Genomic DNA, 72089 nt, shown 5'->3' on the forward strand with positions numbered 1-72089 from the left:
TGCAGCGCAGCACTTCATTAATCATCTCCCGACACCCTCCTTACCATCCTCCCTTCGAAGCAGGGAGGTAGTGTAGACACAACCTAAGTGTTTATTATTAAAGAATCCAAACCTGTGTGTATGACAGCTTGTTGAGTTGGGGATTTTCTGTAGGTGGAATGATCAGTACAGGGAACCTCGCTGGGATGGGGGATTAGAGAGGGAAAAAACAGTTGTTTGTCTGTGGCCTATGCTCCAAGATGTAGGAGTGGAAGAGACTTATTTCTACTACTAAGGGTAATAAGGGTAGTAAGGAATGGCCTGAGGAAGGTCAGTATCTGCATAGCTGAGAGGTCCTTGTCATGATGAACAAAATACTGACCATATTCTATATTCCCAAGGAGAACAACTGCCTCCGTGAATACAAGAAGTTGGTGTCTGGTTTGATCTGTAACAGCAACGAAGGGTCCTGTGGCACCTTATAGACTAACAGAAAAGTTTTGAGCATCAGCTTTCGTGAGCACAGACTCACTTCATCAGATGCTGGTCTTGGAAATCTGCAGGGCCAGGTATAAATAAGCCAGAGCAAGGGTGGGGATAACAAGGTTAGCTCAGTCAGCAAGGGTGAGGCTTACTACCAGCAGTTGATCTGGAGGTGTGAACACCAAGGGAGGAGAAGCTACTTCTGTATTTAGCCAGCCATTCGCAGTCTTTGTTTAAGCCTGAGCTGAGGGAGTTGAATTTGCAGATGAATTGTAGCTCAGAAATTTGTCTTTGGAGTCTGGTCCTGAAATTTCTTTGCTGTAGAATAGCTACTTTTAAGTCTGCTACTGTGTGGCCTGGGAGATTGAAGTGCTCTCCTACGGGTTTTTGTATATTGCCATTTCTGATATCTGATTTGTGTGCGTTTATTCTTTTATGTAGAGACTGTCCAGTTTGTCCGATGTATATAGCAGAGGAGCATTGATGGCACATGATGGCATAAATTATATTGGTAGATGCGCAGCTGAATGAACCCACAATGGTGTGGCTGATCTGGTTAGGTCCTGTAATGGTGTTGCTGGTGTAGATATGTGGGCAGAGCTGGCAATGAGGTTTGTTGCATGGATGGGTCCCTGAGTTAGAGAGACTGTGGTGCAGTGTATAGTTGCTGGTTAGGATTTGCTTCAGGTTGACAGGTTGTCTGTGGGCAGGGACTGGTCTGCCTCCCAAGGCCTGTGAAAGTGGGGGATCATTGTCCAGGATGGGTTGTAAATCCCTGATGATGCGCTGTAGAGGTTTTAGCTGAGGACTGTAGGTGATGGCTAGTGGTGTTCTGTTGGTTTCTCTCTTGGGCTTGTCCTGTAGTAAGAGGCTTCGTGGCACACGTCTGGCTCTGTTGATCTGTTTTTTCACATGTGCCACGAAGCCTCTTACTACAGGACAAACACTACTGGATCATTTTTATCTTCATTGCTTCACAGAGCAATGCATACATTCTCTTTTTTATTTTCATGCTGCTTTTCTGAATTTTTACCAAGATCTCTACATATTTCAGTTTTGTGAATCATTAATTTTCCTCACGTATTGTATCTTTGCAAACTCCCAGCCACTGTTCCAAGTGCTTAATATTCTGGGTAATCTTTTGTACAAAACTTCGATGATTTCTTGATTTATTACAGCAGAATCTGCTGACTGGGCAGGTATCCAGTGCTGCTAGAAATGAATCAATGAAGAAAATGGGGCAATTTTGCAACTATAAAGTGATGGCTCCTGTTTTTGCCAGACAGCTGCCTTTACCTGGAGACGTTTTTAGTCTCTTAGAATAAAGTCCAGGTTCAGAATGAGCTTCATTTTGGTTTGAACCTACATAGGTCCCATTTCTGCCACTCCACCCTCCACTCTCAGTGAAGAAAGAAAAAACTGTACATAAAGTGAAAGCATTACCGGTGAGAAAGGGGACCTTCAACATTCCCTTTACATGCTGCACAGTATATTGGCAGCCCAACACAGAAGCCAATTAGAGATGGATACCTAAAATCCACCTGCAGGTTTTGGCCGTTGCCTTTTCTGTCTTTCTACATGGTTACACTCATCTGTATTCTTTTCCCATCTGGTGCCTGTTGCTGAACAATGCTATGGTGCTTGGCCAGGCACTGAAGCACATGTATTTTTCATAGCTCAGACTGGGGGTAATCTTTGTGCTAGTGTGTCCACAGAGCAAAATGGGAGAAGGATGGGCATGGGGTGGGGGTGAGGGGCTGAAGGGAAAGACCTTGGAAAGGGATTTAAAAGACTATGGGGGAAAAGATGATCAAAAGCATAGAGAAAAGCAGTCAAGTAGCACTTTAAAGACTAGCAAAATAGTTTATTAGGTGAGCTTTCGTGGGACAGACCCACTTCTTCAGACCATAGCCAGACCAGAACAGACTCAATATTTAAGGCACAGAGAACCAAAAACAGTAAGCAAAGAGGACAAATCAGAAAAAGATAATCAAGGTGAGCAAATCAGAGAGTGGAGGGGTGGGGGGGAAGGTCAAGAATTAGATTGAGCCAAGTATGCAGACGAGCCCCTATAGTGACTCAGAAAGTTCCCATTACGGTTTAAGCTATGTGTTAATGTGCTGAATTTGGGCTCATCTGCATACTTGGCTCAGTCTAATTCCCCCCCCCAGTCTTCTCCCCCACCCCTCCACTCTCTGATTTGCTCGCCTTGATTATCTTTTTCTGATTTGTCCTCCTTGATTACTGTTTTTGGTTCTCTGTGCCTTAAATATTGAGTCTGTTCTGGTCTGGCTATGGTCTGAAGAAGTGGGTCTGTCCCGCGAAAGCTCACCTAATAAACTATTTTGCTAGTCTTTAAAGTGCTACTTGACTGCTTTTTGTTTTGATAGTGTATAGACTAGCACAGCTTCCTCTCTGTTACTAAAAGCATAGAGACAACTGTCAGGGAAAGGAAGAGTTGCATTTGAGCATGACCATGGTAGGAGTGATGGGATTGTTTATTGTTGATAAGGTTTGTAAAAATAGTGCTGTGATTATGTGGAATGTCCTGGTAGCTACCAAGTACAGTCATCCCTTAGATGAAGAGCACACAGAATGGGTGTATCAAATAATAATCTGAATTAGAGTTGACTTCTAAATTCCAGGGGACTGTCCCTTTCTAGTAAGTAGTGTGAAGTGCATTTCAGATAACGATAATGCTGTGCAACCAGGGGCTGTATAAACATAACCTATTTGGAGTCAGATTGATATGTAGTGATGCAATAGCTAACTCCAATACATATCTTTCAACAACACTTCAGAGATAGATTATAGTTTCCACAAGCTGGATATGTTACTTCACTAATCTACTATATATTTTAGAGTTTGTCTGTCTGATCAAGAACTCATAAATGGTAAGAGCTGGGAGCATCAAACTTAGTATACAGCTTTCTTTTATCAAAACTTAAAGTATCATAACTTAAAGTTTGGTTGTGCCAGGAAAAGAGGATGTGCCTGGAATGGGATTGCTTTGCATAAAACCAAACAGAAAAGAGACAATCACCAGCTGAAGTACAGTCCTCAAAACTGACATAACTGAGCAAATGTTGAAAGACACTTAACCAGGATGAGCCGGAAAAATACATAGGACTGAAAGTGGGGGCCAAGGGTAGGGAGTGAAATACTAAGTGTCCTGCCTGAGATCACTACAGATATCAAAGAGTGGGAAGCTGTCTTTGTAATGTGTGAGGTAATTGCTATAGCTATTAAAGCCAAGCCTCTTGCATTACAAAGACAGCTTTCCTATCTTTGATATTGATAGTGATCTCAGGCAGGACACTTAGTATTTCACTCCCCTCCTCCCCACTCTTTGCCCTCCCATGAGTCCTATGTATCTGATTTGTCAGTTTTTATTTCAATTTTTTTTGAATCTCTGTGTTATAAAACTGTCAGTGCTGTACTGAAAATGTTATATCCCCAGTTATGAAGAAGTGGGTCTGGCCCATGAGAGCTCATCACCTAATAAGTAATTGCGTTAGTCTTTAACGTGCTACATGACTGCTTTTTAATTTTATTAGAATGCAGACTAACACAGCTATCTCTCTGTTACTATTCATTAAATAGGCACTATAACTATAACCTCTAGAGACACAACAAGGGGAATAACAGGCATAAAGAAAAAGCCCCGGGGAAAAAGCAAATGACCCGAGAAAAGATCAATGTAGGCAGACAGAGAATGGGGACCGTGAATAGAAAAAGAGCAAAAACGAGGGAAAAAAAAAGGCAAGATGGAAAAAACAAAAAGAAAATAAAAGACCATGCTGGACAGAAATGAGAAATTATGGAAATATAACGTTAGACTTCATCACATAAGGAAGGAGTGATAAATATAGGAGAACTAAAACCAAGATGTGCTAGAGTAAAGATTTTTTAAAAAGTTCATAAGTGATCTTATTGTTCAATACTTTACTTCCTGGGCAAATGTCCTGCACAGTCAAAGCCTATTTGCTCCCCAGTTACCGATAACTCTCAATTATCTGAATGTCAAATGTTCTCAAACGTAGCTGGCATATAAAAATGCTTCCCCAGTTAACAAAATCCCTGGTTCTCTGAAGGTTGCTGACATTCAGATGTCTGTGGGTTGCTTCAATCTTATTCTAAAAATCCTTAGAGTGTGCCAGATACTTCACAGCTGTTTCTCTGAATCCAGAAGCAGTGAACACTTAAATGTGTCACCTTCTTCCCAGCAGCCCTCCTTGTCTAAATGGAGTTTGAAGGTTGCCATTCACTGTGGTACCAGAGAATATGCCATCCAAAAACTAAACTCTGTGAACAAACTCTTCTCATTCTGCCCATCAAACTGATATGTCCCATCAATATTAAAATCAAATCCTTTAACAAATGACAATGATACCCCAATCACACAGCTGCCTTTAAGCACTGCAGCATAGTATTTAAAGGCTAAAAACGCAATACAAATGATGCACACGATAAGAATCACTGTGATTACTTTTAACTTCCTTACTTCGACACTACAGATCCTATTAATTTCATGGCTCTTTTTCTAGGCCTTCTCACTGTCTTTGGCTACATCTACACTAGCCAAAAACTTCGAAATGGCCATGCAAATAGCCATTTCAAAGTTTACTCATGAAGCGCTGAAATACATATTCAGCACCTCATTAGCATGTGGGCGGCTGCGGCACTTTGAAATTGATGCGGCTCACCGCCGTGCGGCTCGTCCCGACGGGGCTCCTTTTCGAAAGGACCCCGCCTACTTCGAAGTCCCCTTATTCCTATCTGCTCATAGGAATAAGGGGACTTTGAAGTAGCCGGGGTCCTTTTGAAAAGAAGCCCCACCTGGATGAGCCATGTGACGGCGACGCGCGTCAATTTCAAAGTGCCACGGCTGCCCGCATTCTAATGAGGCGCTGAATATGTATTTCAGCGCTTCATGAGTAAACTCTGAAATGGCCATTTGCATGGCCATTTCGAAGTTTTTGGCTAGTGTAGACACAGCCTTTAGCTACTAGAAGCTGAACTACAGGTTGAACTTCTCTATTCCGAAACTCTCTCGTCCAGCAACATCCATAATCCAGCCTGATTTTATTTAGGTAGACAACCACTTATCACAGTTTCCCAAGTTTCCCATGGTCCTATAAAGTTTGTTTTCAACCACCAGTCCTGTCTCTCAGTATAATTTGCCCCTAAATGTCTTTTAAGAGCCCAGTAAGCAGTGAACATGTTGGTAATGCTGCTATCCCCTATCTCGGGCTCATCAAAGAGAGCTCAGTTTTACTTTTTTGTTTAGTTAGTAGCTGAACAGTAACTATAGAGTTGCAGTGAGTGTGGATTCTGGCTGGAGATGTGGGCTCTGGTGTGGGGTCAGAGATGAGAATTGGGGTATGGAAGTGGGCTCAGGGCTGAGGCAGAGGGGCATGTGAGGGGTCCTGGCAAGACTTACTGTGGCTCCCAGGAAGGGCCTGTCAGGTTCCTGTGGCCCTAGGTCAGTGGTGGGCAACTTGCAGCCCTCGGGCCACATGCATCCTATTGGGGTTCTATGTGTGGCCCGCGAGACTTTGTTTATCATTGCGCATGTGCAGGATTGCCAGATTCCATTTGTTTCCATCTGCATAATTGTTTTCTTACTGGTATTGTTAAAGGGACATGCCCATAAACCAAAGGTATGCGAAGCGAGGTGTGTGCTGAATCCACACAGCATTCACTGTAAGAGCTGTGTGCTTCCCCTGCATCCAATCAAAGTATTAGGTATGTAAGTGCACTGAGCAAGACTCCCCTATCTCAGGAGACCATCCTGGTTATGACAATCTTGCATCCCACTGAGATGAAGTAGGGCCACTCATGCAGCCCACTCACTAGCCCAGTGGTTCCCGACCTTTTCAGTAGCGTGGCACACTTCAAAGAGATAAACAATTCCACAGCTCACCCACTTTTTTCAGCTGAATCGATTGCCCATTAACATCACACTTATTTACATTTACTATGAGAGCTTTGCAACTTCGCAGTGCATACTACAAGGGCCAAATGCATCAATGTTTCAAATGCACAACAGAAAACACCACCTTTGGCAGGTGGAAAAAAAGGCAGGCTAGTGAACGCAGGCCAGGCGAGAGATGTTGAGTAACTGAGTAATTGCTGAAAATTTCAGCGGTTATTTGATTAGTCGCTGGGGAGTTGAGGGGGAGATGGTGGTTCCAGAGAACAAGCTCCCCTCCACTCTCTCCACTCTCTGCCAGCCCACTGGAGTCTGCATGCAGCATTTAAACTGCATCCCAACTACATCAGATTCCCTGCCTCCTTGCCACAGTGGAGGAGGGTGAGCTTCCTACTACCTTTCAGGCCAGGAAGCAGCATTTCAGCTGCCTCCTGGTGTGAATGGTCTCCTGTGGGATTGGGATTTCCCCTCGTAGCAGCTCTGCAAACAGCTACCACAGGGGAACATTGATCAACTCAGTGCCAGCTTGGACTCAGGCAGCCTTGACGCAGGGGCATCAATCCCCCTGCCCCAACCAGCGGTGGCTCTGCAAAGAGTCGTGTTGAGGGGAAATTAATGAAATTTCAAGGCAGATTCAGACAGTTCTCACATCACACTGGTTTGCCATGGCACGCTGGCTGAAAACCACTGAACTAGCCTAGGTTGCTCACTGCACCCTCGGTGCAAGGAGCTTCCATGTGCTATCCCTCCATCTGCAGGTGCCACCCATGCAACTCCCATTGGTCACTATTCCTGGCCAGTGGGAACTGTAGATCTAGCGCTCAGGCTGCCCATGATTCTAGGGTCTACATGATCTAGCAGCTGCTTTCAGAAGCCATGCAGAACCATGGCAGGTAGGGTGCCTGCCATAACCCTGGTAGCGGGAGGAGTTGCTCAGCAAAGCTTGCAACCCCTCTGGATTCCTTCACACAACACAGTTTGAGAAATGCTGCTCTAGCGATTGCATCGAGAGGAAGAGCTGATTTTGGAAGAGGCTTACTCTCTTGCACCTACAGTCAGTCAGGACTCCTATGAGCTCTTTCATCTGTGATGAGGATAAGATGCCCTCAGTTATTTTGAAATAGAGCACCTATGCACACCAGTGCCTATTTCGAAATAGAGCCATTGGACGTACTATGGCTACATCTACACTAGGGGAAAAATTCAAAATGGCCATGCTACTCAGAGAATACTAATTAGGTACTGAAATGAATATTCAGCACCTCATTAGCATGCTGCCGGCCGCAGCACATTGAAAGTGTCGCATTTTGCTTGAGTGTGGCTTGCCTACATGGGGGTCCTTTTTGAAAGGACCCTGCAAACATTGAAATCACCTTATTCTTATCAGCTTTCAAAGTGCCGCAGCCAGCACCGTGCTAATGAGGCGCTGAATATTCATTTCAACGCCTCATTAGTATTTTCTGATTTAGCCCTTAGTATGGCCATTTCGAAGTTTTTCTCTAGTGTAGCTGTAGCCTCTGGCTTATTTTGAAACAAGCGCTATTCTCTATCTACACAGCCCCTATTTTGAAATAGCTGTTTCAAAATAGGTGCTATTCCCCATGGAATGAGGTTTACCTAGTTTGAAATAAATTAATGGCTATTTCAAAATTATTTCGAAATAGTGGTTGCGTTGTGGAGACGCCAGCAAAGTTACTTCAAAATAACAGCTGTTATTTCAAAATAACTTTGCTGTGTAGACATGCCCTTAAAGATTACGCAGTATAGGCCTAAAATACCACAGAAATGGTGTGACACATGTAGTAACTTTGTCAGGCCTGTTAGCAGTTATTACAAGTGAAACCTTTCATGCTTGGCATTAAGGTGTTCTTAAGATCGGACGTGAGGCGAACACTGGCTACTAATTCAGTACTTGGCACATGTCTTGAGGGGTATGTCCAGGGCACACCTTGACCCTCGCCTGGCTCTATCATAGATAATGGGGCTGAGAAAAGTGCTGGCTTTTTCATCTTCTCAGTTGCCTGGGCACAGGGGTTGTACTCTGAGGCATGAGGTCTAGTGTCCTCTGTTTGTGACACCCTTCACTCCTATAGCTTTATTTAAGCTTGGTCCAGCTATACCAGCTGGTATTCCTCTTTATGAATGGACATACATCTTGGCTTTATTGTCTGGTTTGCCAACTTCAAGGCAACTGATAGCGACTGGTCCTGGGGCTGTTAGTGCCAAGGGCTTCACCAAGATTGAGGAACCAATAGTGCCAATTCTACCAGTGTACTTTTCACCTTCTTTCCACTGCCTGATCCCAGGGTGCGTTGTGTCTGAGGGAGTGCTGGCTGAAGCTGGTTTATCCGGCTTTAGTCTTTCCAAAACTTCTGACCCTGAAGTAGCCTGCATGGGCTACATCACCAGAGTTAGCGTGAGCCAAGACTTGTGGACTTGTGTGTTCTGGGCGAAGGGTACTTGAAAACAAAGCAGAGCTCTGCTAGAGACATCAATTGTGTCCACAGGCAGTTGCAATCAGCCCATTGCAAGATGACGTGGTTTGAACCTTGAGGGTTTGGATTCCCCCATGAGGCCTTTGGTTTATTTCAGACTATGTAAACCTCATTCCATAGCATTTGGTAGAGTGGCTTGCTTTATGTGTAGGGCAGTTGATTTGTGTCCGTTTCCTCTCCTTTTCCTTTTTTTAGATGTGAAGTATATCATTATATAAGAGTGGGAAGATATTTCTTTACCCAGAGGTTAGAAAAGAGCCAATTTAGGGTCTCTGAAGAAACTAGCGTATTAGTCTCTCACCGGGCTCTGTCTCATTTACATAATCAGTATAAAGCAACTGAGGGAGTATTGCTACTCTTCCATCCTTTATGCCCGCACGTGGGAGCAGGAAGAGGCATGAGGCACAGGGCACCGTTGTGGCCCTGCCAAACATGGATATTTAGAAAAAAACAAAACAACAACAACAGTGTCATACACACAAGGCCCATAAGGTCCTACACTGGGATTCACATTGATGCCACTGGAGGACAACCACACCACAAACACATTATGGAAGGCATCAGATAAGTGATCAAACAATTCCTTGTTCAGGTCTTATTCACAGCTATCATGCAAAGAGATATAACTCTGTATGCTAAAAATATAGCAGCCAGTCCATAAATCTTAAATAAATGTTGCCTGTGGTGTGGGAGACAAAAGACCTGACCTTTCATAAGGGGGCCTTCCATGATAGGTTGCCATGGTGACTGCTGTACAAGACAACATAAATTGTCTTCCAATATAAACTTCTGAAAAGCAAAGGCTTAAAAATTGTGATTAGAAGAAATTTAAGATACTGTACATGAATCAAGGCTCTTAAAATCTATGCTATTAATAGGGGGAGAAAGGAAAACCTATATGGACTTTCACAAAGGGCGTTTTCTTCTATTTAAGGATTTTGTGCTCAGAGTTAAAAGCACAGACATTAAAATTTCATCTTGTGCTTCAAGAAAAATGTTCTCTGCTTAGTAAAATAATTAAAAGCCTGCATGGCCAATGTAGTAAGGGGCTGTGGAGTGATGAATCAGAGTGCAGCAGGAGAAAACAGCCTTGCTTTAATCAGCCTTACATCAAGCAGGAGGGATCCTTGCAAGAGAATTGCTAAATTCTATTATTCTCTAGTGCTGCAGTTTCCAGATCCATGGGGAAGGCTCAGCCCTGCTTTGCATTTCATACACATTGTGACTGGGTCAGAGCAGAGTAAATCTAAAACATATCCCTCCCCAGAGTGCCGAGATCATTCTAAATAAATAAATACACCCTGAAATACAGTGTAATATATCAAAAACCCTGTATCAAGGTGTTTCTTCCACCTACAAGTCTATTTTAAGCTCCAGTTCGTATGTGAGGCTCAGCTTTTTTCTGAATCCCAATGATATGAATGCAACTTACCCCAAAATTCACTTGAAACTTCCAGAAAAAGGGAGGCTGTGGGGAATTGGTCCTAGTAGCCTTATAAGAAGGGGTTGGCCATCCCACTGGCCATACTATGCTGAAAACACGCACACCTGCACACACAATTTCTGAGGAAGAAGACCTGTAAACTCACTCAAAAGTGGTTGTGATGAAAGGAATTGTAGGAGTATCCAAATCTGAAACACCATAGATATTACCTTGGAAACTGTTGTTTTAGAAAACGGATCCAAATTCCTATGGCTATTTGAAGCATTAACTTGCTGTTAACAAACATCTGCACCTTTTTGTGCAAATTGTGTTTAGTTGGTTGTCCAACCATACACACTTGAGTTACTTACTTGACTTAAACCCTTGTACTCCCGGTGGAGCATATGTCATCTACAGTCTCCTCCCCTTCACTCTGTCACAGAATAAAATTTTGAGCTGACTCCAGGAGGACCCCAGGTGTTGTCTTTCAGTCTCAGTAGATCTTCTCCACATTGTCTGAGGTCCTCCTCCCTAAATAGGCTGCCTCTCAATAGGACTCTACCCTGCAAGGTGCTAAGATCTCTGGCCCCAGTGCAGCAATTCTCTTCAGTTTGTGCTTCACAATAAGTCTATAAGCAGTTCCATTAAAGTCAATGGCAATACTCATGAGCACAATGTTAAACTCATGTTTAGGGTCAAAATGCTCAACACCCTTTAGGACTGAGGCTGTGGTAGGGAGGTGCATGCTTGATTGTCGGACTACAAGGGGCCTGCGAAAGCTTTTGTTGTGTATTTCCACATGTGGTGTCATCCGATCACTGATTCGTTCATGTGCTGAGTGATGCCAAGTGCTGCATCTTCTTTAGTCTGGGTTACACTTTTTAGCTTTCCTGAGGGGATGTTGCTAGCCACACTCACTTGTCACTGCAAATAGTCGTTGTTCGGGTTTCATTACCGGGTGAAAGTAACGTCTACTTCTCACAGGTCCTTTTATAACCCAACTCTCGCCTAGGGGCATGGTAAGGGCAGGGAGTTGGGGGGAGATCATAGAACAGCACCTGTAAAAAATGTAAGTGTGGGATGGAGTGTGTGTGGGGTGATCAGACCAGGGGACTATGAGCGTGGGACAGCACAAGTCAGGTCAAGAGGTTGGGAGTTCTGGGGGGCTCGGGGTGGGGGATGTGGGAGTCAAGGCAGGGGAGGCATATGGGAGACACAGGGTGGGGTGGGGAGAGTGTGGGGGTGCAGGACTCAGGGCATTAGGGGGTGCTGTGAGGGGCTTTAAGCGGGGCAGCACAGAGCCAAGGCTGTAGCCTGCAGTCAGGTAGAACTTCAGTGCCTCCCCTGGCGTATGCGTATGCGAGGAATGCATGCCTTTAGTTCTAATGAGGGGAGTACTATCACCCCAGGGGTCAGGGGGAAATGAGCACACTCAAATACACTGCATACCAGCCCAGAGTCATAACAGGGGAGGAGTGGTCTGCCATTGTTTCAGCAGGGATCCGCTGACAACACACTGAGCATGTATCAGGCCAGCTCTGAACCAAACTATTGTCTATCTTCCCAGGACAACTTCTTGCTCTCCCACACCTTGGTTGTACCTGCATCCCGGGCTCATCCACAGTCTCTCCAGGGCATGGTGACAAGAGTAGCAGTTCCTCAGCATTGGGAATGGCAGGGCTCTCTGGAAGTGTGGGCAGGCCTTCAGCGCAGCCAGGTTCTCAGGGCATCGTGGCTCCCTCAGCAGCTCCCTCCTAAGTGAGCTGCTGGGACAGCCTTTTATACGTCCTCTCCCTTTCTCTCCCCTCTTCATCTGGCACACAGGATGCGTCCCTCTTCGCAACATTCTCTGTGCATCAGACTCTGAAGGAGGCCTTGCCTCCTCGCTCCAAGAAGAAAAATGTTTCAATGCTGTTTGTCAGTTTTCAGTATTTGCAGCATGCAATAAGTGAATAGTTGGCATGAACAGTTTGCAAACACTCCAAAAATTGATTTCCTATGAATAAATCATGTAATTAATATTTGTGAATTATTAATTAACTAGCTCCAAATCAGCACTGATTTGCCATAGAGTCATGACTGAAAATGGGCTAAGTTTCATGGGCAATTTATTCACAAGCAATTTATCAGCAAAATTTCCTTTCTTATATTCTTACTTATAACAGCTTTACAGGGAAAAAACTGCTGATATGTTAAATAAATGGACAGGATTTAGATCCATCCCATGTATGCTACTTTTTTCAGATTTATAATCCTCTCCATACCAGTTGCCCAATAAAATTATTTGTTACTTTATTAATGCTTTTTATCTGCAAAATGCTTTATAATCAAGAATGAATCTAAAATACTGGAGCCATCCACAGAATAACAATGAATTCCATCAAACTTTCTGGGCTTCTATGTTTGCTTTCATTCATTGGAATGAATAAAAAACCTTTAAAAAGTGTTTGTAAAATGGAATATCAAAACCTCCATTTTCAGATTGACAAGTTCATGTTGGACCCCAGAAATCATCTTGTTGGACATTTGAGAACGGACACATTTCTGCAAAATGTTTCAATTTCAATGAAAAAAAAAGTCACCGAAATTTTTAATTTAATTGAAAATGTTCTGACTAGCTCTAATTAACACGTCTATCTGAGAAAGGACAATATTTTCACTTTACAAATGGGGAAGGTGAGGCAGAAAAATTCACTTACCCGAGGCTATCAAGTGAATCAATGTTAGAGACAGGATTAAAATTGATCATTTGTGGCTCTACTTGTATATTTTAATTTAGTAAACACATGAATGGCATTTTGGTTAATATCAGCGCTTGCTTTTTTGTCCTGGTACTTGCCAGTACGGAGTACCAACATCTCAGCAGTCCCAGCATTCCCAGCTGGGGCTGGGCGGGGGCTCTGCCAGCACCTGCAGCTGGGAGCTATCTGGGACACAGAATCCTGCCCACAGCCCCAGCCATGGAAACTCCAGCAGGAGAGCGGTGGTTGGGGAGCTGGCTGCATACCAGCTCCTCTGTTCTCACAAAAAAAAACCACTGGTTAATACAATAAAGTTCTTCAAAGAAAACGTTACAGGCAACTAAGAAAGTATCTGTTTTGCCCTGATCTGTATATCCATCATCTCATTGTCTATTGTTTCTGTGTTTAATAATTTACAGAAAATCTACCTTAAAAGCCCACTAGCACTTAATGGAAGAGAACAGTTTCTGAGAGGGAAGCTGCTTGCACTACTGAAACTTACAGAATATGAAGTAATGTTTGCATGATTATTAGTTATACATAGATAGAGATTAAAAGGTAAGTTTAGCAATTCTGCCCTTCCTCCGTTCAGCATAGAAATCATGCCGAAGTGAAACTAGTGCATGGTGAGAGAAGAATCGGGATATATGCGTATAACCACCATTCTGTTTAGTTAGTGTAATTTCAGACAAATCTGTGGATTTTCAAACATAACGTAAGTTATAGTTTCAACTCATATGCACTAATAGCACTATTACTTTAGTACATGGTCATTAATCAAGTGATAAGGAATTGTCAATCTGGATAACAATTGTCCTTCATTATTCATTCTTAGAACATATCATTTCAGTGTTGTAATTAATGAAAATCTTGGCTCCAGGCAAGAAGATCATAGTTCTTGTAAGCATAAGTTTTTAACTTTTATCTGTCAATTTCATTTTAAATTTTATTTTACTTCAGACCATCTTTTTATGCAATTTCTCATGAGTGCGGTGAAGTAGGTGATTATGTGGCTACACTATAACTAACAGAGCAAAAGAGAAACATTAAAAAAGAAACACTTCCTCTTTGATTAGCGGCCCATAGAAACCTGCTGACTTCTTTCAGACATTATAGCACTTTTTAATTAACTTATTACTGGCTTGGCTATTATACAGAATTAACTACTAGAAGTATGTTAAAGTGATATTAAGCATCTCTTTTAAATTGGCAAAGGTCAGAAAAAAATCACTTGAGGCAAGATCTTTGTCCTTAGGTCACCCAGGCTGCATCTACACTAGCAAGTTCTTTCCAAAGATTTTTTCAAAAGAAGTGGGCTCTTTCGAAAGATCCCATGGAGCGTCTACACACAAAAAGTGTTCTTTCAAACATAAATTGAAAGAATGCAGTGCTGCTTTTGAAATCACTCTTCCTTTCCATTTCAGGAAGAGCGCTCCCTTTAGAAAGCTTCTTTTGAAAGAAAAAGTGTGTAGATGCTCCGCAGGCCCTTTTTTTTCAAGAGAGGGGGTGCTGTGTGGACACTGTCTTTCAAAAGAGCAGATCACTCTTTTGATCCACTTTTTTGTGTGTGGATGCACTCTTGCAAAATAAGTTTTTTCAGAAGAGCTCTTCCGGAAGGGCTTCTTTCGAAAGATCTCCGTAGCGTAGATGTAGCCCCAGTGTATGATAGCCCAGTGTTCAATATATGGCAGCCCAGTGAGGAACAAATGCTGTTCACCTTTCTCATTAATTAGTCCCATTGGTTTAGATGTGCCTACTTGTGTGAGTAAAGTGAGCATTATTAGTACTTTGATATCTAGAATTACATACTTGTCTAACACATGGTAATAGCTAAGCAGTTTTTATCGGGTAAGAACAGAGTTTACAATTATTTTGTATTTCCTGCTTTAGTAAATTCAAGGCACAATTTATGATGTAATTAATAGCTTTTGCATCTTAATTGCCTGGACTTGCATCCTGAGCTGAGTGTATCACTAGTTCTTAACCTATGAATCTTTTGAAACAGAAAAACCTGGAGCTCAACTGAATCCTCTCTGATTAACGTGGTAGTAGCTCTGTATCTGGCTTTGGGGAGGAAGATATTTGAAAAATTCTCATGTCTACACTTTTTAAGAGGAAGTTGAAAACTTGGAAAGAGTTCAGAAGAGAGCTAGCAGAATGATAGGAGGTCAGTCAAACACAGTTTACAATAAGACATAAGAACCTCTAATTTATGCAAAAGAAGAATAAGAGATGACTTGATTGTATTCTATAAGTACCTACACCTGAAAGAGGTTTCTGACAGTAGAGGGTGATTTAATCAGCAAGTCATTCTTTCAAAATTAAAAAAGCAGTGTAGATGGGGCTTTTTTGAAAATAAACCCTGTTTTTGAAAGAACCCATCTTCCTGAAACAAAATAGGAAGAGAGGTTCTTTCAAAGATGGGGTTTATTTTCAAAAGAGCCCCATCTACACTGTTTTTTTTTCTTTCAAAAGACTGTTTTCTGAAAATAGATTATGCAAATAAAGTACAAGATATGCAAACCAGGGCCTCATTTGCATTTTCAATTTCACTCTTTTGCATTCCTCTTTCAAAAGAGGAATGCAAGTGTAGACATAGCCTCTGTAAGCGAGGAAAGAGATACATTAATTAAGTACGTTACTCACTACAAATTATTTTTTGACTCTCTATATACCATTGCATAAAGAAGAACTATCTACTTTGCAACCTTTCCTTTCAGTTCTGAATGTAAATGGCCTTTAAGGAATGAAAACTGATTTTCTTTTTTGTTTCCTAGATCTGTAGGTAGCTTAGTCTCAGAGGGGTAGCTGCGGTGACAGGGTGAGACCAAGGGAGCAACTTACAAGAGAAAAAAGCAGCTTAACACAGCCCTGGCAATTAGGCAGATTGGGAGAAACTGCAGAAGAGGCTGCCCTAAATCAATGGGGGACAGTTGTTCCCACTTAAGGCTGCCTTTAAAAACTTCCCGCAGTAGGGCCAGTGAAGAGAGTGTAGGAGGAGGGTGGTGAGTCAAACAAGCAAGGAGGGAGTTAGAGAGTGGTTCAGACATTGGCTATTCACCCCAGCAACAGTAGAAGTGGGGAGTGTCTCCCACAGGTAACCTGAGGGCCCAGTCAAAGGTTGAGGGGGCTGAGGACTGAGCCTGTATGAACTCGGCGGGTGTCTTACCAGCTGCACTTTGGGACTTGGAACCGAAGCCCAGACCCCTGGCAGGGGTGACTAGGCCCCGTACTGCAGGACCATACTGGGGCCCAGGAATTACACAGACCCTGCCACACTACATAAATAGGAAGCAGTCTTGTGGAACCTTAGAAACAACAAATGTATTAGGTCATGAACATTTGGGGTAAGATTATGGTGATTTCCAATCATGTGACAAAGAGGGTCTTGTCCATGAAAGCTCATGAACTAATACATTTGTTCTCGCTAAGTTGGTACATGACTGCTTGAAATAGACAGCTTAGTTATGGAAGTTGTAGGCTTTCTGACAAGGTGCTTCAGCAATCCTAATTGATAAAGACTAAAGACCTCACCTTAAGTAGCATTACACTTTTTTGTCTATGAAACCTTACTGTCTTTCTTGACCATCAACTGTTTGTTGAAGCAGCTGTTGATCTGATAACCCAAACTTCCAGATTCCTGCCACAGTGTTCCAAAAACATGTATTTCATATTTGTTCTATTGACATTTGCTGTTGCTTTGGAAAAAGTACAATAGTGATCATTATTATAGGTTCTTGTCTGTGCAATATGTTTTCCTGTTCAAAATTTAACAGGAAAATTGCTGTTTTCAAAATAAGATGAAAGGCACCATGACTATTTCACTCCACTGGGTTTAGTCCATTGAAAAAATGATGAAACTGTAAAAACATTGTCTTGGAGACTCTCGTTTGCCTACATTTTCTGATGTACAATCTTCTCCCTTTGGCAGTGCAGCAGAGCTCAGTGCATTAAAGAACAAGGAAATGTGATGAACTGAACTTCTTTGCATGTCAATAACTATTTGTAATCACAGTAACATGAGGCTCAATATTTTTATCCACCTTTCAGGAATTTGATATCAAACTGAATTTCTCTCAGTGGCTTTAGTGCTAAATAAAGGATTAAATTCAGCGCAGGAAGTAAGTCAGGGCAGAATTTGCACAGAGAGTGTTTGACTTTGCAACAAGCACACTTGCACATCGAGGTCTTCACATTCTGTTACTGCAGGTCCTGTACGACTGTCTTATTAGGTACTGAAGGACATAAGAAGCCATGCCACATAAACCCTTCCAAAAGATGAGCCACTTTGAGTTTGACCAGAGACCATGTGGCTTTAGGAGTCATTTTACCAAATATGAAAATTGGTGGTCACTAGGAGGAATACAAATTGTGAAAACATTTACTTTAAAAAAAATAACTGAAGGGTGCCAGTTGTTATCAATCGCATCACAACAGTGCAGCACTAAGTCAATGTCAGACAATAAGTGAACACGGACCCACAGAGTTTTCTATTGTTAGATCTGGACCTTCTCTGGAACATTCATGCAGTACTAAGATAAATTATAAGACAAGGTAAAGATCAAATTGCTGATACTTTTTGGATGAAGAAGATCATAGAGCTCAATGATACAAATAATATCACATTTCTCTGTGTCATATCAGAAAACAGGGATTACTTTCACACCTATTGTCTATGGGCCAAATCTTTGGATGTCCTAAATATTCCCAACGGCCAACAGCATCTTAAAAACTGCTTGTTCAGAGGGCAATGTCATTGAATATCCCACACCAGTAGAGTTTGTTCATCTTCATGGTTGCAGAAAATACTGCTTGATAAACACATAACATTCATATGTCATAGTTGTATCAGTCAGGGTAGCACTACAGCTATGCCAACAAAACCTGCACTGTTGATAGGATGAAAACAAAAAAGCAGCCCAGTAGCACTTTAAAGATGAACAAAATAATTTATTAGGTGATGAGCTTTCGTGGGACAGACCCACTTCTTCAGACCATAGCCATACCAGAACAGACTCAATATTTAAGGCACAGAGAACCAGAAATAGCAATCAAGGTTGACAAATCAGAAAAATTATGATCAAGTGAGCAAATCAGAGAGTAGAGGGGTGGGCAGGGAGTAATTAAGAATTAGATAAAGCAAAGTATGTAAAAGAGCCCCTATAATGAGCTAGAAAATTGTCATCCTGGTTCAAACCACGTGTTAATGTGCCAAATTTGAATATGAAAGAGCGTTCAGCAGCCTCTCTTTCCAAACGACTGTGAAAATTCTTTTTCAGTAAAACACAGACTTTCAGGTCATTAACAGAATGGCCCACTCCATTGAAGTGCTGACTGACCAGTTTGTGAATCAGGAGTGTTTTGATGTCTGTTTTATGCCCATTAACTCTTTGTCTAAGAGAGTTTGAGGTCTGTCCAATACACAAAGCATCTGGGTACTGTTGGCACATGATGGCATATATGATGTTAGTTGAGGAACATGAGAATGTGCCCGTGATTCTGTGAATAACCTGGTTAGGTCCAGTGATGGCATCACTTCTGTCTGCAACTCCTAAGGTGGGGAGTAGGGTTGTCAAGTGCCAGTGGGGTGGGGGGCGTAGGGATGAGGGAGTGATACCACCTAGCGGCCACCTTACCTTGTAGTTAGAGTAGGTGGCTGAAGGTAGAGAAACAGATCCACTCTGCTCCATTGGGTCCCAACCCAGGGAATTTAAAAATAATGGTCCAGCTACATGGCCTAGGGATGGACACCTTTACACCTGTTCCCTGGTCGGTTCCTACCATAGTTCCTGTTCCTCTGTCAACTCTGCGGAGGTCCTCTCAGGTCATTCTGTGGAGTGTCTTCCCCTCATTTGCTTCAGCCCCCACAGTTGAAGGACCTGTGGCAGCTTGACATGAGGCCTGGTCTCATATGCTTGGAGCCCTAGTGCTCTCTCTGCTGGACATTGCCACACCCAGCAGCTCTCCTGCTCCGTTCATGCAGGCCAAGCTCAACCTCTGGGCAGCTTTGGTGAGCTCAGTGTTGGTCGTGCAGATGAGGCACTGCCGGGTCGGCCAGGACTCAGGAAGCTGGCTCTGCCCGGCTGTAGCAGAGCTGAGGAAGCAAATGACTCACACTTCCTGGGCAGCCAGCCCCAGCGTGCTGAGCAGATCAGTGCCCACTGCTGCTCCCCCCCCACGGTGCAGTGCCTCTGTCCCTGCCCACTTGCCCCACTGCCCCCCTTCTTCCTTCTTTCCTCCCCAGTCCCATTGCCCCTTGCTTCCCCCCTGCTCCTGTTCCCTTGTCCATCTCCCACTCACTGCATCCCCTCCCCTGACTGTCCCCTGCCCCCTCCTTTCAGAGTGCTCTGCTATATCTCTGGCACACTTCTCTGCCTCCCACTGCCCCCTGTTCCCCACTCACTGCATGGGGCAGGAGGAGTGACCACCATTGACTGTTGTGCTGGCAGCAGCGTGATCTGATCTGAGGATTTGCTGTTGCTTTTTCCTCTCTGCCCCCCTGAAGAGGTGAATTTTGGGGTTCCACACCTTTCCACCTGTCTGCTCAACTGCAGCTGAACCAGCAGGCCAGAGGCGAGCCAAATATATAAGCATCACTGGGTTACCATTAATCAGCTCTTAGCATGGGTATGTTCACAGCAACAGAACTTTATCATCAGATCAGAGCTATTTAATGTGGCGCATCTTCCAATATTGTATGTTTGTGTTGCTAAGAACATTGGGGCAACTATTCAACAGGACTGCACAGGGCATCATGAATCCTAAGGATGGCCCTGTTCCTCCCCTCCCTGAAGGCCATTCTAGCAAAAAGTCTGTCGGAGGGGGAACACATATCAGAGCATTGCTCCTGTTTAGTGATTCTGAGGGCTATGCAAACCTACGCAGATTGTCACAGCCAAATAAAAAAAAAAGTGGGGGGTGGGAAAAGGAAGGGATGCCCAACTGATTTCATGCAGCATAGAACAAAGAACTTGTTCTCTCTTCTTTTCACTTTATTATTTTAAGCTCCCTGTCCACCTGCTTCCAAGTGACTACAAAGTACATAATAAAATTAATAACAGCTCATTGCCACCAGATGCTCACAAGTAACAGACACAACTGTGGATCCACTTATTTTTTCGTCTGGGCCAGACATATCCATCCTGAGCAAGAGATAACTGAAAAATGAACAGGTATTAGACAACAGAATGGTATGCTGATAAATCAATCTGTTCTCTTGAACCTGTTTGCAGCTGTAAGCCATAGTTGCAGAAGATCACTGATAATTTAGGACAATTCAGCCTTGTTTTTATGCAAGTCGTGGCGTGTCCTGTCCATCACACTCAGCCTGAATAATTTTTCTGGGTGCATGAGGAAGAGTCTTTATCGCCTCCTGTTTATGGAGCAAAATCAGAGCTGCTCCGTAGCAGGAGAACTCGCAGAGTCTTGGATACATTATCTCAGTCATAAACAACAAGAGTCCTGTGGCACTTTATAGACTAACAGATATTTTGGAGCATAAGCTTTCATGGGCAAAGACCTGCTTCATCTAACAAAGCGGGTCTTCGCCCATGAAACCTTATGCTCCGAAATATCTATTAGTCTGTAAGGTGCCACAGGACTCTTGTTGTTTTTGAAGATACAGACTAACACGGCTACCTCTCTGATATTTGTCTGAGTCATGTCTTCCACCAGTCACCCAAGCATACAGGTATCACCACACCACAGTTCCCCTGTTATGTGCTCTTCCTAAATGCACCCGCCCCCTTCTCCTTGCAGCAGATATTTAACAATTCCATTGTACATTAAATTATTTCTCTAAACTTGGTGTTTATTCTCTGGGACTTCATGCTGTTTTTCCTTATTTGTAATTCTGTAGCTTTTAGTGGTTAGTGCTTGCTTAAGCAAAACAAACAAATGAACAAAAAAAAGTATAATCTGCATTTTCCTTCTTCATTTTAGAAGGCACAATTGCCTGATAATGAGGTTATTCCAGGTGGAAAAGAAGAGGTGGGAACCTCTCAAATTATCTGCATGTATCTTCGTTGTTTACTGTCCTCTCGGTACCTCTGCTGCACTGCCTTAGCAACAGCAATTACTCAGTATATATCCTCATTGTTTCTGCTATGTTCCAAACCCCGCTTTCCTTGCATCCCACCCACTGAAGTCAATGGATCTACCCATGTAAGCAAAAACACAGGAGTTGAACCTACAGGCATTTTGACTAACCACACGGCTGAACTTTCTCCCTTGCTTTACTCACAGTTTATTGATGTCCCCTGAAATATACTTTCTGCCCAATTGCCACTAGCCTCCTGTATTATCTAGAGAAGCCACTTTGCTTCCATTTGTCTTTTTTGCCTCATTGTCCCTCTTAGGCCTTGGTTTCACTTCTGCGAAGATTGACCCAATGAGGGTCAATTTTCTGGCATTCAATTTTGCGTGTCTGGTAAAGCAATACAAAATCAATCTCTCTGGCATTGGCAGTCAACCAGTGTACTCCTCATTATTGTGAGGAGTGAGGGAGGTTGTTGGGAGAAATGCTGCCATTGACCTTCCTTGGGGAACACAGTCAGGTAAGTCGATTCTCGATATGATGATTCTACTTACGCAATTGCTGTTGCTAGAATTGCATATCTGAAATCAGCTTATTTTCCTACTATAGCCCAAGCCTTTGACTGTAAGCTCTGCAGGACAGGGACTTACTAAGTGTTTATAAAGTGCTGGTTCCCTAGGGCCCTAATCTCATTTGGAGTCTGTCGCATTACTTTAGTAGAAAGAAAAAGAAACTAGAGCAGGTCACAAATTTTCTGACAATGATTTTCCATCAGAAAATGGCAATTTATCTAAATCAATTCATTCCAGAGAAATGTGTCAGTTTGGATTAAACCTCAATGGAAACGTTGTAGGTTTTCTGCCCACAAAACAACCTGCCTGGCTGGCAGCTTATCCTACTGGCTGTCAGGGACTAAGAGCTTCTGGGCAATCAGGCCTCTTAGCAGCCTACCTCACAGTGAGCTTGCGAACCGAGGTCCCTACCACAGACTCCTTTCATTTTGGATTCCTGCTGCAGGTTTCTAAACATAATGACACGGACACCCAACTGTAGGAAAAATTTAAAGTTTTAGGATTTTTGTTGCCCTATATAGTAAATGAAATAGTAGTGTGAAATATTATCACAGGAAGTAATTTGGCAGCCCTAATAGATTAGGAGTCTCTCTGAGTGAAGTCCTTTGCCTTAAATGACAACCGAAGGCTCCTTTCAAATAAAGGAAGACAGGCCAACTGTTAATGGGGTGTAGGGGGTTGGGGGAGATAGTGCTAGTTCCATACAGTACGATTGATATTCAGATTTAAATCCTCAGCCCTGAAATATAGCTACTCTCTGAAAGTCCAACAGCCATGCAAATTTTATGAGCTGGAATACAACAGCACTTCACAGCGATACTAGCTTTATTGTTTACTTTTAGGTGGAAAAAGGCTGGCACAATCCAGGTGCTGCATAATGAGGAAATGAAATATCTAGTTAGAAGAGAAACAGGATTTCTCTGAGCGTTGTGAAGTAGAAATAAGATCTTATCGAGCCAAACACCATGGGCAGACAATAGCATCGCTTCCATTTAGATGTACTTCTCTCAGCTGAGGACTGCTGTCCTGAGCTGCTGACCTCTTCCAGCTATTCAATCTGGGTGAGCCCCCCTTACCCCCGTGTAAAGCCAGTGGACCCTGGTCATTGGCAGGAGAGAATGAACCTGTAATCTTAGGGGCTAAAGCCATGCACTCCTGTCTACTGCATGAGCTAAAAGCCAGCTGGCTCTCAGCCAAGGCTGTAGAGCAGACATCATTCTCCCTTGTCAGTGCTTTCAGTGTCTCTGAGGTTATATGTGATTCCATAAATTGATATTTTTACTCTGTTTTGCTCAAATATCCATCTGTCTTTTGTCTTTGCATGAGACATCTCGAGAGCAGTGAAACTTCAGGACTCAAGTGGGTTACTAAGAAATACAAAGAGGGCTCCAAGACTGGCCTGAACTTTGAATAGCATTAGTGGCCAAACATAGGATATTAAATACTGTCTGAGATTAGGCTGTAAACCTAATGTAAATTCAAAATGGAAACTGGTAAGATTCTTTATTTTTGCTTGTGGGTTACAGAATCCACTTCAAAGAGTCAGGCGCCTCAGTCTAGTGGGACTTGTTTCTGCCTGCTTGTTTTTGTCTTTCTGCTCAGTTAAAATCTTAAACATTTTCTCCTGCATATTTAAATTATAACACAGCATTCTTAGCTATGCAATTGCTGTTGAAATCTGTGGGGGGAGGGTTTACAGGTGAAGCTGAATGCAGAATATTTATTTGTCAGTTGTGTCAGTACTTTTCCATTGTTCAGCCTCACTGTTCCCAAATAAGTATCTGAGGAAAATGATACACATCTCAAAATATATGAAAATAGTCATGTGAAGATAATAACTGTCATGTTATCCTCAAGGAACAGTGGGTAGAGACTACAGAAGTGAATTAATCCAATTAAAGGAAGTCATATAGTTGTTACAATATAAGAACATGAGCATAGATGTCTTGTTTTACTTTTGCCATAACATGTGAGGTGCTTAATATAGTAGGATCCAGAATAAGATTCAGAAGAGTTAACTAATCTGGCAATCTGTCATTCTGAAGAAACATGGAAGAGGACTCACTCCTAGGGACTTAGCATGGAGCTTAGTTGAACTTGTATTACCACTAACATAGCACTAACAGTAACGTGACTAGAAGGACACATAGCACATACACTTGCCCATCATATTGGGTGTGGGGTCCTGTGGAGGTTGCAGTGTTGTTTTCCCAATCCAGTGGATCCAGGAGATCTGAAGCAAAAAGCAAGCCAAGACCCCCATAGGCAGAAGGTGTCCAGAAGGAGAGTTGCCATCCATGCTGCTTTACTGCCCACATGTCTCCCTCTTGATTGGATTTGTACTACCTCATCATTTGATAATTCCCCTATAGCTGCTCAGTAACTTCTATAGCAGGGATGGCTCCATAGTCTTTACACTTTAGCCAGCATTAACTCCTGTTAGGATAATGGCCAGTCCTCTGTCCCTTCTGACACTGCAACAAAACTCTCAGGACATCTTCTGATTGGAGTATCAGGCGATGGTACTTCACAGGACTTAACAGCAGACAGAGCAGCCATAGGAACATCTCTTCGAAAAGACTGGAAAGTCTACCTTTCTTCAATATATGTACACTGAGTGGTTGCTAGATTGTTTTCATGGAAAAAAAATACAGTGGCAAAGACTTCCAAAACTGTATGTCCAATTATTCAGTAAATTTTTATAGATCATCAGAGTTGATAAATTCTTTTTTTTAAAGCAATTAATTTCTAGTTCAAGTCAAGTGTCAAGGAAGCACCAGAATTCAATCCAGACAATGTCAAAACCACATGCTCTAGCAATGACTGACAGCTCTCACAGATGTCTTGAAAGAGTTACTTAACATGACCTTGAGAGAAATTTGGCAATTAAATCGTTTTATTTTTCCCAGGTTGTATTGGACATTCAAATAGGTAAAGTACAAGCAAAGAAAATGTTGATCTGATTTTTATATTTTCAACACACTACTCAAATAATTGCACATGCATCCCTGGGGCTTCACAGAAACATACGCACACACATACATGCTTTTCACATTCTGCCTTGAAGTAAATAACTGAAGATTATTAATCTTTGTTCAATACCTTTGCTGCAACATCATGTTAAAAATAACTAGAGATCTATTATTTGTTAGGTAGACAGACATTTCAAGTTAATTTTTTGTGATCTTGTATTAATTGGAACACATTTTACAGCATTTTTCTTCTGTCAAATGTCTAATTTTACTCTTTGTGCAACCTGAAGCTTGCTCATTGTTTTAATTTTTTTGTTTCTTTTCTTTTTTTTTTTTTCAGGCATCCATCCAAAGAAGATTCCATTATACAGTATGTCTGCTGATGTTTTGCCTTCTTGAATGGCAAGAGTATTTTGTAACATAAAATGATCTCTGTCTTTTGAAGGATTTCTTTAGGTGGACCCTTCTGGAATTAGGTAGAAAGAAAAGATGAATTTCTTTCAATGATTACAAAACAATCCGTACTATTTTTTCAAGCTGCAAAAATGATCATCATAACATGCTTTGAGTTCTCAAACAAATCTTCCAGCAGGGGGATGTAGAATTCCAGTTTCAGAAATATTGCGGAGTAGGTGGGACAATTACCTTTTTGTCATGAACACTAAAATGGATCTGTTTTAAAAAAGGCAGAGAGCATGGAACAAACAAGAGCCTGAAGAGTTAGGGAACCAAGCCCCATTATCTGATCTGACACCAAAGGCCTTGCTTCAGATGCTGGCAATGTGCTTTGAGCAGAGCTGCATGTTACCCAGTGGATACTGTACAGCAGGGACACAGAGATCCCAGGGGAGTGCTGGGGATGAGCAGGCATGGAAATGTGCTAGTCAGGCCATGGGTCTGCAGGCAGGTGGGGGGACTGGGTGGCTCGCCCTATGCCTAAGTCCTGCATGCTCTGGGTCTGGCACTCGTGGCATCCCCCACAAGGGGGACTCCTATCCATGCCTGCTGGGGAAGTGGAACTGGGGGAAGAGTGTGAGCAGCAGATGCTGCTTGTCAAGGAGCCATGCTACATTGGGAGTGATGGCTGCCCAAGTGCTAGCTCAACCCTGGGCCATGAGCAGCACTGCTATGTGGGTCATTGACTCCAGACAACTCCGTAGTGGCTTGTTGTGGGAAGTTGTCTTACCATAGAGGCCAGAATAAGGCAGGCCTCTGCAGGAACCTCATGAGAGACACCGCGAGGTCCCCATGTGGGAGTGTCCAGGAGTTGACGGGCCATGTGCCAACAGGTGACTGGGCTGTTCTGTGACCCTCCCACCAGGCCATGTAGCCCATGAGAGGGGCCCCAGCCTTTACTGGGCAGCCATGGCCAGGCTGGCAACAGGGCACTGGCACGGCTGGGGAGCAAGAGGGGGTTCAGGATGCAGGGGGGGTAAGGGTTGTTGTCTCTGAGAGGGGGTTCATGGCTGGGGCAGGGGGATTGGGGTGCAGGGTGGGTTCAGGGTAGAGGTGGGGATATGAGGTGTTGGCTCTGGGAGGGGGGTTTAGGGCTGGGGTTTGCAGTGCAGGACAAAGCATGGTGTGCTGCCCAGAGGAGGGGGCTTAGGGTTGGCGAGGCGGCATCCCACTCAGGCCTGCTGATGTGGTTTCTCCTGGGCCTGGTGTTTCAAAGGGGCCCAGAGGTCCAGCCACTGCCACTGCTACTTTGGCAGTGGCTGGAGCTCTGGGCCCCTTTGAAGTGCCACAGTAGTGCTGCTCCCCATGGCTGTGAAGGAGGGGGAGGGCCAATGCCATGGTCTGAGTGTCGATTGCTCTAAGTCTGTCACCTCCACCCTTGGCCCTGCTTCCCTCCCACCTGACGGCCCATCTGCTCTCACTTGGTGGTACTTACCACAGGCATCTCCTGGTTGGTCCAGTGTAATGAGGCAAAAGGTAGGATCCTTGTCTGCCCCAGCCTCACACCACTCCCATAAAGGGACAATACACCCCTCTGGCCCTAGGGTGGGAGGCAGGAGATACAGGGCTCTATGTGCTGCCTCTGTCTGCTGGCACCGGCTCATCAACTCCCATTGGCCACAGTTCCCCTTTCCTGGCCAATGGGAGCATGGGCGGTGATGCTTGAAAGCAGGAGTAATATGCTGAGACTTCTCCCCCACACCTTCCTTCCATACACACAGAAGGCTGTAGGGCTGCACTGGCCATGTCTAGAACTGGTCTGGCAGCTTGGGGCCGGGGCAGGCAGGGAGTCTGCCTTAGTGGCAGCTCTGTTCCATCACTGGAGACTTAAATCAAGTGGGAGACTCCCCAGGTTTGACTAGGCAATCTCAATTGACCAGCTGGCGAGCACTGGTCTAGGTGGAAGGTCCCAAACATATGTATGATAACTTTGCTTCAGGTCGACATACAGGGTGTGGCCTGTAGGACCCTTGCATTACCGACAAAATATACTCTAATATAAACCAATAGACCTAATATAATAAAACAAATAAGCAAAACCATATGAAAATGAGAAACTTATAAAAAAGGATACATTTAATGGGGGGAAGAAGCCTAATCTTGTGTGTATCTCTTGTACCTTTTATGTACATCAGAACACTTCTGTCCACAACTACATAATTCAATCGTAAAACTTCACCTTAGATTCTATATGCAGCTCCCAAAACAGTTTGTGCTGGGCCATGTATCTGTGCAAAGTTTATCTGTTTGACGTTCATAAGCCCCAAACCTTATGTTAAATTGCTGACGCTAATGTCTTGCCATATACAGACCAGTAGGCTTTTTTTAAAAATTACTGCTGAATATAATGCAAAGCAGAATATACTGCCTTTATTATATTGACTGTTATGTTCACAATTGCTATACCTCAGTGGTCTAAATTACAAGACAGAGGCAAACTAGCCCACTGGGCTAGAATGGGTATTCATGTGCATATGTTGTGTGTGGTGTCTGAAATGAAAAGGGATGGGGAGAAGGAGGAGAATATGCTCCCTGATAACCTTTAACCCAGTGGACACATTTTACTCATCCAAGATGTGAGAAAACCCCTTCCCCTATACCTGAAGAGGGATCCACCACCTCTCGGGCGAGTGTCCTAAGCACAGGCCAAAAGCACCATTCTAACTCTTTCACTGGTCCATTTAATGCTTGTGAAAATATATTCATTCATCTGAACCCCCATTATTCAACCCTCCACATTATCTGAACCCCTTCCTTGCCCCCCATGCAGTGGGGCTGACAGCCACCTCAGGCTCCAGTACAAGGTGTGGAGGGACCCAGCTCCACAACCCCAGAAGGGATGAGGACTTGCTGGGAAGGGACAAAGCCAAGGGAAATCAGCCCTTTGCACTGCCCAGACCGTGACACCCTCAACCCCCAGCCCTCAGAGCTATGGTCTGTGGCATTCTGGTGCATCGCTGGCAATTCAAAGGGGCCTGGGGCTTTGGCCATTACTACTTCTGCGGTAGCAGTGGCTGCAGGTGGGACCTCTGGACCCCTTTGAATTGCTGGGCCCTGGTGCAATTGTCCCTTTTCCCCTGCCATCAGCAGGCCTGCCCCCATGTATTTCATGTTGAGAGACAAGGAAGGCATTTGGATAATATGGAGGTTCAGATAGTGGAGACCTCCCTATCCAGAAGTGCACAAATTGGACATGTTTCTCACCACAGCTGTTGCTGAATAGCTCCTGCCCTCTCAATTATCTGCACTCCCTGTTATTGGAGTATAATCCCTGCCATCTGGTAATGGTGAATAGGTGGTGTTCAATTAAAGCAGAGCAACTTCAAGGAAAAGACTGAGGGGCACTCATGTCAGAATATTTGAAAGCCCAGTGGGTTTCTCACCCCCCCCTTCGCAGCCATGAACTCTCCTGGAGGACCTGATCTAGCTGGCCATTTTGGAGTGGGCCTATTGGCTCAAGTGCTGCACACGACACAGGCAGAGGAACAGCTCCCTCTCTTGGTCTGTGAATTGCTATGGGACGTAGGAGGGAGACAAGCATATATGTACCTTGCACAGGCTCAGAGGCACTTAGGAAACTGTTACTCCAAAAGTTGAGCCACAGAGTAAGTTTAGGCACCTACAGGATTAGGAGGAAGCCAATCAGGAGTTTTGTGGATCAGAATGGTGCTTAAAAACAGGTGTTATGTGCCTAAAATGGGACCTAAGCACCTCAATACCTTTGTGAATTACTCACTCACACTGTGGTGGTCTAAGGCTGATCACATACTGGAGTCAGTCAGGAGTAACTCCACTGAAGTTAATTGTGATGCAATGGTGTAACATCAGGCTAAGAGAAATCAGAACTGGGTTTTTGGATTCTCTTCCACAGCTTTGCCACAGACTTCCTTTGTGAACTAGGGCAAGATATGCCTGACGTTCAGTGCCTCAGTTTCCCCATGTGCCTCACAGTAGTATCGTCAAGATAATTAATTCACAATTTACAAAGGTAAACATCTGAGAGGGAAAACCTCTAGCCAAGCACATCTATGTGGGACAGCCAAACTTTGTTTAGAAAATTAACATTTTGAAAATTCTGTTGAACCTGGAGTATCACAGTGCTGATCTGCACTGTGTGCCTCACAGTGTCCCATGTTCTCAGTGCTATATTCATAATTCCATATACACACAGAGACCAGACCTCGAATCCCGTAAATAGGTCTCTGGCCCATATATATCTGAAGGAACAAAGGGCACTTTGAGTAAGGGAGCAGGGCCCCCTTTATCGGCTTGCCTAGTTTCAAAGGCAAAAATGCATTGGGTTCAGTCTTCTTGAGCTGCCTTTCCCCTCTCTGAGCTTACTTGTGCCAAAAAAAGATTCCTCACACCATTAACTCCATCATCCCTTCCCTGAGATTTCTTACTTCCAAATAGTTATTCCTTTGGAGCACGTAAGTCGGAATCTGAGTATAGGAGTGATTCAAAAGCTGCCTGAGTAGCCTTAACATGGGCCAGCTGAAGAAGGAAATGTTTCTAAACTAATTGTAGAAAATTGCATTTCAGGGAAATATAACAAAATAATCACTGAAACAAAATGCCAGCAAAGCCAATTAAGCCCTTCTAAATTAAAGAAGAAACCAAGCAGTCATTTGTGTACTAATGCCAGTTCTCACCAGCGTTGTCTCTTATCCAATAACTAGGCTAATTCATGGGACTCACTCCTACCCCACTGGAATAGTGGCAAAACTCCTAATGATTGCTATGGGAGCAGAATCTAGCGAACCATCTGCCAACTGCCAGTCCAAGAGGACTTTTAATTGTGAAGTTGGCCATGTAAAAATGTTCAGCTGAAAGGCATGTTTTGTATAAACAAATCTATAGCAGAAATTCCTTTGTAATAGACAGTTATTGGTGGCCTACATTTTAGAGTCTTCTCTATGTATAAGTCAATTGATATTATCAAAGAGTAATGAGAGAGAATGTAATACAAATTAGTACAGATGGCCATGAAGAACAAGTTGGTACATGAATGCACATACAATATTACACTAAGATGGAATCTTATGGGGTAACTTTCAAAAGAAATTTTATACAGATGAGTGAGATGCCACTGATTTTAATAAGAGTGTACAGTGTGTAAATCAGTGCACAGTTGACCCATTTGCCATTGGAATGTATTGGGTACCAAAGCTAGAACCACTCTCCTTGACACATGAAGATGAATGAAAAAGCTCACTGAAAAGGGTGATCAATGTCCCACACCTGAGAAAGATTCATAGAATTTTAAGACTGAAGGAACCATTAGACATTTGGCCTGATCTCCAGAATAGCATATTATACCAAATTACCCCTTTATTTGGCTTAGCAGCTTGTGTTTGATTTAAGTGTAACTTCCAGAAAAACAACCTGCTTTCATTTAAAGACACTGGGAAACTGAGTATCCACTACTTCATTTAGTAGTTTGCTCCAACAGCAAACTCACCTTTACTGTTAACTAACTGCACATAATTCCTAATTTCAATTTTTATGGCTTCAACTTCCCAAATTTTGATCTTGTTCTTGTTTCTCTAGATCTAAGAGCTCTTCTACTGTTGTCTCCAAATGGAGGTGTTTATGTACCATCATCCAGTCACCTATTTAAAAAAAAAACTGAACAGATTGAGCTCTTTAAATCTCTCGCTGAGAGGAAGAGGCATTTGCCCCAGTCCTGAAATAATTTTTGTGGCTCTTTTCCACATCTTCTCCAGATGTAGGAAAAAATACCTCCATGAGAAGGCAAGTGGTATTTCTACCATCCTATCTCAGGAAATTCAAAGTAGCCCTTTTTTCACCAGTCTTTGGAGACCCACCAGTGACCATTGTGCTGACTAGATGGAGGATGCTGTGGTGGTGAATGAGCTGAACGAGTGTATCACAATTCATTGCCACTCATGTTCTTTCTCCAGGTACTTTTCTGGTAGAATTAGCTGGTTGACGCTCCCAAGCAGAAGTGAGCTTACATTAAGGCATTGTCTCACCACACAGCTCTGGGCTTCCGCTCTCTCTTCACCAAAAGCATAATTTCTGCTGTCAGCATTCTTTTCATGAGTTTATGGCAGCAAAAATCAACTCTACCCCATATTTGGGCTTTTCCTTAGACATACTTTAGTATATTTTTAGAGTCATGACAGAATAGCTATCCCATGTATGTATATCAGATGGAGCAGGTGATGAAGCAACCTTCACAAGGGAAAATAGGCTCAGCCACTGTGAATATCAAAAGAAAAAGTGTCAAGATGTTCCTGACAATTGGGGTTCAAAGGGCCATGGAAGTTATTTCTGCTCCTGTAGGGCAGACACAATTGTGATTACTGGTTGGTGCAGGATGCCAAGGAGGTCCAGGTCATGAAGAACACTTGATCTCAGATAACCAAGACTCTGGTGGCTGCTAGAGCTAAACTAGAGACTGATGAAACACAGATCAGAGTAAAAGAGAGAGAAGTCTTAGGGAAAAATGTGCTTCAAGGGTGGGGAGCATGAACACGTAAAACCATGTTGCCTAGTAAGAATTTGAAGCCTCAGAAACAGATGGAACATTGCTATGGGGATGAAGAGGCTGTATAACTCGGCAAGCCTAGGGTACATAGGTCAGGGCAAGGTCATGGCCTAAAGTATAACTTCCAGAAAAGCAACTTATTTACATTTCCCCCTGCTAACCAGGGTTCTTTGACAGCCCCATTAGCATGAGGGCATGAGAACTTGAGAAGTTTGTGGGACATACTACAAGCAGCCAAATACATTCAGTTGAAAAAGGGGACCATCACTTGTCTGGAAGGAAGGTGGGTTCCCCAGATAGAGGAAGCTCAGGGGAAGACCATGGATGGTCCAGATGTTCTCAGGTTTCCAGGAACCATATGTGACAAGAGCACTAGTTATATTGTCAATCAGTTTACTTTTATTTGCAGGCATATACGTGGGCTTTCCTGCCAAAACTGTCCAAACAAAGGAGGCAAGCCTGAGGCTACCTGACAAGCAGTTAGCACAAGTAGCAGAAATAGAGGGAAGTCACATTGTTCTGCTTGAAAAGGAATGATTCCTTCTTCAGGAGGAAATCTGTATTAGTGAATAGTTCCCAAGAAGCCCAGTAATAAGGGTTAAGCTGAAGTACCTGTGTGAGCATATGATATCTGAGATGCTTCAAGTGCCAGTGCCAGAGGCGCTTACACTTAAACAAGGTGCCAAATGCTAGACAAAGGGTGGCTGGGAGGAACCAGCAATGGGAGTGATCAGTATATCAAGGTCTTAGAAGAAGAAGAGTACGTAGAAACTCAAAGATATGAACTCAGGAAGGAGCAGAGCAGCAGCACAAAGTCTAATTAAAAGCCCGTTAGGGGAAACTAAGACAAAGATGCAACCCCTGTTCCATACCTGGCTTCCCTTGAGCTTTGGCTTTGCTCCTCCACCCAGGACAGTGAACTCAGCCTTTGGCTTTGGTCCCCCAACCGGGGTCAATAGAACTTGGGTGAGCTCATGCTTTGGTCCCAAATGTGGGGGTGATTTAATCATTTCTGTTGTCGGAAGTGCATCATGGTGCAATGGAGTTTGAGACCCCCTGCTGTAGAGCCATATTATGGAACATAGATGGGCAGAAAGAGAGAAAAGGGGGATGTCTTTACTTTAATGGGAAAAGAATCATATCTTTGCTTTCTCAATCTGGCCTGTCCACTTCCATGAGGGTTGTTTTTCTCATATTTCTAACACTGCCACAGAGACCTCAGCTCTCTCATCTTGCTCTCTTGTAATTGAAGAATTACACTTGGGAAGATCTCAATGTATCTTCCCCCAGCAGATTGCTGAGATAAGCTTTCCTTGCAATACAGTTCCCCAAAATGAGATAATTTAAAGCTCTTCTGAATGGGGCAAAGCACCTGGCTTCTGAACTACTTTTGATTACATGAGCTATCTAAAGCCTGTGAGAATGCACAGACCACTAGAATCATAGCTGCTCACTTTATTGTGAAATAATACTGTAGACTCTATTAGCAAATTATACCCTTTCCACAGAATTTGTGATTATTTCCCTGTTGCAGAGTTGTGGTGGACAACTAAAAAGTGAACCCTATAGGAAAGGTTCTCATTCTTTATTCAAATTCTGTGGGTCTGATCTTGCACATGGTTACATCAGTTTAAGGCAGGCGTAATTCCAGTGTAAATGTCCAGTGTAAAACTGGCGTAGCCAAGTGAAAATTCAGACCTGGTATTTTTAAAGAAGTACTCTTAATCCTTAGTGTCACAGCACTTTTCTAGAAGGGTCCTTTCTTTGCTATGTGTGTTTAACCTAATATCTCATTTGTCTGGCTGTCTGGAAAAAAATGCATTGATAAATCAAGCCCAAGGAAGAAGATTTTTTGGTTCTGATTTGGATTCTGGTTCTTTTGAACACACTGGCTCACATACTGACCTGGATGTGTAGATGTATTTCCAGTGAGGTCAATGGGAGTACTGCATAAAAGTCAAGAACATTAAATAGCCAGGTATTGCTTTGTACACAAAAATAAGCTCCATGTGGCTGAGCACATGTAACTGCCTGGAGCCTCACTGAAGTTAATGAGACTCAGGTTCTTACTGCAAGACCAAATAATATACTTTAGCCAAAAATTTTGAATTTATACTTAGTTGCATGTGTCTGTTTATTTTGCGGCATCCTAATTATATTATATTCTTTTGATTTAGCCTTAAAATGAATTGATATAAATAAATTCAGATTTGCTCTTTCCTGGAGTATTTTTAAATAGGGCCAGTTCATATACAAATTTACAGATAAGTTAACATCATATAAAATGTTACTTTATTGTGGTTTAGTTTGTCATTAAGTCTGAATGTTCTACTGTCTTAGGAGCTTATCTCAGAGGAGGAGAGAAAAACATCTTGTCTTCCTGCTGAAAACGGGGGTGCAGAGGGGAAGATTATATAAAAGAGATAGCAAGCCTAGATCTGCCTCTGGTTACTCTGGGTTTGCATCAATGTCATTCTATGCACTTCAGAGAGTTAGTCTGGATTTGCTTATGAGTAACCAAGAGCAGAATTTGGCCTACTTGGTATAAAAGCTGCATCCTGTTGTTATGGTAACTAAAGTTCTAAGAATTATAGATGGCAAATAACATCGTGTTGCTGTGATAAATGGTACATCAAAAATGACTGGTTTCTCCTGGTTCCCTTCTGTTAATTGATATAGGTTTTAGGGGTTTTTTTTTGTTTTTGTTTTTGTTTTAAATTTGTGCTGTATTCATTAATTCAGTTAATCAGGATCCCAGTGTGCCTAGGACTACTTTAAAATTCCAGTGTCTGGATCTCCAGGGAGTGAACAGATATGACCCGTTTCTATTATGTAACCTGATAAATGAGATTGTTAAGCTAAAACATGACAAATTCGTGCTCTGTGCACTCTCATTGATTTCCGAGAGAGCTGTCTTCTGGCAGCAGCAATCAAAAATGCTAAAGTCGTAACAGGGACAAGAAAGCAGTGTTTTCAGCATTGCAAACTCCCTAGGGTTTGGAATGGGTACTTTAAAAAGAAAAGGTTACAATGCCTTTGTATACCGACTTGTTCTGCTTATATTTGCAAAGGAAATGTCATGCAGATAGAGCATAAATTCCAATGGCTTATGATCCAGATGGATCTAGCCTTTTGGTGCCTATAAATCAGCACCTCTAAGTCTCCTACAAAACAAGATGGACAATATGGGTTTGTTCAATAGAGTCCATAGCTCGTAACTTGAAAAAAAAACAATTTAAGGCACTGATCCTGCAACTACACCCTTGTGGCAGACTGTGCACTTGCAAGGAGCCTCTGCCAGGCCCTGGAGTACCCAGCAGATGCATTTGCTAGGTAGGAGCCTATTAAAAGATGGCACACTAGGAAACCTGAGGGAGGCTGTTAGCTTGAAATTTCTTTATGTTTTAATCATACAAAATATAAATTATAGATGCAAACATTGCTAGTACCTGACAGCAGGAGCTCAAGAAAACGCAAAGGAAGATATGGTTTTCAATGTACTGTCTCAAGGCATAATTCTATTCTTTCTGACGTCAGCCAGGAAACTTCTGACTTCCAAGGGAGCAAGATCAAGTGCTAATAGTTTCCAGCTATAGGACAGTGAAGTCTCTAGAATTATGTCAGTTTATACCAAGGTGAGGCCAAAAACAGACACGTGACAACACCAAGTTATTACAAACAACTGCAATGTCACCATACTGTCATTAATAGAATTGTGCACATTGCTCCAGGATATTACATTTTTACTAGGTGGTGATGGGACAGGTACCTATTGTCAACAAAAGCCCCCCCGTTCCACCTTAATTGATCCTTGGAGAAACAAGTGAAAAACCTTGAAGTAATCTATGCTGCCAACATTTGTATGGGAATGTGGAGGGATGTATAAGATGTGGACTCTTTATAGAGCTTGCCTTTGCGGCTTTCACACAAAATTGATAATTACAGTATGGACACGTGCCTTTGTGCTGTTGGAGCAGATTTAATACACGATACTTGCAAGGACTCCAATCATCTGATTTCCCAGGAGATATATGGAGCTACAGAGAAGCATTAGTCACTAGCGTGTTATCTGGAAAAAGGATTTACAACACTGCATGCCATGGCACCTAGCTTTTCAGAACTTAGGAAGAAAAGTCACAAGAACAGGACTGATCCACAAAGCCTTAGCTGGTGGCCTAGGCTCCCTAAGTACAGGTTGAACCTCTCTAATCTGGAACTCTCTCATCCAGCAAACTCCATAATCTGGCATAATTTTAGTTAGCCAGACCATCACTTATCATGAGGGTGGCCAAGTTTCCTATGGTCCCATAAAGTTTGTTTACAGCCGCCAATCCTGGCTGTCAGTGTTCTGTGCTGTTATTCAGCTGTAATATGTCTCTAAATGGCTTCTAAGAGCCCAGTAAGCAGTGGAAGTGCTGGTAATGTGCCAGAAAATATTGATTTCCTGTTGTCTGGAAAATTCTCTCATCAAGCACCTATCAGGTCTCGAGGATCCCAGAAGAGGGCGATTTAGCCTGCACGGTGAATGGGGAGAGACAGGCACCTGATGATATTGCTATACCACGTGCTTCTCTTTGGGGCTTCTTTCACACCTGCATAGCATCCCTGCACATGTATAAACAGTGATGTTGCCTGTTAGGCACTGCCTAGGCAAATGGAATAAAAGAACGCCTGAGAGGTGTAGGTATGTGTGTGAGTGCATAGCCTTCAGGCACTTTACTCACCTGAGTGGTGCCTCCCGACAGAGGTGATAGGCCCTTCTGCCAGGGCAGCTGTTGGGCTGAGCACAGCTGAGAGGACATGCCTGGGAAAGGCAGACTCAGCTATCCCTCCCGCTGAGCCCAGCTAGGAGGTGCCTGGAGCGGGGAGGAGAGACTGGGATGCAGCATAGCGTGGCCAGAGAGAGTGCATGCAGTGTGGAAACCAGCTGAGATCCATTTCTTTCTTGCCCACTGCTGCAGTTCCTGCTCCAGCATGTACTTTATAGAAAATGGCTTATGAATATAAATGTGTGCTACTCAGAGATGCTTTGGACACAATGTCTCTTGTGACTTATCATTTTAATGTTATAACCTGGTGAATCTGTATATCATATTTTTGAGTATATATCATACTTCTGTGTGAAGTTGAAAATATGGAGTTCATGTCTATTTGTAGTTTTAAAGGTGCTAATGGCAGCCATTATTCGTGTTCCTGGAACAACCAAAGTGACTGGATTATCTGCTCTAATGACTGAGCAATCAGTTTAAACCTGTGAGTAACCTGTGCATCTAAGAGGTGGCTGGTGCTAGAAAGATATCTAAGCATGCCATCTGATGTAGGCCTACATTTTGGAATTCAGTTTTCTTCCATCTGGGCGAATGTTAAAACAAAATATTCCCACCCAGGGGAAAAGTCTGTTTAAGCACTGGTAATCTTTCAGCCCCTTTGTCTTCAACCTGCTTTGGAAATTGCCTAACACACCATAAGGAGAAACAGAAGAGCTTTATGGCGTTCTGCAGACCCAGATCAGGATAGGAACTTTTCTGACCTAAAGGTTTTTCCTGATATAGGAACAGATATTTAGGATTAGAACTTATATATGACTGGATGGTTCCATTCTACTAAAAATCTAGTCATGCGATTCTTAGTGGAATAGAACTAGCTTTGCATTTTCTCTTAATTTGGTAACTCGCTTTGATCTGCCTGGATGCTTATAATCACTTAAATCCTACTGTTTTGCTTACTAAAACTCTTTTGTTTATAATCACCCCCAGGATAAATAGTTATTATCTGGGGAGCCCTACCAGGGTGCATATCTTCCTTTCAATGATAAAGGGAGCTTACCTAATGAGCCCTCCCTGTGCAAACCTGATGCATAGAGAGAGAGAGAGATTTATCTGGGGATTTGATCCCTTCTGGGGGTTGATTCCATGGGTGCTGTGCCCTAGAACTGTACCTGCCCAGAGCTGTGGTAAATCAGTGTCTGCATTGCTCTACAGGGGGGTATGATTTCAAATCTGTACCTTGATTTGATGGCCCAGAGGATCTGGCTCAGCAGGACAGAGTGGTGTTGAGCCCTAGAGAGCAAGAAGGCAGGTGACAGTGGCCTGAGTGGTGCACCAGGGAATATCTGAAAGGGTCTTCTGTGACTGCACCCCAACACAGGAAGCAACTGTGAGAAGAGTAGGGTGAGTGGCGTGGGCTTGCACTGTGTCTAGGAGGCACAGGGGTGTGGGAAAGACTAGAAGTGACAAGTGTGAGGCAGTCACATCCCCCCCCACCTTTAAATTGTCCCCCACTCTCAAAAGTTACTTGTTGCCTCCTTGTCTCCAATGACATATTTAACAGTGCAGTGTCCTGCTGCCTTCCATTGCTGAAGCCTTTTCTCACAGTTGGAGAAGACTGAAGTAGAGGGGAAAGGCTTTGGCAGGGAGGTGATAGCTGGGAAGAGCTCCCTGCTGCCAGAGCCCTTCTCTGCTGTTTAGGCAGATTCCAGGCAGGGGCAGACGGGGAGGTGGAGTTGTTGAAGTTTATCCCCTCAGCCAGAGCCCTTCGCTGACAGGCATAGGAACACGGCGCGCATGTGGCCACGTGTAAACCATGCACCAGCACCAGTGGTGTAGACATAACTTAAGAATGTGACCCACATAAGCCAGCACACTGCTTTTGGACCTGCCTGCGATAGACAGTGGGGTGATGCAAGGCACGTGCTAAAACCTTGCCCTTCTCTCAGGGACAGGTGCTTAAATCTGGACCGGAAGGAACAATCCACAAATGGGAAACAGCTGCCTGCAGTCAGGCAGCGTAGACCTCTAAAGCATTCCTTGAAGAGTAAGTTAGGCACCAGCCTCATTCCACACAGAACGGCCAGGGAAAGATGTGACAGTGGTGACTAAATAAAGTAATGTGCAAGAGACTGGAGCTGGGGACTATACTCTGGATCTCCCTCAAAGATCTAATCCTTGGTCCAGAGAGAGAATGAGAATGACTCTCAAAATGCTCCTTCACTCACTGGAAGGAGGGTTTGAATCTGGGCCTTCCACATCCCACGTGAGTGGTCTAATTGCTAGGCTGAAACTACAAGATGGGCACCACCATCATGACCTCCTCTGGCTGGACTTTGAATGGGCTCTGATCTAGTAGGTGTGCTCAGTGGCCACATGAGACTTAGGAAACTGAATGTGTATTTTGTCCAGTTCATGAATTGCTCTGGATCTTAAGCAATTGGCAATCCTAAATCCCCAGAGGTTTCGGGGCAGCCAAACAGGAGTTTTGTGGATTGAAGCAGTGTTGTGTCTTGGGATCTAACTCTTGAGGCTTTGTGAATCAAATCATGGGAACTAAATTCCGCAAGATACTTAAGCATATGAATAAATCAGTGACATAAAGCAATTGCTTAACTGTGAAAACATGAATTACTATCTTGCTGAAGCTGGGCCAAGAACTCTATAAATTACAACTTGTGACACAGCGCACAGGGCATAGCACAAAAGGAAAGTGAAGATGTTTTTTCACTTAATTTATAGTAAAACTTTTCTTAGGTAGCAGAATTAGCTATGATATGTTTTTTAGCATCTGTCTGAAGAGGTTATCAAGTGCCAACTCTCTTTGGAAGCAAGTGTATTCTACAGTTATCCTTCCTTGTGAAGCTGATAATCAGGTTTTACACATCACACAAAACACTTAGTAGAAACGATATAATTTTATTAAAATGTGATTCTTCACATCTAAAAACACTGACTCCGAGACTTCATCAGTGACTTGAGGGCTGGAATAAAGAATATTGCAGTCTAGCAGGTTATATTTATTGCAGAATACTTTCTCTTTACAAAACAAGTGGGTACAGAATGTCAGTGCTGAAATAATCTTCCATGCCGCATTCACTCAGGAATGCTGAAGACTTAATTTCTTATGGACAGGTTATTCTTCCACGATTGTTCACAATTGGAATGTGTGTCTAAAACCCCGTTCACAATGGAGAACTAATCGGCATGTCAGGAGATAGCAAAATCAAATAAAGGCATGAGGGAGAAAATAGCAATGGCTGAGTGCTGCTTGTGGGCTGCTGATTCTCCTCTAAGGGAAGGGGCTGGATTAAATGGATTAATGCAAAAATGGAGGCTCCCCTCAAACATTTTCTGCTGCAGTGGCTTCACAAAATCCACACACAGACGTTGTTGCAGGGTTAAAGTAATAAATGGTGGTACAGGTTGCTGGAAACATTTTGAAGGATCTTTCTTTGGAATGTTGAAGGCCAAAGTATAACAGGTGGATTAGGAGATATGTTAAAATCATATTTTCATTTGCTCCTGGCCTTTACTACACTTCCTAATAGTTGTCTTCAGGTTCTGAGAGAGTGAAGCAGGAGAAGTGCAGTTGCTGTTTAGCTTGCTGCTGGGTGGAAGGAGTCCCTGACTGTGAACAGTAAAGAAACCCTGACATAAAAATGGCCACACTGGGTCAGACCAAAGGTCCTCCATCTAGCCCAGTATCTAGTCCTCCAACAGTAGCCAATGCCAGATGCCTCAGAGGAAGTGAACAGCACATGTAGTTGAGTGATACTCTTTTGTCATCTATTTCCAGCCTCTGACAAATGGAGGCTAGGAACACCATTCCTACCTATCCTGATTAATAAGTATTGATGACCTAACCCCTATGAATTTATCCAATTCTCTTTTGAACCCTGATAAACTATTGATCTTCACAACATCCTCTGCAAGGAGTTCCACAGGTTGACTCTGTGCTTTATGGAGGAAAACTTCCTTTTGTTTCTTTTAAAGCTGCTACCTATTAATTTCAGTTGGTGGCCCCTAGTTCTTGTGTTATGGGAACAAGTAAATAACTTTTCTTCATTCATTTTCTCCATAATTGTCATGATTTTATAGACCTCCATCATATTCCTCTTGGTCTCCTCTTTTCTAAACTGGCAAATCGCAGGGTTTTTTAATCTCTTTTCCCATGGCACCTGTTCCAAATCTCTAATAATTTTCGTAGCCCTTTTCTGAACCTTTTCCAATGCCAATATATCTTTTTTTGAGATGAGGGAACCACATGTATACACAATATTCAAGATGTGGGCATATCATGGGGCTTGTTTACACTACCACCTTCCTTTGAAGAAAGGATGGTAATTAGGATGTTGGGAGTTTATTAATGGAGTGCTGCCAGGCATAGGCAAAATTTTGAGGAGTAAAGGGACTTCAAAGTTGCCCTGGCACTTTGAAGTACTGGCGGGTGAGCTGCGCCTAGACGTGTGCTGGTACTTCGAAGTTTAAAACTTTGAAGTTGCCGGGGGTGGGAATTTGCTTAATGAAGTGCTGCATATGCACAGCAGCACTTCATTAATAAACTCCCAACACCCTACTTACCATCCTTCCTTTGAAGGAAGGTGGTGGTGTAGACAAGCCACGGATTTATATAGAGGCAATAAGATACTATTTGCTTTATACTATTTTAATTCTTCCTAATATTCGGTTTGCATTTTGGACTGCCAATGCACATTGAGGGAATGATTTCAGAGAACTATCTGCTCCAAGATCTCTCTTGAGTAGTTATAGCAGAATTAGTCTTGATCATTTTCATGTATAGTTGGGATTATTTTTCTCAATGTGCATTACTTTGAACATATCAACATTAAAATTTACTTGCCATTTCATTGCCCAATCACCTGTGAGATCCTTTGTTCTTAACTATCTCCAGCAGTTTGTTATCAGCAAATGTTGCCAACTCAGTACCCACTTTCTCCAGATCATTACTAATTATGTTGAATAGCATAGGTCCCAGTATTGACCCTGGGGGGTCACCACTAGCCTCTCTCCATTCTGAACACCTACCATTTATTCCTACCCTTTGTTTCCTGTCTTTTAACCAGTTACCAGTCTATGAGAGTACCTTCCATCTTAACCCATGACAACTTACTTAACTTCAGAACCTTTTATAAATGACCTTGTCAAAGTATTTCTGGAAATCTAATCCTCATTGCCCAAATGCTTGTTTACTTTCTGGGATATTATCTTCTGTAATATTACAAGGGGTTATGAGAACAGCTGAGAGACTCAATCCAGGGCAAATTGCTTAAAACCAGGTCACTTACAGCTCAGGATGGAATTTCCTTCTCAATAAGACAAACCAAACCATAAACAGATTCACTGCATTACCAGCTTTCATTAGACACCTCACTTGGCCCACCTGGCACAAGATTTGGTGACAATCTAGTAAAGTGATCACAAAAATGGTTTGGTAATTATTTTAAAAATCCAGTCACATCACACCGCCTCAAAAAACTCTAGCAGATTAGTAAGGCATGATTTCCCTGTACAGGAACCAAGTTGACTTCTTTCTTCAACAAATTATATTAATTTACTTATCTGACAAATCTATTGTTTACTATAGTTTTAAATAATTTGTCTGGTATTAACATTAGATTTACCGGCCTCTAATTGCAAGGATCACCTTTATAGCTTTTTATAAATATTGGCATCATATTAGCTCTCTTCCAGCCCTTAGGTACAGAAGCTGACTTGAAGGATAGTTTACAAACCACAGTTTAACAGTTCTGCAATTTTATATTTGTGTTTTTTCAGAACTCTTGAGTGAACATCATCTGGTCTCAGTGACTTGTTACTGTTAAGTTTACCATTTTGTTCTAAAGCCTCCTCTAATGACACTTCAGCGTGGGACAGTTCCTCAAATTTATCACCTAAAAAGAATGTCAAAGGTTGGTGATCTCCCTAACATCCTCATCCATGAAGACTGCAGCAAAGAATTTATTAATTTTCGATGCAATGACCTTATCACCTTTGAGTTCTTCTTTAACATCTCTATTCTCCAGTGGCCCCACTGGTTGTTTAGCAGGCTTCCTGCTTCTAATGTATCTAAAATAAAAAAAAATTGCTATTAATTTTTGAATTTTTGACTAGCTGTTCTTCAGTCTCCTTTTTAGCTTTCCTTAACAGATTTTTACATTTAATTTGACAGAATTTATGCTCCTTTCTATTTTCCTCACTAGGATTTAACTTCTGCCTTTTAAATGATGCCTTGTTTTCTCTCACTGGTTCTTTTACCTGGTTGTTAAGTCCTGGTGGCATTTTTTAGTTTCTCTTACTATGTTTTTTAATTTGGAGCATACATTTAAGTTGGACCTCTGTTATGGTGTCTGAAAACTTTTAATGCAGTTTGCAGGGATTTTATTTTTGGCACTGTACATTTTAATTCCTATTTAATTAACTTCCTTATATTTTTGTAGTTCTCCTTTCTGAAATTAAATGCGACCATATTGGGATGTTACATTTTATTATATTATAGTCACTATTTCCAAGCGGTCCATTTTTATTTATCTCTTAGGCCAGATCATGTGCTCTACTTAGATTAAATCAATACTTGCCTCACCTCTTGTGAGTTCCAGAACCAGCTGCTCCTATAAGCCGTCATGTAAGGTATAAAGAAACTTCATCTCTGCATCCTGTCTTGATCTGACATGTACCAATATTGGGACAGCTGAAATGCCCCATTACTACTGTGTTTTTTATCTTTATAGTATCTGTAATCTCCCTTTGCATTTTATAGTTATTATCGCTATCCTGGTCAGTAGTATAATCCTACTGCTATATTCTTATTATTAGAGCACGGAATTACTGTCCATAGAGATTCTATGAAACATTTTGCTTCATTTAAGATTTTGACTTCCCTTTATTCTACATTTTCTTTCATGTGTAGTGCTGCTCTCCCCACCAGATCTGTGCTTCTGATATATTTTGTACCCTGGCATGAGTGTAACCCCCTCACAGGGGGATGGCTAGCTCAGTGGTTTGTGAACTAACCAGCTGACCCCAGGGGTTTCTGGTCAGCCCTCAAGGGGGCCATTTAGGGAGACGATGCAAATGGATTTGGAGGGGAAAAAAAAGGAAGGGATGACAATATGTGCAGCTGTGAGTGCAGCAGATTGGACCTCTCAAGGTCCCTTCCAGCTCTATGAGGTAGGTGTATATCTCTGTTGCCCTTATTCCACCAAATTTCCATGATGCCTATTAGATCAATATCCTCCTTTAATACAAAGTTTTCTAGTTCACCCATCTTATTACTTAGACTTCTAGTGTTTATGTATACACAGTTTAAATTTTTTTCACTATTTAGGTGTCTGCCATTTCCCAGTTTGTTTGAATAGCACTCTTTTTCATTTGACTGTTTTCCATCTGATCTTACCCATATTTTATTACCTTCCAACCTGTGCTTCTTACTAGAGCATGAATAATCTCTACTCACAGACCTTTCCCTAATAGATTAGACTAGAACAGTATAAACACCCAGTGTCTCTCTCCCACATACCCGCCCTCACTCAAATACATACATGTTGTCCTGGGACTTAAGTGGCTTTTCAAATGCAGACTTAGACCAGTAGTGGAGGATTTGTTAGGTGTTAATAATTCCTATTTATTCTGAATAAGAATGAATTGTAGGGGACAATTAATGAAAATGTAGTCACTGGAGTAGAGTAGAGTGGACATGCCCCTAGAGATGTCTCACTCAGAGGATCAGAGACACTCGAAATATGCCATAGCTTAGTGGTTTGTATGTAAGTTTTATCAGCTGAAGGCTGTAAGTTCATAAGAACATAAGAACAGCCATACTGGGTCAGACCAAAGGTCCATTCAGCCCGTGCTAGGTGCCCCACAGAGGGTGGACTGAAGACAATGATCAAGTGATTTGTCTCCTGCCATCCGTCTCCAGCCTCTGACAGTCAGAGGCCAGGGACACCATTCCTACCCTTGGCTAATAGCCTTTTATGGACCTAACCTCCATGAATTTATCTGTCTCTTTCTTAAATTCTGTGAGAGTCCTAGCCTTCACAGTCTTTTCTGGAAAGGAGTTCCACAGGTTAGCTATGCTCTGAGGGAAGAAGAACTTTCTTTTATTAATTTTAAACCTGCTACCCATTAATTTAATTTGGTGTTCTCTAGCTCTTGTGTTATGGGCACAAGTAAATAACTTCTCCTTATTCACCATCTCCACACCTGTCATTATTTTATATACATCTATCATGTCTCCCCTCAGTCTCCTTTTTTCTAAACTGAAAAGCCCCAATCTTTTTAGCCTCTACTCATATGGGACCCTTATCATTTTAGTTGCCCTTTTCTGAACTTTTGCAGTGCCCAGATATCTTTTTTCAGGTGAGGAGACCACCTCTGTACACAGTATTCAGGATGTGGGCGTACCATAGATTTATATAGGGACAGTAAGATATTCCTTGTCTTATTTTCTATCCCTTTTTTAATAATACCTAACATCCTATTTGCCTTTTTGTCAGACTGTACACACTGCGTGGATGTTTTCAAGGAACTATCCACGATAACGTCAAGATCTCTTTCCTGATTAGTTTTAGCTAAATTAGCCCCCATCATATTGTAGGTATAGTTGAGGTTATTTTTTCAAATGTGCATTACCTTACACTTATCCACATTAAATTTCCTTTGCATTTTGTTGCCTGGTCACTCAGTTTGATTAGATCTTTTTGAAGTTCTTCACAGTCTGCCTTTGTCTTGACTATCTTGAACAATTTAGTGTCATCTGCAAACTTTGCCACCTCACCTTATTAATGGCATCGAGAAATCTTATTTCTGCATCTCGTCCTGATGTGACATGTAGCCAGTCAATATGGGTATAATTGAAATCCCCCATTACTACTGAGTGTTTTATTTTGGTAGCCTCTCTAATCTCCCTTAGCATTTCCAAATCACTATCACTATCCTGATCAGGTGGTTGATAATATGTCTCTACTGCTATATTCTTAGCAGAGATTGGAATTACTGTCCATAGTGATTCTAGGGAAAATTTTGATCCATTTAAAATTCTCATTTCATGTGATTCTATGTTACCTTTCACATATGGTGCCACTCCGCCACCCACATGGCCCATTCTATCCTTCCAATATATTTTATACCCTGGTATGATTGTGTCCCATACATTGTCTTCATTCCACCAGGTTTCCATGATGCCTATTACGTCAATTTTCTCCTTTAATACAAGGTACTCTAGTTCACCCATCTTATTAGTCAGACTTCTAGCATTTGTGTAGAAGCATTTTAAAGATTTGCCTCTGCCTATTTGTCTTCCCATCCCAGATGTATTATATTCTTTTATGGCTACGTCTACACGTGCCCCAAACTTCGAAATGGCCACGCAAATGGCCATTTCGAAGTTTACTAATGAAGCGCTGAAATGCATATTCAGCGCTTCATTAGCATGCGGGCGGCAGCGGCACTTCGAAATTGACGCGGCTTGCCGCCGCGCGGCTCGTCCAGACGGGGCTCCTTTTCGAAAGGACCCCGCCTACTTCGAAGTCCCCTTATTCCCACAGCTGATGGGGAATAAGGGGACTTCGAAGTAGGCGGGGTCCTTTCGAAAAGGAGCCCCGTCTGGACGAGCCGCACGGCGGCAAGCCGCATCAATTTCGAAGTGCCGCTGCCGCCCGCATGCTAATGAAGCGCTGAATATGCATTTCAGCGCTTCATTAGTAAACTTCGAAATGGCCATTTGCGTGGCCATTTCGAAGTTTGGGGCACGTGTAGACACGGCCTATATGTGATTGTTTGTCTGATCTAGCCCATTGTTTGATACTTCCCCTCCTCTCTTTTTTACTACAGCCTAGAGTGTCTCTATTGATGGATTCTCCTCTAAGAGGAGTTTCTGTCTGATCCACGTGCTCCTCCACACCAATTGGCTTTCCCCCATCTGTTAGTTTAAAAACTGCTCTACAACCTTTTTAATGTTTAATACCAGCAGTCTGGATCCCCTTTGATTTGGGTGGAGCTCATCCTTCCTGTATAGGTTCCCCTTCTCCCAAAAGTGTCCCCACTTCCTAATAAATCTAAACTCCTTCTCCCTACACCATCGTCTCATCCACGCATTGAGACTCTGAAGTTCTGCTTGCCCACTTGGCCCTGCGCATGGAACAGGAAGCATTTCTGAGAATGCAACCTTAGAGGGCCTGGATTTCAGTTTCTTTCCTAGCAACCTAAATCTGGCCTCCAGGATGTCTCTCCTATCCTTTCCTATGCTGTTGGTACCAACTTGTATCATGACTACCAGCTCCTCCCCAGCACTACACATTAGTCTAGATGCCTCGAGAGATCCATAATGTTTGCACCAGGCACGTAACTCACCATACAGTTCTCCCGGTCATCACAAACTCAGCTAGCTATGTTTCTAACAATTGAATCACCCACTAGTAACACCTGCCTTTTCCTAACAACTGGCGTTCCCTCCCCCAGAGAGGTATCCTCAGTGCGAGAGGATACCGTAACATCCTTTGGAAGGAGGGTCTCAACTATAGAATGGTTTACCTGAGCTTCCAATCGCTACTGTCTTCCCCTGAGCCTTTCATCCTCATTAAGAGCACTGGGGCTCTCAGACTGGAGGTGGGACAGTACTATAGTGTCCCGGAAAGCCTCATCCACATACTTCTCTGCCCCTCTGAGCTCCTCCAGTTTGGCCACCCTGGCTTCCAAAGCCAGAACTCGGTCTCTGAGGGTCAGGAGCTCCTTGCAACGAGCGCACACACATGCCACCCGCCCACGAGGTAGGTAGCCGTACATGTTACACTCCGTGCAATAAACAGGATAGCACCCACTCTGCTGCTGGGCTTCTGCCTGCATTTTCTTTATAAAATAATCTGAATATAAATGGGATTTTTATTTAAAGGTTTGGGACATATGTTATATGTCAGAAGGAAATGACACCCTCTAACCTCCCCTCTCTAAACTTCTTTTTCCAAACTCCCTGGCCACTATCTAGCAGGATTTATAAAGCTCTGGTCTTCCTGCTAGCCCCACCCTCTGGGTACAGTTCAACCAATGAGCAGAGAGTTTTAGATTTCAATCCCAACTATGACTCACAGCTTCCAACTGCCACTCTGAGCACACAGCCCTTAAAACAAACAAACAAACAAACAAACAAACAAACACAGCTCAGCACTCAAAAACCTCCAAATAAACAGACAAACAAGCCCAGAACCCCCAAGCACAAAACACCCACACACTCCAGACAGCCGCTTACCTCAAGGTGCTGGAAATTGCTCCTTTTTCACCAGGAGAGCCCCTCTCAAAACTCCCTCCTGTTTGCAACTGCCCTGTTCGCAAGTTCAATCTTTGAGGAGGCCATTTAGGTGTCCAGAGAAACAGTTTTAAAAAAATCTGTCAGGGATGGTGCTTGGTCCTTCCAAGAAGGCAGGTGCCTGGACTGTATGACCTCTTGAGGTCCCTTCCAGTTTTATGAGATATGTACATATTTATCTCCACACCCTCTTTTTATTTCCTCTAACTAAAGCTAATGGTAGCCTAGGTAATTTGGCCATTGCACAGTTTAGAGTTAGCCATTACGTCAGTTGGTTCCTTTGTTACATTATAGATTTCTCTGTTCTTTGTAAATATGGTTTTAATTAACTTAACTATGACTTCTGACTATTTGGCGGAATATCACACAGACTGTGTTGGGCAGAGAGAGCCACCTTTAAGGTAAGATATTCACAACGTTAACCCTACTCACAGGCCTCATCCTCAAGGAGGAAAACCAAAGGCTGCTGTTGAACAAGGTGAGTAGTGTAAAAAGCCATAGCCAGATGGGCACTTGAGAAAATCTATGGACCACAGAGAAGTGCCAACATTAAACATTTCATCTAGATTCCCCCTGCAGTTTCTGTTAGACACCTTCACTTCCTGCCCTGAACTTCCAGGGTGAATATAGTAAGCCCATATTTCTCTTGCCCAATTTACAAGGATGGATTGGGAGTTAGTTGATATTTGGAAATACTTCAAGATCACTGTATGGACTGTACTAGTGTTAATTATTTATTAATGGGAGTGTGGGTGTGGCCGGCTATAAAAACAACTAAGAATGCTTTGAAGTAGAAACTGTGGATGCCGGAACAAATTGTCCAGTTGCAGTTTTATCATGGGGAGGACCCAAGGTGCACATAAGGGCAGGGAAAAGGACTAGCAGTGATCCTGTGAATGGATGTGAAGAGTCTCATAGGATCTTGGGCAACTAGTAGAAAAATTCTTGCACATCTAAATGGAAGGTAAATAGATTCCAGTTGTCTTCTGCTCTCCTCCACATTCACTTTTGAATCACTCCAGTCAGAGAGGACTTATTCCTGGGGTCCTGTCACAGGTTCTGCGCCTCAGCCTTTGGTAGTGCCTCATGGCTTATCTGGGAAATTAGCTTGAGACTCTCTCTGCACTGCATGCAGTTGCTCAGCCATTGTCCTAGGCACGTGCTCTGCAGCTACTTTCTCACTAGCACAGCGGTTCCCAACCTTTTCGAGATGGCGACCCATCTTGACAATTCAGTAAGGCTTTGTGACCCAAGGCAATTAAAAGCAGGCAGGAGTGTTACCCCTGGGAAAATTTTTTTTTATAAATCTTGGTTTGCCCTTGCCCATCCCCAGGCTTAAACCCCTCACAGCCCCAAAATGTCCCCCCCACCTACCTCACATGAGCACCACTGCTGCCCTCGACTGATCCTTCACCAGGTTGCCACCACATCCTCTGCAGGGCTCCCCGCAGCCCTCCTACTCCCTTCCCCCACCTGTAGTATGGGCAGTTCCCTGCCTTGCCACCCAGAAATTGGACTCAATTTAATTGGTTTAATGCCAGAGCCCTCCAGCCGGCTGTTAAATAAACTAAATTGAGCTCCATTTCAGTGTGGGAGGGCAGGGACTGGGAGCTAGAGGAGTGAGAGGCAGCAGCAGCAAATGGCTCTTTAAAGAGCCACTTGCTGCTCAGAGCCACCCAGCTGGCGATCCTTAGAAAAATCCCATAGGTTGAGAATCCCTGCACTAGCACCTCCTTTATGGCTTAGCCCTCCAGTCAAGTCATCACCATTCTCCCCATTGGGGTATTATCAGAGTCTCCTTCCTCAAAGTCTCAGGCAGTCTCCCTATCCACTGGGCTGACTGCACCACTCCTGCAGGAGTGGGAAGGAGAACCTGGGCCTGCCCACACCAAATTGGCTGTGTGTTCTATAATTAGATCTCACCCATCCAGTAACAAATCTCCTAGATCACCATCACTACTTTGTCGAAGAGTCACAGGCAGTCCCCTCGTCTCTCCAGTATCTCTTGCGACCTCAATAAGCCACATTTAGTGATCAACAGTCACATCAAAAATCACACAATATTGAAGTTGCTTCCATTGTCAAGAGACCAGTCACTTATCCCCGACCAGTTGATACCCCGTCTCTTACACCAAAGACAACCCTGGTAGCCAGTCCTGGAATAACTATCTATAAGGATTATTGACTGAGAAAAGAGACTTATTTATGGGTTAAAGCAAGCAGACACATACACACACGTGAGTTACCATTTACGATTCTTAAAGATGAGATAGATAAAGTAATCTGTCTATTCCAAAGTTTCTCAGCGAGAACCCAGGTGGACCCTGGGAATCTCTGTTTTACTTTAGTCTCTCTGACCCTGTGAGAGTTCAAATAGCAAAGATCAGCTTATCTGGCCTTTTTTTCCCTTTCTGCTTGTAATAATGAGGAGTACAGGGGTCGACTGTTGACTGCTGATTGTTTGATTTCATGTGTCCCTACTATCATAGAATCATAGAATCACAGAATACTAAGACTGGAAGGGACCTCGAGAAGCCACCAAGTCCAGCCCCCTGCCCCAATGGCAGGACCAAGTACTGTCTAAACCATCCCTGATAGACATCTATCTAACCTGTTCTTAAATATCTCCAGCAATGGAGATTCCACAACCTCCCTTGGCAATTTATTCCAGTGTTTGACCACCCTGACAGTTAGGAACTTTTTCCTAATGTCCAACCTAAACCTCCCTTGCTGCAGTTTAAGTCCATTCCCTCTTGTTCTAGCCTCAGAGGCCAAAAAGAACAAATTTTCTCCCTCCTCCTTATGACACCCTTTTAGATACCTGAAAACCACCATCATGTCTCCCCTCAATTTTCTCTTTTTCAAACTAAACAAGCCCAAATCTTTCAGCCTTTCTTCATAGGTCACTTTCTCTAGACCTTTAATCATTCTTGTCACTCTTTTCTGGATCCTTTTCCGGACCCTCACTGGGCACACCAAATCACACCTCAGAAGATCAGCCCTCTCACCAGGTCAATCTCCCAGTAAGCACAGATGTACCCTCAGTCTTTTGTTCTCTTGTCATGTAAGGTATCATATGGAAACTGGTAAAACTCTGGTCACTAACATTATTGCACAATTTATGTGTGGAAGGTACGTAAAAATTATGAATATGTGCTGGGATTGTGATCTCAGAGTCTGTTTGGCTGGAAAGGATTAAGTCATGCCCCTGCCCCCCACCCCAAGACAAATGAATGTTGCCCCAGCTGCTTGAATGTGTGTCCAGTGTCAATTGATCAGGAAGAGACAAGGGAAGTACATTACTGTGACAAAGCTCCTCCTCAGTCTCAGTGCATCCCACACTTTTAGGCAAATTGCTTGCATCAGAAGTTCACAGTAGCCCTCACTTTAGGCACTTTCTGTAGGGTGCCAGTTTGCTGTGCTATTCTCATCATTGATTAGCATGGGGAAAAGTGCAGAAACCAAATTCCACAGTCTCTGTGGCCCCTCCAAATGGTCTTGGGCAGGACAAACCCCTTTACCACAGCCAGTCCTGTTCCTGTGCCTGAATATGGAGAGGGTGGTGGGTGGAACCCAGGCCTGCCCTCTTCTCTAGGTTCTAGTCCAGGGACCCTGTGAAAGCAAATTTCTCCAGTAAGAGAATTCTGACAGCTACAGTTCCCTAGCCACTTCCCCATGGCCCTCCCCAGCACCTTTCTTAACCACAGAGTCTCCTTTCTGCCTCTGTTTCCACTTGCTCCTCTGAGATCCTCCACCTCACTTTCTCTCTGCAGCTCCTGTGTGCACTGAGCCAACAGAGAGGAGCCCTGCTTAACCAGTCTCAACTGGTTCTTAATGGGCCCCAAGTGATTTGACTCTCGACACCTCCTATTTGGCTCCAGGTGCTTTGCTTTACTTGACTTGATTGCCCTGACTGATTCTGGAAAGTTCCTGCTAGTTGTAGATTAGCTTTTGTTAATTTACCCTGGGAACTGGACCTATTTAATCTAGAGCTAATCTATTTCCTTCCTACTCTCCTGTAGCCCTCTGGCTGGACTCTGTCACATTACATAAAAGATAAACAAACCCACCAAAGTTGGGAGTGGGGGAGACAGACACTTAACTATCATGACATGGGGAGGGAACTGCCAAAATGAGCATGGTGTCAATTCCCTGGTAGCTAGAGCCTGGGTATCTGCATCTGTGGATACAGCTGTATCTGTGGATACAGCTGCAGGTACAAATTTTGTATCTGCACAAGAGTCTACTGGTATCCACAATAACCTGAGCCCCTAGGAGGACTCCTTGGCTTTGAAAACAAAGATGAACTTTGAGGAGATGAGCAGCGAGACAAAGCCAATTTGGCATCCTGAAGTGGGTGAGACAAAGAAACCATGCACTCTGAGCTCTCCGGTGGATCCGGGCCAAAAACTGCCAAGGCATGCTGAAAGAATGACTGTTCTAAAAAAACTACTCAGAACAAAATACTCTAGTTTGTTAAAGTAGGTTATACTTTTAGAAGCAGGTTGTTACTGTTGTTGGTTTTTAAGTTTCTAACCCAATTCCTTCCACTTGATATCACTTAAATATCTGTTCTTTGCTAATAAACCAAATATTGTTTTGTTATACTACCGCCTCAGTGCAGTATTTCAGAGTAAAATGTGCAGCCAAAGTAACAGTTTACTTCTGAGTACTGTCTCTTTAAAGGAGAAGCAAACGTAGTAGCAGAGCGCTGCAGAGGAAAAGGTTTGAGGAGATTTGGGACTAGCAGAACTGTTGGCTTCACCCTGAGAGGAGTAACGGGGGTTGTGGCTGCACACTCTAGGTATCAGGTCTCTCAGCCAACGCTCCACAGCAGAGAAACAGTGGGGGTTACAAGGCAGGCAGTGACACAGTCCCTGACTGATGGGGGTGAACCTGCAGAATCTCATGGGGGTGGGGAAATGAATGGAGTTAATAACAGACCCTCAGTGTGCCTTCTGTTTAAGGGAGGATGTAGATCACAATAGCAGTGTGAAATATTGCCTTTGACATGGTGAAGATTCCTTGGTGAGCACAAGGACAACTTCATTTGTCCAACTGGATAGAAAATATATATATATATATATATATATATATATATATATATTTGCTTTTATGTTCGCAGAGCTGTTAAAATATTAATGATTAATATTAATATTAATATTAATTAATGATTGCTCAAGAAAATGTACCAGACGTGAACAAAAGCAAAGACATGTTTTATGTTTCATATGCATATTTGGAGGAGGATTTGGAGCGTAGTAGAAACTCATGAAGTAAAGCTGGAGGACTTGGGTATGTCTGGCACACTGGAGGTTTGTGAGATAATGTATGTGGAGAGTAAGCACAGGTTATTTTCAAGACTTATACTCAGAGAAGCTTTGCAAGGGTTTCGTGAGCATGTGCTGGTTGTTGTCCACAGACAGTAGAACTGCCTGCCCTGATTTCCCTTTGCTTTGGGTAGAGGTAGAGATTGGGATTTTGTAAAAAAGGCTTCATTTTCCCTTCCTTGCCTGTTACCACAAACTTGAATCTCCTGGCAAGGTAGAAAAAAATAATTAAACATGGGGTGTTCCAAATGTGTTAGGCATCTACCTTCCTTTTGGAGAAAACTATACTGAACTTCTTTAAAATATTTAAAACATTAGGAACATTTCAGTCTCTGGTGTGAGATTTATCTTCTTCTTCTTTGCCTTACATACTACAGTGTGAGGCAGAGGTATAGCTCAGCAGTTTGAGCATTAGCTTTCTAAACCTTGGGTTAAGAGCTCAGTCCTTGAGGGGGCCATTTAGGGATCTGAGGCAAATAGGTTTACTCGTGTGTGTGTGTATATATATTATGAAAAAGGGATGGTTCTTAGTCTGCCAAAAGGGCAGGGGACTGGACTCAATGACCTCCTGAGGTCTCTTCCAGTTCTATGAGATACGTATCTCCATATATTTATTTTTTACTGAAAAGAAGTTGCATTCACAACTTTGCTTGTGTATGTGACTAGAGCATACTGAAGCTACAGAATGAGGGCAAACTGCAAAGGATAGAGAAGACAACCCCTACAGGTGGTGGCTATTCCAATACATGTTAGCGTCACCACATTAGCCACAAAACAACTTTCACCAAAGTTTATTGGTTATATAAAAGCCAAAACACAACTCCCTTAAAAAGTAATGAAGGTTTGGTCTCCTTCCCAGATAGCCAAATGAAATTATGAAAATTCTACTGTTGCCCACACATCAGACACAATACCTCTCAGATTGATGAATATTTCAGATTGTGCCCCAAATACATACTTATAGCCAATTCTTATTAACTAAACTAAAATATACTTAAAAAGAGAAGAGAGAGAGGGTATTTGTTGAAAGATCAGTATACATACAGTCATGAGTACAGTTCTGAGATTAATAACAGAGAGGAAGCCATGTTAGTCTGTACTCTAACAAAACAAAACAGCAGAAATGTAGCACTTTAACAAAATAATTTATTAGGTGATGAGCTTTCATGGGACAGACCCACTTCTTCAGCTCTAAAGCATTTCCAATCCAGACATGGTTATATAACACAGAGGTCCAAAAATTGTCATAAAAACTGACAAATAAAATACATGGAGCTGAAGGAGAGAGGTGAGGGTTGGGGGATGTTAAGTGTCTTGCTTGAGATAATTATGAACATCAAAGGATGGAAGGCAGTCCAAGTAATGCATAAGATAATTGCTGTCCCTGTTCATACCATAATGTGTCAAATTTGAGTACGGACCCCAGTTCACAAGTCTCCCCTTGTAATCCGCTTTCAAAATCTCTTTGTTGTAGGACATATATTCTAAGGTCTTTAACAGAATGGCCCACTCCATTGCAATGCTCACTGACAGGCACTGAGAGGTGTATTGAGAGATTCCTAGTTTCTGTTCTGTGTCCATACATTCTTTGGCAAAGTTTTTGCCTGGTTTGTCCAATGTACATAGTAGAGGGGCATTGCTGGCACATGATGGCATATATAACATTGATTGAGCTGCAGGAGAATGAGCCCCTGATCTTGTAATTAATGTGGTTAGGTCCAGTGATGGTATCCCCAGAATAAATATATGGACAGTTCTGAGATTAATTTCATAGTAGAGATGGCGAGCCTTTGAGTCGCACTTAGTTCTTCTGAACTAGCCCATAGATTAGAATCCAATCTTTATATCAGGAGTGACCCTGATGGGGGACTGGAGATCTCAGTCTTACAACTCAGGTTCCCCCTGAGAGGAGCTCAAGCACACCTGAGATAAAAATGATCAGGACTCTTGTTCCCTGTAAGCTGAGTACTTGGGCAGCCAACCAGAAGAGATTCAAATGTTTCCCAGCTGTTTAGCAGAGCACCCACAGCTGGTAGAATGTATTTCTACAAGTGGTGCACATCCACACATGCCTGAGTACTCAAAACAATATTTATTCTACACAAGGATGGAAAAAATTATAGGGAACACTGATCAGGACCCAAGAGTCCTTTTTTCGCTATTCTAGCCTTCTCTGGATTAACATAAGGTAATTTTCCAATAAAGAGTTTATCACTAACTTTAAAGACATTTATAAACAAGGACATCATTTTGCTGACGTTTCATCTAAATGTTAAAATTTCCTTTGGATTTCTGAATTAACAGAATACGGACCTAGACAAGAACCATTCGGCTACATTGTTAACTGTTAACAAGACATAGGTAAACATAGACTACTGCAATCAATGTCTTCTTCTAATTCTTTAACAAGTTTATTTTTTCAAAGGTGTAGTCTATCTAACATCGCTTTGATAGCTACTTGTAAGGAATAGCCCTAATTATGGCTTAACATACTTTCCCAATATGTCGTTAAAGATAAAATTTGGATCATTTACTCTGCTGGTTGCTTAACCCTTTCTGGCACAATACTTCAGTGTACCATTTCTCACAGGAGCTTTGTCTTCATGGTAGTTAGAAGAGATCATGATTTTTGACCAATACAGATGGTCAAAATATCCAAAAGTAGGTTAAGAAAAATCCAAAGCTTCAAACTGCCTTCTGCTTTGCAACCAGTTTTTGGGGGATTTAAATGTTTATCAAATTGTTTTGGAAATGGTTGAACAGTTTCTATGTACCAAAAATTGGGCATGTTGCCCACTCAATTATGTCAGCATAGGCCTTGCCCACCCACAAGCTTTGAGCTGGTTTCTCTGTGGCCGGCTGTCTGTCTGTTAGTGCTGAGTGGAGAAGCGACGAGTGGTTGCTATCTTTCAAACTTGCCTCAGAAAGCAACAAGGAATTTCTTTTCCAATTCACAGTTTAGGACAGAAACTTCAACAAAGAAACCAAGGGACATTTGGAACATTTGTAAAATCCTGAAAACAACTCAAAAAGGAGCCCTGCAGTTCTTCCTGAAGGCAGAGTGTTGAGGGGAGTTCTTCCTGAGGGATGGCCCTTGCCATTTTAACAGTTATCTCTTCAAATTTCCAAGTAGTATCCTAGCTCTGCTCGCAGATCAGTAGATCTGTAGGACAATGTGGAACTAGGCCTTGAGCAATCGGTCTGCAGACAGCTCACCTAGAGCTTATGCTTTTCTGCTGTAATGGGCAGTCAGCTTCATGACTGTTTTTCTTGTGTACTATCCATTACATAGTGGACATCGGATAGGAGCAAGACCTCAGTCTTCTACATGCTTTTTCCCTTTAGAGTGCTGAAAGTTCATGAAGGAAACCATTCATTTGTTCCTTGGAACTAGAGAGTGCAAATCTGTGGCCTTTGTACTGAACACACAAGCAAAGGAACGTCTTTATGTGTTCTTCACTACCAGACACCCACATAATTGCTTGTGAAATCTAGGCCTTATTGGTTGTGGAGTTAGACCATGAATTTTTCAGTCTCTTAGCATCCTCTGACCAAATCTTCCAGTGATCAGACAAAGGGGAAAGCTTCCAAGAGAAGCATTCGCTGTCTGAACTAATACTAGGAGCAACAGTATTCTGGCTCTGGTCGTTGTTGTAATCATAACTATACATGAAGCTGGAAGTTTTGAGAGACAGGTAGGTTCAGCAGAGTTTTGGTTTACTGTGCTTAAGATGAGAATTGATAGTATTTGACAAGCTGCCTGGGAACAAACAGAAAAAATAAAAAAAGTTCTTTCTTTTTATATATAAACTAAAGGTGAACCTAGTAAATCAATGTAACAGCCCAGGGCAGTAAGAAGCTACAGCAAAAGAATAGGTTGTTAGGGAACTGCAGAGAGCAGAGCAAGGCAGCAGCATGAAGTGTTAGGAAATGTCTGACTGAAAAGAATTTCAGAAGTTATTAAGCATCCAGCACTATAATTACAAAACAGGGATCCAATGAGGCTGCAAATCAGTTTTAAATTTTTCAGTGTAGTTCAGAAACTGAGAGCCTGGCCTCACTGTGGATTTGTATTCCTAACTCTGACAACTTTACAGTTTTCTATTTAGAGTTTAGCTCAGTTTTCCCATCTGTGAAATGGAGAGAGCAAAATCATATTTATTTCCATCAGGAGAATATATAAAATGTCAGACAGATTGTCTGTTTAATCAAGAACTCCTGAAAGGTAAGAAGTAGGAATTCCAAATTTGGTATACAGCTTCCCCTTATCATACCCTAAAGCAGCATAAGAGTTTGGTTGCGCCAGAAAAGCCACAGAATCACTAAGTGAAGTATAATCCTAAAAATTGACATAACTCACAAATGTTGAAAGACACTGAACCAAGATGAACTAGAAAAATAGGAGGAACCTGGAATAGGTTGGCTTTTAAATAAATCTTACAAAAAAGAGATACAATACAAACAATTGAAGTAATGCTCTGCTTGGCACAGCTTAAGATTTGAAAACTAGAAGAAAATGTTATTGCCAACCATATGAACTATAGCCCTTTTTTCTGAAAAAACAGCAAGTGACAAGAATTTATAGGGATGAAAAAAATACACTTGACGACATTACTATTTAAAAATGTACTAAAAAAAGGAAAAATGAACAAATTTTAAATTTCCCTTTCTAAAGAAATAAAAATTATCTTCCTAAACATAACAGTCTTTTTGGAAAAATAAAGAAACAAAATCCCCACAATCTTTTAAATAAAGCATGTACATTTTCTTTTTATTTAAAAAAACACAAAAAAAACCAAAACAAAAAAAACCTAATTAAGTTAAGGGCCTGATCAATGCTGGGTAAATCTGCTAGTTGTCTATAAAGCATTTTCATTGTAACATCTTTCATGTTAGTATTGTCCTGGTCCCCACTAACAAACATCCTCTGAGACCCTTCTCCATGTTTTCCAGTTCCCTTCCAAGTGGCTGCCCCAGAACTCCACTGTGGGTTGGGATTCCACCATATACCCACTCTCACAGGGAATTACACCCTGAATGCAACTGTGTGACATAAAAGACCCAATGAGCTTAATACCTAATAGCTAATAGTGATGCTGAAATGATAAGGGAGATTAGAGAGGCTATCAAAATAAAAAACACAGTAATAATAGGAGATTTCAATTATCCCCATATTGATTGGGTGCATGTCACCTCAGGACGGGATTCAGAGATTAAATTTCTTGATGCCTTAAATGACTGCTTCTTGGAGCAGCTAGTACAGGAACCCACAAGGGGAGAGTCGATTCTCGATCTAGTCTTGACTGGAACGCAGGATCTGGTCCAAGAGGTAACTGTTACTGGACCGCTTGGAAATAGTGACCACAATATAATAACTTTTAATATTCCTGTGTTGGGAAGAACACCGCAGCGGTCAAACACTCTGGCATTTAATTTCAAAAAGGGGAATTACACTAAAATGAGGAAGCTAGTTAAACAGAAACTAAAAGGTAGAGTAATTAAGCTAAAATCCCTGGAAGCTGCATGAAAACTGTTTAAAGACACAGTAAGAGACCTAACAAAGAACCACCATGGCTAAACAGCCATGTTAAAAAGGCAGTGAGAGAGAAAAGGGCAGCTTTTAAAAAGTGGAAGTCAAATCCTAGTGAGGAAAATAGAAAGGAACATAAACACTCCCAAATTAAGTGTCATAATGTAGTAAGAAAAGCCAAAAAAGAGTTTGAGGAAGAAGCTAGCCAAAAATAGTAAAATGTTTTTTAAATACATTAGAAGCAGGAAGCCTGCTAAAAAAGCAGTGGGGCCCTTGGATGATAAAGATATAAAAGGAGCGATCAAGGAAGACAGTGCCATTGCGGAGCGATTAAATGATTTCTTTGCTTCAGTCTTCACGGCTGAGGATGTTACAGAGGTTCCTAAATCTGAGCCAGCCTTTTTAGGTGACAAATCTGAGGAACTCACTCAGATTGAAGTGACATTAGAGGAGGTTTTGGAATTAATTGATAAGCTGAATAGTAACAAGTCTCCAGGACCAGACGGCATTCATCCAAGGGTTCTGAAAGAACTCAAATGTGAAATTGCGGAGTTATTAACAGTGGTTTGTAACCTATCCTTTAAATCCACTTTGGTACCAAATGACTGGAAGACGGCCAATATAACACCAATATTTAAAAAAGGCTCTAGAGGAGATCCTGGCAATTATAGACCGATAAGTTTAACATCAGTACCAGGCAAATTAGTAAAAACACTAGTAAAGAGTAAAATTGCAAGGCACATAGAAGAGCACGAATTGTTGGGCAAAAGTCAGCATGGTTTCTGCAGAGGGAAGTCGTGTCTAACTAATCTATTAGAATTCTTTGAAGGGGTTAATAAACATGCGGACAAGGGGCACCCAGTGGACATAATATACCTAGATTTCCAGAAAGCCTTTGACACGGTCCCACACCAAAGGCTTTTATGTAAATTAGGTGGTCATGGGATAGGAGGAAAGGTCCTTTCATGGATCAGGAATTGGTTAAAAGACAGAAAACAAAGGGTGGGAATAAATGGTAAATTTTCACAATGGAGGAGGGTAACTAGTGGTGTTCCCCAGGGGTCAGTCCTGGGACCGATCCTGTTCAACTTGTTCATCAATGATCTAGAAAATGAGGTAAGCAGTGAGGTGGCAAAGTTTGCAGATGACACCAAGTTGTTCAGGACAGTCAAAAGCAAAAGGGATTGTGAAGAACTACAAAAAGATCTCAGCAAACTGAGTGATTGGGCAGCAAAATGGCAAATGAAATTTAATGTGGGTAAGTGTAAGGTAATGCATGTAGGAAAAAATAACCCAAATTACACGTACTACATGATGGGGTCAAATTTAGCTACGACAGATCAGGAAAGGGATCTTGGAGTTATAGTGGATAGTTCTCTGAAGACATCCACGCAGTGTGCAGCGGCAGTTAGTAAGGCAAATAGGATGTTAGGAATTATTAAAAAAGGGATCGATAATAAGACAAAAGATATCATACTTCCCCTATATAAAACTATGGTACGCCCACATCTCGAGTACTGCGTGCAGATGTGGTCTCCTCACCTCAAAAAAGATATATTGGCATTAGAAAAGGTTCAGAAAAGGGCGACTAAGATGATTAGGGGCTTGGAACGGGTCCCATATGGGGAGAGGCTAGAGAGACTGGGACTTTTCAGTTTGGAAAAAAGGCGATTGAGGGGCGATATGATAGAGGTATATAAAATCATGAATGGTGTGGAGAAAGTGAATATAGAAAAATTATTTACCTTTTCCCATAATACAAGAACTAGGGGACACCAAATGAAATTGATGGGTAGTAGGTTCAAAACTAATAAAAGGAAATTTTTCTTCACACAGCGCACAGTCAACCTGTGGAACTCCTTGCCCGAGGAGGCTGTGAAGGCCAGGACTCTATTAGGGTTTAAAAAAGAGCTTGATAAATTTTTGCAGGTTAGGTCCATAAATGGCTATTAGCCAGGGATAAAGTATGGTGCCCTAGCCTTCAGAACAAGGGCAGGAGATGGATGGCAGGAGATAAATCACTTGATCATTGTCTTCTGTTCTCCTTCTCTGGGGCACCTGGCATTGGCCACCGTCGGCAGATGAGATGCTGGGCTCGATGGACCTTTGGTCTGACCCAGTATGGCCATTCTTATGTTCTTATGTTCTTATGTTCTTAATACCTACAAGAGTTTTCCTTCAGAAGCTTGTGATATATAACAGCAACGCTACAGAAGCAGTAGCCTGATTTGTATTACCTACAAGAATTTTGACCTTATAGCAGCATCTTTAAGCCAACAGATTTACACGCATCTTGTTTTACCTATCCTTGGCATTCTTTCCGGGGGTCTAGGTAGATATGACTTAGGCCTGGTCTATACTATCGTGTCACACTGCCTTAACCCTGTAAGTGTCTACACTGCAATATAGCTCCAACTGATGCAAATTGCCGACTACCCCAATTTATTTCCACCTCAGCAAGAGGTACAGTACGTAGTTTGATGCTGATAGGTCAACATAGCAGAGCTATCTCTACACAGCAGAGTTATTCAAAATAAGATAGTCCAGAAGACCTATTCCAGAATAGCTTATTTCAAAATAACACTGATACACAAAATTCATTTCTTAATAGTCCTCAGCTATTTCAAAATATAGAGCATCTATGCACATACAGCCTATTTTGAAATAGATTCATTGGATACACACTGTCTGATATCAAAATCGGCTCTATTCCCTTTCTACATGGCTCCTATTTTGAAATAGCTATTTTTAAATATGTGCTATTCCTTGTGGAACGAGGTTTACCTATTTCCACATAAGCCAACCACTATTTCACTGTTATTCCTGCAGTTTTCGAGGGATAACACTGTCGAGACAAACGGAGAGTTCTGTAGACATTCCTTGTTGTCGACAGAAGGCCCCTTCTGTCAATAAAACTCTCTAGTGTAGACATAGCCTCAGTGTCTCTCGATCTCTCTCTTTCCAGCCTTGGCCAAACAGCCTTTTCATCAGGGCTCAGACTAAGGGGTTCCTCTTCAAAGCTATAAATCTGACTATTGTGTTTGAAAAGATGCTCCTTATTTAAGCCATTGTTTTACTTTTCCACCTTGGAAACTCTGTTATAGGCAGGGCAATATCACACAGGAACATAACAGCAATTATGAAAAATAATACAAATATTTTCTATGTTCTCTGTGAGTAAGATCTTATCAAATTAGAACTTTAAAACAAGAAACTACTCTGTGGCTTGAATCTGTTCCAATCATCTTTGTGTACTGACACAGCCTGACATGATATTATACATCCTTACCAGTGTGTGCACCTGAAAGGTTTACTTTGATTAATCAGCTAGGCTGCTGGCCCATACTCTGTGCAAATCCACTAGACAGAACATTTATCTTGCAACTAACACCTAAAAAACCAACAGCAGAGGCATGAAAGTTTGTGGTGGGCAGGAAACGAAGCAAGTGACAGGAAGAGATACAGTAGCTTCAAGTTTAAGCATCCAGTAAGTTTGCTGTTTGGGGATTTCCCAGTTGATTTTAGAAGGATCAATATTTGTACAATTTCCATTCTAAAGAATAGTCAGTAGTAGTGGACCTGAGGCAGGATATGTTTCTGGAGTTTTTTGCTGAACATAACAAGAGAGTCAGGGGAGGGTTTTCTTTTCATACAAAGAAATGCCAGTTACTATTTCCTTGGCATAGTGAAAGCTGGCTTCGGTCTTCTTTAGAAACCGATTTGTTTGTACACTTTATTTACTATCTAGAGAGTTGTAGCTCTTTGGAGTATAACTGATGCACCATGTTTTTTTCTTCAGTTCATCCCACTAATCAATGGCTTAAGAGACCAGATGTTCAGCCACTGCTAAGTTAAAATATCTACAATAAAACCTGCCTCAGTGACCACCTCTGAAGAGAAACTATCCCTGAAGAAAAGTCATGAGTGACGTCTTTCAGAGGCCGTGAATATTTCCTTTTTAACTGTGCAGAAACTGTTGTAACCCCCTCCTTTCCATTAACCCAGTATGAGGCTATTCAACACAGGGGAAGCCTTGTGACTTTTTACACAGCTTTGGGAAACAAGGCACTGCTGTGTGTTGTTTGTCAGAGTGTGTGCACTTGTGACCAGACCTGGTCAGACAGACCTCCAGGAACAGGGCTTATTCTGTAAAGATTTTAGGACAGGATTACAGGTCAGCAGCCTCCTCTCTGCTTGTCTGCTACATGCGCCCAACTCAGTTGGTGCTGGGATCCTGCTGGAGGGTGGAGGATACACCCTGGCACGAATCAGGAAGTTTTCCCAATATGCCACAGTTTGTAATCCTCTACTTGTAGTTCTCGGGGCTCTCCTGTGGAGAGCGACCACCTCTCATCTGTGATCGCTACTGTGCCTTCATAGCGAGGTGACTGGAGAGCGGTGGCTGCTAGCCTGATACCCAGCTTTGCAAGCAGCACCACCACCAGCAGCAGTGGAAAAATAAGGCTGGCATACCCCATGCACAGAGTAATTTCTTGCAGTGCTTTATTGGTGGAGATGCCAGCTCCCTGAGCCTAGCTCTGCCAGTTTGTGGCTGAATCTGAGTCCCTCAGATTCTCTGGCTGACCTGTTTCTGCTTCATCTGCAGGCACCTAGTTCAGCACTTGATGGTCTGCTGATTAGCTACAGCTGTGTCTAAGCCTATGCTTCTCTTGAAGCAGACAGGGCTGGGCAAACTGCCATGCTGGCCCTAGCCTGACTGAGGGTGGCAGGCAGGGTTTGGGTGAAGAGTGGCATGTGGAATAGAAAGGGGGCTCGGGACATCCCTGTTGGAAATGGGATCATCATAAGGAGGGTGCTAAAGTAGTCCCTCCACCCTCTTAAGCCATCTCCTGGTGAGGTTCACATATACTTGTTCAAACTGGATTCTCCAGGGACCAACAGGCAAAAAAAGTTGTTTTAGGTAAATAACCCTTTCAATAGGCTCAAAGTCAGGGCCTTCTTCCTGATCCAGCCACTGGCCAGAGCTCCCAAGTTCATGGAGGGCACATTTGGAAGGATTGGGGCTACTGAGGTTCCAGAAGATAGGATTCTTGATCTGAGTTGATGCTGTAATTTGTAATCACAAGGTATAAATCCCCTTTGGGTGGAATACTGAGGGACCGTTCCTTCCAGAGCTAATGTTAGGGTTGGAGTTCTCCCTTGTAAGCATGCACTGAAGTTCTTCTCTTGTTTTTGATATATTTTCTCTATGGTGCTCTTTACCTGAAAAATAAAATAGGTGCTCATAGGAATGGTTTGGGTGACACTCTTCCAACATGTTAACTTTCTCTAAAGGGAAAGCAATCAGATGTCCTTGGGTAGCCTGTTTGTACTGGGAAATGCACAATGAAGGAAGGCGACTGTGCAGCCTAGATATTCCTGATTCTGAAGAAAGATAGACTCCCGGAAAGACAATGGCTGGGGACCTGGAAGCTCAAGAGTGGATGTCGTTGCTGGACCACTAAGGGAAAATACAAGTGCAGTTGTCCTGTACTGTGACACCCCTAATCTTTGGTGTGATAGCTAGGAAATCTCTGGGGTTTTTCTGGAGACTGCACAGAAGGACCTTCCATGCTCTCTAGCAGAGATGTTAGCACAAAGTAATCAGTTAATGACTATAAGCTTGACCAAAGTCATGTCTACATAACATGTAGCTGTGGAAAAGCTTTGGCATTTCTATGATTGTCCTGCAAGTTATCTCACTAGTAATCTCTCTCTAAGCTCCTGCACTGGCTTTTTTCATCCTATTGTCTTGATCTCCAGCCTTCTTCTGTTTAAATTGTTCTCCTAAGAGTAATTCGCTACTTCTTCCTTCTCAAATCTGTCTCTTCTCCCTTCCCTTTTCATTTTCCTGGTTCCTTCTGCTGAAGGCCTGGCAGGTGGGACCCCATGCAATGGGTCAGGAGCTGAGAGGTTCTACAGCACCTCCCACACTCTTAGTTCCTTTCTCATGCCTCTGGCACCTCTGCCCCCACAGCTCCCATTGGGCTGGGAATGGTAGCAGTGTGGTAAAGGGTCATCAACTGGGGCTGCCAGCAGCCGTTATCCCCTTCACACTCTACCCTACGCACACCCAACCACCTGCCCTGACTCCTGCTCCTTCCCACACACCCTCCCAGCCCCTTGCCCTGAAGCCTCCAAATGCCCAGCACCCTCCCTGAAGCCCCCACACTTTCAGCTCCCTGTCCTGATTTCTGCACACCTCACACACCCACACACCTTTTCCTGAGCTCCCCACACTTAAATTTCTTACAGCTACTGTCCTATGGCAATTGTTCCAAACCTTGCTCTGAGCCCCCCAATTGGTGCTGTGATACAACAATACCTGTAAGAAATTTAAGTTACTTTCACCCTTGCTTCCAAACCCCTACTTACTTAGCTTTTTGCTGATTATTATTACAAGATGTGCTCTTCCTGCTCCCACACATTCTGTTTAGTACCGCCTAGTTGTGAGACATCAATCAACATGATATATAACCTGTTTGGGAAAATTTGGGACATTGAGGAGATCCTACAAGACTGGAAACATGGCTACCTTACCAAGCTGCCAAAAAAAAGCAACCCCAACAAATGCAAAAACTGAAGGGACATAATGTTACTTCTGTCTATTCCATGATAGGTGTTCAATAAGATTTTCTTGGGGAGAATAAAGACAGAAATTACTAGACAGCTCAGGAAAAAACAGGCTGGCTTCTAAGTGAGAAATCTTGTATTGACCAAACAGTAGCTCTCAGTGTGAGCATAGAACTGTTGCTTGAGTGGAACTCCCCACTGCACATAACCTTCACAGACTTCGAAAAAGCCTTTGACAGATGCACTTTGTGGAAACAGCGGCAACACCTTGGCATATCATCGAAAACATATGAACCCTCTATATGCCAAGCTGTTCACAATGGTGTCGTGATAGAACCCTTCAGCATAGTCTCAGGAGTGTGACAGGAGTGCCTGTTTTCAACTTTATTGTTCTTGATCACAATCAACTGGATTATGAGCAGGACAACAGTTGGCCATTAATGGGGCATTCCATGGACACTTTTCAAATGGCTAGAGGACACTGATTTTGCTGACGATGCCGCCTTCCTTTCACACCCACATTAAAGCATGAAAGAAAAGGTCGCAACACTAGACAAGAATGCCTCAATGACTGGACTGAGCATTAGTAAGGGAAAGATCAACACAATGAGGGTCTAACAGTCCAACAACACCATCACACTTGGAGGGGATGACCTGGAAGATGTGGAACAGTTCATCTACTTCAGGAATATTATAGGCAGAGATGGAGGAACAGACAAGGATATCAATGCCAGGATAGGGAAAACAACATCTGCATTCAAGACTCTTTGTCCCATATGGAGCTTACAAATAATATCTGCTAAGACAAAACTCTGGATCTTCAACACAAATGTGAAGAGTGTGCTCTTGTATGGGTGCGAGACCCGGTGTATTAAAAGGTCTTCAAACCACAAACTACAGATATTCATAAACAGGTGCCTGAGGTGTGTCCTTTGCATCAAATGGCAAGACTTCCTCTCAAATGAGCTTTGGAACAGAGCAGGACAAGAACAACTTGATGTTCAAATCAAGAGAAGAAAGTGGGGATGGCTCGGCCACACTCTCAGAAAACCATCATTCGGCATAGTCCATCAAACTCTCAAATGGAACCTGCAAGAAAAATGCAAAAGAGGAAGACCTCTGACAATGTGGAGAAGATCTACTGAGACTGAAGGACAACAACCGGGGTACTCCTGGAGTGAGCTAGAAGTTTTGTCTCAAGATAAAAAGGAGGAGACTTGCAGATGAGTTGTGCTCCGCTTGGAGTACAAGGGTTTAAGTTAAGTAAGTCAGTTGTCTGTCTTTGATCTCCTTTTTCACCCTCTATAAACTGCATGTGTATGTGATTTCATCCACTCCTATGATCTTACAGTTCCCCACTAGTGAAGCTGAAATCTGTCTCTCCACTTCTGACTTAAGACTATGCTCAAGCTCACATCTCTTATGGTTGGAGATTTTCTCGAGCATTCCACATTCTTTCTTTCTATTAAACATGTCTTAACATATCCCACATCTACCTTTCTTCATTACCTTTGACAATCATTGCTTTCCATCACTTGAACTCCAAACTTGGAATAACCTTTGTCTCATCCCTTTGATGCCTCTTTGCTCTTTCAGGTTCTTGAAAAATCTCCTTGTCCAATCATGGCACTCCTCTTTCTCATGGACTATTGCAATTTCCTTCCACAGAGGACCAAACTGGTCCTTTGGAAGATACTAAGAAGCATCTTGATTGTATTCTACAAGGACCTAAGGGAAGATGGTAGCTGATTTCAGAGGTCTCTTTAGCCTAGAAAACCAATGCATAACAAGACTGAATGGCTTGAAGTTGGAACTAAAAAAGTCAAAGAGGAAATATGACATTTTTAAAAAAAATGTGAGGGTAATTAACCATTTGAAGAGAGTTTGCCAAAAGATTCCCTGAATTTTCCCTCTATTGAGATAATCATAACAAGGCTGGATTTCTTTCTAAAAATGGTATGTCTAATTCAAACAGAAGTTACTGAGTGCCCTGTAGGAATCATGGGGTGAAATTCTATGCCATGTAGGTGGTCAGAATAGATACCCATAAAGGTCCTTTCCATGAGGCCTACCTTAATCCAGCAATTTTCATCACTGCTGACATTTCTCATTTGGTCAGCAAAAACAGAATAGCAAAAATAACTAAATTCAGAAGTTTGAAGTAGAGGGCCACATCTGTTTAGCCACATCTGTTCAGCCATCCCAGGCATCCTTTACTGGAGGGGAGAGGCCTCAGTGGATAGTTTACTATACACTGGGAATAAAGCGGTCAATAGAGAACAAGCTGAATAAAAATGTTCAGACCAACAGAGATCATTTCCCCATTGTCTGCTTGAGCCAGAAGCTGATTATGAAGAATTGCATAAGAGGCATATGTTTTCCTCCCATTTCTTAAATTCCTAGTCATGAGTCAGGCCTGTAAGTGTGTATGTTCAACATGATATTGTGGCACAAACAATAAAACCAGTCAACAACTGCGAAGTCTCTCTACATGAAGTGTCCTGTTGATTCCACCATAAACAAAATGTTTTCCAAGATTATTTCATCATAATCTCCTTCAGTGTCATTAAATGGCACAGCCAGTGCAATGGCACTAGACCAGACCAGACCAATGAGACCATTCTAGAACTTTCAATACACATCCTTTGTCCTCACAGCACATCTCTAAAGCTTAGTCTTCCATTTCCAAATCCCTCACAGAGTGTTAGTAGGTTGCTGTGTGTAACTGAGAACATTAAGAAGTTTCTCAGTGGAAGGGAGGTTGTAGCTTGTAACTCAGCCATTAATAAATTGAGTTTGATAGTGGAAGAAAAAAACCCTGGCTTTATTAGGGTTAATAATCCAGTAAGTCATCCAGAAAGATTCACATCTTGATCTGAATTTGATCATCTGATTACAATTAAAGGATGCTAACTGCATCAAAACCATTGATGCACACAGACCTCAAGTAATGATTTGCTGTGCTGCTAGTGAAGATAAAAGGTCCCCATGCTTTGAAACTCGTTTGTGACTTCTATCACTTTTGTAGCATGATATATAGTGGAAAAAAACTTTCCCAGTTGTGTCTAATATGATGTTGAAGGAGAGAGAAATTCAAACTACATTATTTAGCTTTGGGATCACTGAACAGAATATTGTCCATGTTGACTTTCAGAAAAAAATCTCATGGCACAGGGGAAGACTGGAGGAAAAGGAGAATTTTCAGGCCAGCTAATTCCTTTAGATGCCCTCATTTTAAGTATAAACTCCCCTTACTCTTACTTATTGACTTGCTGCAAGATTTCTGTACTCCTGAAATCAACCATAGAACAAATTTTGCAATTGCATGTAAAACTCAGTATGTTTGCAAATGTTTTAAATCAGCGAAAAGTGAGAGTTAAACTTGTAAATTTTAAAATGTCCTCATAGCTACTTCCATAGCAAAATATGTGATATCTCTGATGTCTCACAGTGTTTTGTGAAGGAGGAGAATGCTATGGGAGGAGAATAGAATCTTTTTCAGTACACAGCACCCCCCCCCATTTATGTTCTCTGTGCTGCTTTAAATCCAAAGAAAGACCATGAGCCAGCTGGAGGGGGAGACCATGAGACATCTGGACAGAGTAGTCATTTGAGGTTGCTCCTGGACACCCAGTGTGTGCTAGAGAGGGAAATTAGCTCTACCAGCATTCAGATCCATCAGTATTCACATGGAGCAGCGCTGGTAAATATGAATGTCGCTGAATGTAGTAAGAAGGTAGGGGGCTGGTAGGAAGTGGGCACATGAGAGTGGGACTAATGACAGGAAGAAGGGTTGTGAGGGTTGCTTGTGGGGTAACAAGCTGTGCATGGAAGCTGGAGTTCTAAAGGAGGAGGGCATGGTGGAGATATGGGAAAGATCAGAGCTTTCTGCTGCAGATGATACTTATCAACATTGGCTTGGAGGAATAGCCTGTCAAGACTGACACATGTGTATTTAAAAAGCTTGGGAAAATTCTAAAAGTAAGACAAATGTGCACCAAGAAATGGGAGCGCTGAAGCCGGGAAGTAGAACTGTTGAGTGGTATGTAAGGTGGAGTATTCATTGGCTGAAGTAGGGATTCTAGCTGAAGCTTACTGAAGCATATTTTAATGGCAAACATTTAAGTTCCAGAAAGAGGAAACACTATAACTTCATATTCTAACCCTCTTTGTTCTGCTTCGTGTGACAATGGAGTGGATGAGCGGTAACTTGAAGTTCTATTTTCTTGTCACGGTGGGCTGTCCCAGCCTCAAAAAACCCATCATCAAGTGGCTTGTAAAGACTGTAAATATTGGCTTGAGCATCAGTGTCTCTAAAAATACCAAGCCACTTACGTACAGGAGCTGATGAAGGAAAACTGTTATTAGCAAGGCACTAGCCTCTTTGTTCACAGTCACGAACATAAGCTCTACCTTGTCCTTAGTGTTATTACTAAAAGTATAACCAACTGATTTTGACTGCACTTGTGGCTTGATTTTAAAAATATTCAAGGGATCAGATAACGAAGGTTAGCTAGTTTATTGTGTAAAGACAGAGTAGGGCAGTGTAAAAAGGAGATACGCACGCCACTTCCTGTCCCTCCACAAAGCTCTGGAGTTCATCTTACACAAGTGTTCTCTGTAATATGCATTCAAAATCACCTCAGTTTATACTGGCCCCTTACATGAGTTAGAAAGGTGTTTATACACCAGTGAGTTTTAACCTACCAGTCTTGTACCATTCTTTACATTGTTGTTGTTGTTCTTGATACTATTAGCCTGTGAAGATACCTACCAACCTTGTGTCTAGTCAGAACATTTGTCTTTGTCTTTTCCAAAGCCAGAGCTGACCTAAGCTTTGCAGGGTATTTTTGGATATATAACTTTTTGTCACCTATGCATCTTATATTAATACTGTGCACATAATACCTATTAATGTGGTGTGTACTGCACCTAACGTATTTGTATTGGCTGAAAGTATATTTCTTGTGTAAAACATGGGTACTCCACTGATTAGATTTTAATCTGCACTCCTCCCCTGGACATTCTGTGGGACTCCTGTATCTTTACTCTGGGCTTGTCTACACTTTCCCCCAGCTTTGAAGGGGGCATGGTCATCAGGGTGATGGGAGATTACTAATGAAGTGCTGCGGTGAATACACAGCACTTCATTAGGCTACTTCTGCCTCAAGGCAACTTGGAAGTGTCAGACTTTGAAGTGCTGGTATGCGTGTAGCCCCAGGCACTTCGAAGCACCCGCACTACTTCAATGTGCCTTTACTCCTCAAATCACACAATACTCTGCAAATTTCATAAGTAATCTTCATCAGTAATCTCCCATTGCCCTGATTAACATGCCCCTTTTCAAGCTGGGGGCAAGTGTAGACCCAGGCTCTGCGTATGATAATTACACTGAAGGCAGTGCATTTGAAAAGAACACACACAGGATGGAGAAGCACAAACATCCCAAAATTTAGCCAATTTTTTTTTTGGTTTATGTCAGGCCACACAGTCCTCTGATAAATGTCAGTCTCCTTTCCAGTTACATCAGGAGTGATGTGCAGGGCTGTTAAGAGACCTACTTTTACTGCAAATTTTGCTTTTGTTTTTAATTACAGCAATTAGAATGCCCAGCTCACTGAAAAAGTCCCCAGGATGTTGACTCTTTCTTAATATTACTGTTCTGTAGATTAAAGATCCTTTGCCAGCATGATGCCACCTAATTACCAAGCCCTTGACTGTGTCACAGACATATAGGAGGGCTTTGTTTGCTGGATCTCGGCAAATTTTTCAGGAGCCTGATGCTCAGCAATCAGTATAAAAAGCTCTCTTAAGGAGACAAGGGGCAACATTACATGTTGTGCTGAATTGACTCTTCTCTTCAGTCCCTTAGGAATACCACTCCAGACTAATCTGCAATCTAGTTTGTCTAATCCGATATAACTACATTCATGACCTTCAGAAAAGTACGCAGGTGAGGTGCTTTTTTATTTTCCTTGTTTGCTTTTATAGGATTTAGTTACTTTGTTAGAAGAGCAAGTAGAAATTAGAAGAGTTTGTTCATTGTCACATTTATTTATTGGGAAAGGACAGGTTTAAGTAGCAAAGCTGAACAGCCTATGCTAAGGGAAGCATCTATCAGCCCTATTCACTGTAGCTATGTCTATGCTAGAGCGATCTGTCAACAGAAGTTACTGTCAGAAGATACCTTCCAATAAAACTTCTGTCAACAGATCACGGCCACATATGAAAATGGATCATCATCCATCTGCTCTGTTAACAAATAGTGGATGGTCTCCCCGGCCACCCTCTCAACAGAATGGTCAACCGGAAGCACAGCAGACAGGGCTGCACGGTGACCCAGAAACCCTGTCTATTGACAGAGGGCCCCCCGGAGCGTCCATACATTGTTTTTGTCAACAGATTTTGTCGAGAAAGGCATTCTGCCTTGTGGGGGAGAGGTAGGAGGCTGTTGTCAAAAGTGCCACATTCTGTTGATTTACTGTCAACAGAACGCATTTTTAGTGTAGATACGCCATGAGTTTTGTCGGCAAAACTCTCTAGTGTAGATGTAGCCGGCGAATAGTATCATATGCTACAGGCAGTCCCATTGAAATGAGTGGCAATAGTCAAGCAGTACGTCACTATTGATCACACAAAACAGGATCCAACTTCATCCTTCAATTTGTAAATATTTTGGTTTGTTTTAATTTGGTAGTAATTCTAGCCTTTTTAAAAATATTAACGTGACCTCCCTTGGAACCTATTTCTTCTTCCAAGTAAACACTTCAATAACAATGTAATGGCTTCTGAGTCCCGTCTTAAAGTTTGCTGGGAGACATCACTATCAATCAGTTCTGCAGCAGTGAAGTCATTAGGATTTTGGTCACTAACCTCATTTGGAGTTGAATCAGGTCTTTGGTCTACTGGAGCCTTTTTTTTTTGACAGGAGTGAAGTACTATCAATCAGAGATCTCAGTTCA

This window comes from Carettochelys insculpta, chromosome 1, assembly GCF_033958435.1.
Source record: "Carettochelys insculpta isolate YL-2023 chromosome 1, ASM3395843v1, whole genome shotgun sequence".
NCBI lineage: Eukaryota > Metazoa > Chordata > Testudines > Carettochelyidae > Carettochelys > Carettochelys insculpta.